Raw genomic sequence first — 72,089 nt, 5'->3', positions numbered from 1 at the left:
GGAGATAAACCATTCCAATGCAAAATTTGCAGGGCTAGGTTTACTAGCCGCAGTCGTATAGCAAGACACTCAAATACTCATATTTGAGCGAAGCCATTTTATTGCATGTAAACGCACATGTTGATATGTACGTGTATTCAAATGCACACATACTCCAGTTTAGTCTTGTAAACATTCTATTGCAAAATGTATTTTTGTTATGTGATTACAACAACTGCATTTTGAATGATTAAATTCACTATTTGTTTAAAATCTAGTAAGCATTATATATATTTGATTATTATAAGATGAACAATAAATTATAAGCTTTGGTTCAGTCTACCTAATTTAAGCATAACTAATAACTGCAAGCATTTGGACATACTACATGGGCTGATTTTTCTGAGCAAAGATTCTGAAAATTTGATTTTTCATACCTACAGCGTAAAGTCCACATGACGGCTAATGTTTCTTCATGCATTTGTCGAGTTATTACTTGATTGTATAAAAAAAATCCAGCCTCATTTGTATCTGGCTGGTCTGCGTAAAGTTTAACTGACTGCACAATTTTTATGGCACTAACAGCTGCCACTGATAATATTACATAATGTAGTTGCACACAACCAATATTTTTGTGTAAATTTGACCATCCTTCATGTTTTATTAACATTTTTAGGTGACGGAAACTCGCTATTAAACATATTGACTGGAAACGTCCGTGCCGCTTTTTAAACAGTCATACCTTGACATACGATCTTAATGCGTTCTGGGACAGAGCCCGCATGTCAATGGTCCCATATCTCAATGCATATTTACATGAAATAACTAAATACAAATTAATCCATTCCCATACTATGAAAACCCACCTAAAAACAGGATATTACGGCGGAAAAACATGTTTTTAATTGTTATAATTTGGCACCTATTCTCAAAGTAACAAAAACCTATTTAGTGATTATTTTCTGTTATAAATGTAACCTTACTATGACATAGTGGCTAGCGGCGGTCTGAACGGGTTGACAGCACCATGTTAGGTACACTAAGCTTTTGTGACGCTATGTTACATAAACTTAACTTGGAACTTAACTTAAATGAATTTAGCTCACTAAACACACACTTGGAAGTAACTTTATTCTTTTACTAAACTTTGATTTATTTTGTTTGTATTCAAATTTTTTATTGTGTTTCCTGCTTATTGCTTTTCACCTCACTTTTCTATAACATATAGGTGACTTTTTAAAGCTTTTTCTGACTGATTCATTAAGAAAGACTGAGCGATGCTGTTCTCGAAAACGGTCTCTCGCATACTTGGCCATTTCGTGGTCATCGAGAACTTGCTTGTATCTGCAACACTTCTCATATTTCAAGGCAGAAACTCATTCGAAATTTTGACCGTATCTCGATTTTCTCATATGTTGAGGCACTCTTATGTCAAGGCATTTACTGTACATTCAAATTGCTTGTTTTTGAACCGCAGTATCGATCATTTACGTTATGGCCAGTTCTCATTCTTTAATTTTGAAAGCAGAGCATGATGATAGTTGTTAACATGACTTCCGAAAATAGGAAATTTTTGTAGACATCGCACTCCACAAGATGGTGTAATTCCATATTCTCTGCTTGATAGTTTTATCAAATTATATAAATAGTTGCTGTACTACCTGGTGTTAACCGGGTAATAAAAAAGTCTTTGCACAGAAAATTGATTTGTATTTAACATATAACAACATTTACCATTCTAACTTTCAAACTACATATCAAGAGAAAAGTGTTTTGTGTAGTTAAAATAATTTAAGAGAAAATAAAAACAACTGTAACTTTCAAACTTTGTCAAACAACTGTAGCTTTCAAACTTTATATCATGAAGAAAATGTTTTGTGCAGGTCAAATGAATTACAAAAAATAAATAACCATTGAAAGGTTTAGATATAACTGTGAAATAATTAGCAAGTAATAGCTTAATTAAGTCGGTTTTACTACGATTACAATAAAGGATGATTCGGTAATGATACAATTAATGCGAACTGACAAAACAAAATCTTGAAAATGTCGAATTAATAAAAACAATTGTTGCATAGAAGTGTGTGTATAAAAAAGGTTACTGTTCCACGAGAAGCTATCCATCAAAACTTGGAATACGGCAATACCGTTACCTCTCCATACTGGTACAAATGTAAAATTACATATCGTACTGTCTTTGTCTCACCAAACGGAGAGATAATATCGAGGCTCTTCTCACGGAGACAATATAATTGTCCGCATAAGAAGAATTGGCCATGACCCCAGATATAGTAATTGAACCTTACATTAATTGAATTACTTAATTGAACCTTACCCATGCATCATAATGCATGGGTGCAGTGCATTCTGCTATACGGTAAATGATTGTCGTCGTAAACTTCACTAAGTAAGCAATCACTGTGAGTTTAATTCCATCAGAGAGCGGAATATCATTTCCAAAATTTTAATAGCTATAGCTTAATACACATGCACACAAACTTTGAGAAATATATATCTATATATAGATGGGATGGAGTTTTTTCTGGTATTTGTGAAGTCTGCTTCAGCCTCGCGTTATAATTATCTGCCATGTTTGTTGACCATAAGATTGTAGTGTCGCACATAGATAGTAAATTTTTTTTAAATGGCAGCTAATCTTTGACATAGACATTGTAATTCATGTCTGTTTTAATGGAAAAATGGCTACTTTGTCATGGCATAAAGCATGCATCACTTGCATATAAAACTGTCTTTTTTTAAACATTGAAATCATTTCTGAAAATGATATACTGTATCATGACTATATAGCATAGCTTTGGTGTTATTGGCATTAATGAAAATCCAACTCACTATGATATCGCAGGTAATTATTCCACCCCAACTCAAGGGTGCAGGCGCCGCAAGTTCGTCCACACCAGGATGCATACACAGGCATTCATGCTTCCCGCAGTCATGGAGACGATGCGCAAACTCAGCATCATGGCAGCACAAACATTCAATAAGAGATGGCATGTCTTGACAGTGCTTGCAGACACACCACTCTGTAGCCAGTGGTATTAGCTCCTAAAGAAATGAACAGATATGTCTATGCAACCATAGCTAATACATCAGGTCGATGTTATCCAACAGTATATCAGTGCAGCACTAGATTTAAATATTAAAATTGTTAATGTTGTCATTCGAAAAAAATCTGTAATTATTTTTTCGCAATAAGAAGCGATAATTATCATTATTAAAATCATATACATGTATATAATAATAATATTCGTTCTATCACTCTCAAGCTAAAACTATTACTACTAGCTAGCTTGGCACATAAGAGCTGGCTAGTGGCGGTGCTTACTTGCTGGGAGGTTTGATTCTGTTGAGGATCTTCTTCAGATAGAGCGTCAGGCTCGAAACGCCAGGGTCTAACTCTTCAGACTTTGACATTTTTTATGATCGCAACTCGGACATGTACACGTATGTTGAATAGTCGGACGAAATGGCCAAGCTGAAACTGTAAAGTAGCGAGCATCTATATTTGATACGGGGTCTTAGGTAAAACCCGAAGTGTTTGTCATAAACTATTGCTACGATAAGTTTGATATTGAGCTTTTTATTGGCCTTTCAATTCATGCGAGAACATCACGTGACAAGACAATAACCAAAATCCGCGGATACGTCATCGAAATCAAGAGATTCCAATCTACGGCGGTTTTTTGTTTTTGAGCTTTTAAGAGCTTTTAATCACATTTCCACATATTTGGCACCTACCACACAACAGAGTAAAACATGGCGAATCTTTTGATACCAAATAACTGTAATGTGAATTTTGTTGCAAGTCAACCTTTAAACGACCTTATGCTTTACACCAATCAACTGGCCGAAATTCGTTTGGCGAGAGACGACAACTCCTCAATTTTAATTCCCAAAAAATCATTAATTCTGAGTAAATGTGGCGGTTTGCATTGGGTTACTACCTGCCATGTTGTTCAGCACCTTCAACTTTATAACCCACACAGTGTATATCTATGTATAACTGGAGCGGAACTGAACAATAATTCAAGGTGGCTTACTGACTATAAAAAGTGTCTTTCGAGATTCTGGAGAAACAAATTTTGCTGCGACATTGAGAATTAAATAGTGTCAGATTAACTAGTTTAATGGATGGGTAAAGTTGTTTTGAATTATCTGTAAGCTTGTCAAGCTAAATATTTTTATGCATGCTGTTTTTGGGTTGTTGGACAGATATCGTGGGATAAAACTGGAAGCCTGATGTAGTCGTCTATCATTGGCTAGATGAAGTGGTACACACCCATATAGTAGCATGAACGTGCGTGCTCAGTCAGCTTTTTCTACTGTTTGTTGTATTTTTGCTCTTAGATTATGTATCACTTATGATTTTGACATTCTCGATAATCTAATTTACAATCTGAATGTCAAATTAGAAAGTGTTCTATCTATCCCGAAATATGACGGGCAGTCAGCAAAGCGCTCTTTTCTCTCGCACTCTCTTTCTGAGGGCTCCATTGTTATAGTACACTATATTTTGAGAAGACTTCTGTTGGAAGCATGATCATTATATCGTACCTGGTGCCAATCGAGTGATCATGCAATGCATAGTCCAGTTATAGCATCTGGTGGCTATTGATCTCAGAGACTTAGTTGTTAGAGTCTGATCATACAATCTGGTGACGCTTTTTCCATATCTTGAATTACTGTATATCGTAGCCAGTTATACCGTAAGACCTCTATTTGAATGCAATAGCGCTGCATTTTTCAACCAATTCCCTTTAGCGGCGTTTTGTTAGAGGTGAAGTTCAATTAGAGGGTGGTACAGTCTTTTTTGACTAGCTCATCATATATTATTGCTAGATAAATTATACCCTCGTACGGATAAAGTGATGCTGATTGCGCCTATAGTTTACGTTTGCCTTCCGGCAGAGCTATATGAATGCTTTCAGCGTCATCATTTTTGCTAAGCCATGTTTCATATATGTCGATGTATCAGACCAGATTAAGCATGAAGCTACTCAGTAAAACGTATAAAGTTGGCGTTCAAATAGAGGTTTCAAGGTAGGCATGTTTGAGATGAAAAAATTCATCTTATGTTGCTTATAGGGTTTAAATAACTTTTTTGTGACTCGACAATACTTTGGCGTGTTACTAAAAAGTAAAAAGTCAAAAACTCATATTGTGGGTGGGTTTTGTGGATCAAAATTGCTTCAAAGAAACCAAAATATTACAACAGGAAAACTACTATCTACAACCAATGAAAAGACAAAACTAAAAGTTCCTAACAGTAAGACACGTTTTCAGTGTAAGATGTGCAGTGCTAGCTTTACTCGCCACAGTACGCTAGCTGGACACATGAGAATTCATACAGGAGAGAAGACATTCCAATGCAAAATTTGCAATGCTTGCTTTACTCACCGCAGTAATCTAGCAAGACACATGAGGACTCATACTGGAGATAAACCATTTCAATGCGAGATTTGCAGTAGTAGCTTTACTCGTCGCACTCATCTAACACGTCACATGAGAACCCATACTGGAGAAAAACCAAATAATATAAGTTGTACAACAGTAGCTTTTCTTGAAGCAGTACTTTCACAAATCACATGGCGAGTCATACTGAAGAGAAACCATTCCAATGCAAAATTTGCAGTGCTTGCTCAGCGTGAATACTCATACTCGAAAGAGGCCATTTTATTGCACAGAATTGTAACTGTTGGTATGTACATGTATTTGAATGACCCTGTGTACTCTGATTTAGTTTTGTAAAAATTATATTGCAAGATGCCTTTTTGTTAAGTGATCAATTTAGTTTTGTAAAAATTATATTGCAAAATGCCTTTTTGTTAAGTGATCACATCAATCTCATATTGAATGGTGATTAATTTAACTATTTGTATCAAATATAGTGAGTGTTATATTTGATTAAAATTACATGTATGTATGTATGTATTTGTGTAAAGTACATGTATTTGAATGCACTTGGAGGAGGGAGAGGGAGGATTTGTATATATACTCCAATATACTATCTGTATACTCCAATTGTTTTCTCCAATTTACTATCTGTATATTCCATTTGTGTATTCCAATATACTATGTATATATTTCATTCGTATACTCCAATATACTATCTCTATGTTCCATTTGTATACTATGCATAGGCGTGAAAATCAATCAGGAGTGTCCAAGGTGCTGAAGTTTTTATTTATGACAGACAGTAAAATTTATTTGCTTACGTTAGACCGTATAATTTACTAGCATACTACTAATACACCCAACACAAAGAGAAAATACAATAAACAATAACAATAAAACACACGATAGATATATCCATTTACCGAAGTCCGAGTTGTTTACTCCTGACCCGATAAACTCCATTTCAATACCTCTATTGCTATAGCTTACGTCATTATTATTAATACAAATATTCACTTTCAGAAGCACTATTAATAATTAGATTATCATCAGAAGTCTATTGACTTAAGATATACAAAACATCGGTAGCAGTCTGACACATTTGGTTAAAAAGAAAAATTTATGAGAAAAATTGAATTTTTGCAAGGTGAAACTCAGCTCAGTGTATGATGTAAAGATGTTCAGCATGTTGTTATTGGCCCAACACAGACAGACGATTATTTCCTTGTGCTTAAAGGTCGACTTGCAACAAAATTCACATTACAGTTATTTGGTATCTAAAGATTCACCATGTCTTACTCTGTTGTGTTGTAAGTGCAAAATATGTGGAAATGTGATTACAAGCTCTTGGAAGCTCAAAAGCGAGAAGCCGCCGTAGATTGGAATTTGTTTATTTCTCTGACGTAGTCATTACATTTGATTATTGTCTTGTCACATGATGTTCTCACTTGAATTGAAAGGCCAATAAAAAGCTCAATATAAAACTTATCGTAGCACTAGTTTATGACAAACACTTCGGGTTTTACCTAAGACCCCGTATCAAATATAGATGCTCGCTACTTTACAGTTTCAGCTTGGCCATTTCGTCCGACTATTCAACATGCGTGTACATGTCCGAGTTGCGATCACTTTTTACATATACAGTGAAACTCAGCTAACTCGACCTTCACGGGACCAAGAGAAAGTGTTCGAGTTATCAGAGCGTTCAAGTTATGATAACACTGTCACAAGTGTATGTATTATTGTATTTATCAGTACACATACAAACTATATATAAATCAAAAGCATTGATTGCTTGTTGCAAGTTAAGGGATCTCTCATGTAATGTTTTGACAATTTTTACCAGAAAGTATAAATATTTTCCTTTTATTACTTGAGATTCGTTTGTTTGTTTTAGGTGATGTGACTGCCAGAACCGTTTTCAGATTAAAATAGGCAAAACCTGATCGCAGTTGAAACTGTCAGAAAAAAAGACATATTTTTTTTTTGAGCGTTTTAACAAAAACAAGTTTTGCCGATTTTTCTTAAAGTTTATCTGAAGGTTACCTCGCTTCTCCTTGTTTGCGGTGGCTATCCCTAAGCGGATGTTTGGTAAAATTTGATTTTTTGCAAACCTTTAAAAAAGTCATTAATGAAAATATTTTGACGATAGTGGTAATAATGACGCCTAAGAACTACTGAAAGTTGTTGTTTACCTCTATGGCTTAGAATAAAGTATTCTAAAGCGATAACAACCGTCTCGATAGCCGTTGGGCAAAAAAACTGTTCGAGTTAACGAAGTTAAGGTCGAGTTATCTAAAGCAATTTATCATTGCGTGGGAATGGACCAAACAAATTCGTTCGAGTTGGCCATGTGTTCGAGCTATCCGAGGGCGAGCTATCCGAGTTTCACTGTATGTGGAAATGTGATTAAAAGCTTTTAAAAGCTCAAAAACGAAAAGCCGTAGTAGATTGGAATCTCTTTATTTCTTTAAGGTAGTCATGAAATTTGGTTAATGTCTTGTCACGTGAATTGAAAGGCCATTAAAAAGCTCAATATAAAACTTAGCACGTATATAAATAATATAAAATATAATATATATGTAAATAAATAATATAAAACGTAGCACTAGTTTATGACAAACACTTCGGGTTTCACCGAAGACCCCGTATCAAATATAGATGCTCGCTACTTTACAGTTTTGTTTCGGTTTGGTCTAATCGGCAAGTCGTAATCTGATCATGTGACCCATTACTTCGCAAATAATTTCTGCAGCACGTTTCGATAATCACAAGTGACCAACAGGCTCATCCTGATTATCAGACAATGATATATACTCTTTCAAAGTAAGACTAAAATATTAAATGAATTTTTAAGGCAAGTTGTAAGATATCACTGCTAAAAGTGACAGCATTACAATGACGATAAAACAGACGGGTAAAAACAATAGACATGGTTTTATTGAATGCGTGAAGTATATTTGTGAAAATAATTCGACGATTAAGGTTGCATGAAAGTGTAAACAGAAACCATCCTGTAACAACTACATCCTATTTGAGCCGTTTTGGAAAGCGAATCCAAACTACGGCGGTCTCGTGTGGCTGCAATTAACTGTTCGTTTTAAGAGATTGTAATCACATTACCATATATTTTGCACCTACAACACAACAGAGTTAGACATTGTGATTTTTATGATACCAAATAACTGTAATGTGAATTTTGTTGCAAGTCAACCTTTAACCAAATTGAACATGAGTGACAACTGCGAATTTTTGAGCATAGATACTCGAGCTGATTTTTGCAACTAAAGCTTCTGACATCGGAAACATCTAATAGGTTACTTCTGTAGTGATATATTGCTTAGCAAAGCATTAGTATTTACAGTGCAGAATAGCTGTGTAAAAGTTCATCCACCGGCTATGGTCTCTTGTTGCCTTTGTTGAGGTATTACTAGATCCTATACTGAAAAAATACAGCCTCATTTTGAATCCGGCTCATCTGGTTGAAAGTTAACTGACAGCACATTTTTATGGCACTAACAGCTGCTGATAAAATTACGGGTTGTCGTTTTGTACAATATGTAATGTTACTAATGCAGCAATCTGTAATGTTACTAATGCAACAACCTGTAATATTACTAGTGCGACATTTTTAAAAAATATTTTTGCATAAATTTGACCAGCTGTCAGGTTTTATTCACATTGTCAAGTTATGAAAAGTGATAGAAAAACTTGTTTCTTATAAAGTATCAGCTAGAAATATCTGTGCCATTTATTAAATATATTAAATTTGCTTGTTTTTAAATTGTATTATCTAAAAGCTGTAAGTTCAAATTCTTCATTTACAAAAGCAGAGCAGACGTTGATAGGTTTTAAACATATATGACATCTGAGAATAGCTAACTTTAATAGACCCAACACTTCACAAGACAGCGTAGATCCATAATCTCTGCTTGAAAGTTATTGTGAAACATATATATACCACAGACTTTTTTGGTATTTGTGGAACCTGCTTCGACCTTCCATTCAGATTATCTGCCATGTTTGTTGACCATAACAATGTAGCGCGGAAACTAGATTGCGGGAAAGTTATTACGAATGGCAGCTGATCTTTGGCATTGACATCGTAATTATTTTGTCTGTTTTGCTAAAATATTGCCATCTTTTTACAGCTTAGAGCTTGCATCATGAGTGTCCTTGCCTCCCAAATTTGCTTGTTTTTTTCCAAAATCGAAATTATTTCTAAAAAATGCGATTTCGCAACGGTATTGATATAAATAGTTCAGGGTTCTCACCAGGAGATGTGATAAAGGGATGGAAAGTCAGAAACTAGGGTGAAAAGTTTGGGTTGTCCATTGGCGAGCTTAAGACAAATCTTAAAAAATTGAGATTATATGAACCTTAATAAAGTATTTAAAATAATAAATAGTATACAAGTTTTTACTATATCACCCAATTTTCAGATTTTTATTAGAATTTTCAGATAATTTTTAGTTTCAGATTTTTAAGTACAACTCTTTATTATCAAAGAAGGATATACGCTTATTACATGTGTTCACAGGACACTGAATGGTATAAACACTTTTCATAAACTCTCGGTTAGCTCGAGTCGATATCGTAAAAGGTTACACAACATGAACAACCAGAGTCCATATCACTCTCCAATGTCCACTTGTCACTATTGTAATTGTTTCCATCTGAAGACGGTACCAAGTTTATAACGCTACCACTCTGTTATAATTTTTATTTTATTTCTCACTTTCAATTTTCCAGTTAATTACTTGAGGTTAAGTCTAAAGTTATATGCTCATAATTGTGCTAAGATGACTTGAGACTATATAGTAGCATCCTCATCATCTTCTGCACTAGATATGAAGAACGACTCTTTCAAGTCATTTATCGCTCTGATGATTTCTTCTTCATACATAATAATTTCAGGACTTCTACTGAACATGAGAAAACATTGAAACACAAAACATAAGTATAAGCGAGTTGAGTTATGGCTAGCGGCTATTTTTGCTTTTATGCTCCTCAGCAGATGTACGATCCAGAATATTATCATGGAAGTAAATACAGCTATCAGAAGCACGAGTAACAGATAGCTTCCAAACATTTCTACTTTAATTCCTAATGATGTATCTCGAGAAAAATTAACTTCTTAGCTTAATTTTAATGAAATATTTTCCAAGCTAATTTGCTAATACAATAAATTTTTTTTCTCTACAGAGATCAATTATTTTAATGATTAATACAACTATTTTTGAAAAGAAAACGAATTTGTTAATGTAAAGGTTATTGTTATGCAAAATTTAATTAAACATATCAACTGTCAATATATTTATTTGTTAGATCGATTTGTTAATTAATGCTTAATCTGGACTATACTTCAGTTGATTTGTTAATTTAATTATCAACACAATTAATCTTCAAACTAATTTGGTAATTTAATGCTTAGTTGATTTTACACAGAAAATAGTTTGCTCATTCGATTATCAATGCAAGTTCACATATCTAAAGGTCATTAATTAAATTATTAATTCAAATTTAAACTAATAATAAATCATTATTTCAATTGCATTTTTTGCTGTCACCTTAATAACAACATAGTGGCTGCTGGCGATATTCATTTTAGAGTCCGGATGTAATATGCTTCATGGCTGACACTCGTAAGCGGTATTGTTTTTAATATTTCATTCATAGGACTGTCTGTTAATCTGCTTATATGGAATAAACCATCTTATATGTGTGTTCGCAGGTAAAAAGTGTAGCTATATGTGTGTTCGCAGGTGAAAAGTGGAGTTATATGTGTGCTCACAGATGAAAAGTGGAGCTATATGTGTGTTCGCATGTGAAAATTGGAGCTATGAGTGTGTTCGCAGGTGAAACGTGGAGCTAGATGTGTGTTCGCAGGTGAAAAGTGGAGCTATATGTGTGTTTACAGGTGAAAATTAGAGCTACTATAATATGTGTGTGCTCGCAGGTGAAAAGTAGAGCTATAGATGTGTTCGCAGGTGAAAAGTGGAGCTATGTGTGTGCTCGCAGGTGAAAAGTAGAGTTATAGGTGTGTTTACAGGTGAAAATTAGAGCTACTATAATATGTGTGTGCTCGCAGGTGAAAAGTAGAGCTATAGATGTGTTCGCAGGTGAAAAGTGGAGCTATGTGTGTGCTCGCGGGTGAAAAGTGGAGCTATGTGTGTGCTCGCAGGTGAAAAGTAGAGCTATAGGTGTGCTCGCAGGTGAAAAGTAGAGCTATAGGTGTGTTCGCAGGTGAAAAGTGGAGCTATGCAAGAGAAGCAGTTCTTTATGCATACAATTCCGACTTGGAGCTGTATGTTTCTAGTTTTTGCAATTAAATTTTTTTGCAATATACATGTATAATATTTATTCCAAACTTTTTGTGATAACATTTCAATTGCAATTTCTGCTGTGTTCTTGTTTGAACTGCTAGCTTGTTTTTATTTGCTCTAAAAACATTTATTACGTAATTATTTATAGCCTGACAAGCGGCGGTGCATAATCTAATGGTATTGTATTTGCACCATAATATTACATTTACCAGTTTGGTAATTACAGGTGATATTTTATGTTGGAGTATCCACTGCTTCTTGGCCAGTGTAGAAGTTAAAAGTACACACTCTTTACCGGTTATTATCACTTGTATATCAAGAGCAGACAAACCTTTATTTAAACCTAAACAATGTTGTTGGTAATTTACTATAAATATACATTTTTCTTTATAATCAAGCAGATTACTCATTAGATATACAGAGTTTGTCTGCTGTATAATTCTACATAACTGATGAGTGGATAACTAGTAATTGGTAAAGTTGTATCACTCAGCTCTACAATAGTGAGACTTTGAGCTTGCTACCTTAAAGGTTGACTTGCAAGAAAATTCACATTACAGTTATTTGGTATCAAAAGATTCGCCATGTCTTACTCTGTTGTGTGAAAGGTGCCAAATATGTGGAAATGTGATTAAAAACTCTTAAAAGCTCAAAAACAAAAAGCCGCCGTAGATTGGAATCTCTTGATTTCGATGACGTATCCGCGCCGTTTGGTTATTGTCTTGTCACGTGATGTTCTCGCGTGAATTGAAAGGCCAATAAAAAGCTCAATATCAAACTTATCGTAGCAATATTTTATGACAAACACTTCGGGTTTTACCTAAGACCCCGTATCAAATATAGATGCTCGCTACTTTACAGTTTCGGCTTGACCATTCCGTTCGACAATTCATGTCTGAGTTGCGATCATAAAAAATGTCAAATTCTGAAGAGTTAAGACCCTGGTGTTTCGAGTCTGACGCTCTATCTGAAGAAGATCCTCAACAGAATCAAACCTCCCAGCAAGTAAGCACCGCCACTAGCCAGCTCTTATGTGCCAAGCTAGCTAGTAGTAATAGTTTTAGCTTGAGAGTGATAGAACGAATATTATTATTATTTACATGCATATGATTTTAATGATGATAATTATCGCTTCATATTGCGAAAAAATAATTACAGATTTTTCTCGAATGACAACATTAACAATTTTAATATTTAAATCTAGTGCTGCACCGATATACTGTTGGATAACATCGACCTGATGTATTATGGCATGGTAGCTATGGTTGCATAGACATAGCTGTTCATTTCCTTAGGAGCTAATACCACCGGCTACAGAGTGGTGTGTCTGCAAGCGCTGTCAAGACATGCCATCTCTTTCTGAATGTTTGTGCTGCCATGATGCTGAGTTTGCACATTGTCTCCATGACCGCGGGGAGCATGAATGCCTGTGTATGCATCCTGGTGTGGACGAACTTGTGGCGCCTGCACCCCTTGAGTTGGAGTGGAATAATTACCTGCGATATTATAGTGAGTTGGATTTTCATTTAATTCCAATAACACCAAAGCTATGCTAATGTGTCATGCATTATCTACAATTCTTGTGTTACACATTTAATGCATCGGTTGAACACACATATTCTGAACTCGTGGAACACAAGGAGAATTGTTATATTTGGCTTGTACACTTACTACAGTAGAGAGTGTATTAGTTTTATGATTTTACTATATGAAGATCGAGATTATTTTGATGATCAGCAATTATTGTTTTTCAATAATTGTTTTGGTAGATAATCTATTCCCATTTGGAGAGCCATCGCCAAATGCTCGGAAAAGGTTGTGTGCATACCGCAATCTTGTGTTTTGGTTTATGCTGCAAATCTTGTTTGCAAGTCTGCAAACTCTTCTTCATCATCCGTTGGTGGGAAAAGAGCCTGAATCTTAGACACCAAGCAGGCAGGTAGAGGCCGTCGCTCACTGCGACGAATTTGCGGCATAAGCCAAAACACAAGCTTGCGGTATGCACATAACCTTTGTAGCAACATCTGTTGTAATGGACCTCACTCTCAGGCAGTGGGAAATTAGATCGGACTGGCATCGCTTGAAGCCTTCCAGCTCCATGGCGTTAGAGCTGGTGGTCTCCGTTGACTGCAAAGTAAAAAAGTTACGACCAACAATCACTTTCACATTATTTGAATGAATTATTTAGCTAGATCAGCAACTTCGTGTTTATGTATTAATAACTACTAAAAAATTTTGGTTTTTGTCAGGCTGTGAAGTAAAAACTGTCAAAGTTTTACCTTGACAAGATGGCTGCTGACTATTAAACCGCAGCTCTGATCCATCATAGTGTAGGCCCGTATAGTGTGCAATGCACCGGACTATCACATCTACTGTCATCTGCCAAATCAAGCTCCCAATCGATTGCTGCCATCAGTCCCTCGTTATGCAGGGTGTACTGCTCAGCAATACACTGTAAAATATTGTAAAACTTCATTATACAAGATTAATTTGTATCATTATCATTAGTCTAAGAATGTAGAATCCTCCCCTTTTTGTGTTATATTATGATGAAGAATCAGAATTTCAAATTATAATATATTTCGCTTGAAGGATGACATATTTTCATTTCAAGAAAAAAATTGTTTCTAAATGTCGTTATTCAATTAGTGTGCCTAGCTTTTACTCACATTTTCCAAGTTTATGGGTAAATATTAACACTCACACCATGTAAGTATTCTCTTTGTTGGTAGAGGCAAACGCTGTGGCTTGGTATCGCGATGTTCAGGAGCTACAGAAAACGGTGGTTCTGCGTAAGGCATCCGCCAGAAAAGAGTGATGCAGCTGCCAGCAGGGGGTTGATGACGTGAGCTCTGTTCACCCTGGCAGTTGTTTCCCAAGTGTACGATTGGTGACAGGAGGCACATGTAACCTTGAACTCTACCCTTCCACCTTCTCGCACCATCGTGAATGAGCAGGGGAGGGCGCAGGCGTGACAGTGAAATAGTCGCTGGAGTGCTGTCACACTTACTATTATTTTCTCCTCTTTGAAGGAGAATTTGGGTCTGAAATCACAACGCAATAGTTGACTTGCAATGAGATTTGTACAACATCATTTCCTGTTATTATATCATATTTGCTTGATCAGAAAAAGAATAAATATATAGCCTAGCCATACAATCATGACACAGATTTTACAAAACCTTATCAGAATCCATGATATTGTAAACATAAAAATGTGAGTAATAACTCTGGATATTCTTTATATTTTGTCAAGTTTGGTTAGGTTCAGCTCTATCTTACATGTAATTGGAGAGCGTTTGACGCTGGCCAACATAGCGCTCAAACTCTTCCCAGTCTTCAGTGGTTGGCACAAACTCTTCATCATCTAATACTAATAATAATCATCTAATAATACTAATATGCTATTAACGATGATGCTAGAAAATGACAATAACTATTTTATATAACATATCTATAAGTGAGTGGGGTTAAGAAATTTGGCGAAATTAATCGTGAAACTTATAACACTATTTTATCAATTATAGATTAATATATTACGTTTTACAGATAGATATGCAGTATGAATTAGTTTTGTTATTTTAATAAGAATAATACACATAATTAAAAATATAAAATACTAATAATATCATATTACAATTAAATGAAATTAATATTGTAATATTAAATATAGATTAATACAGTAGTATTAGAATAATACTAGAAAATAACTCGAGTTACTACTACTAATACAAGTGGTTCATAAAATAAATTACTCACGTGCTTTGGTGGTATGTGGAGTATGCAAACAGGTTAGAAAACATGTCGTCTTTGAAATGGCGAAAACAAAGGTAAGAGTAAGCAGGCGAATAAATAAAGTTTGTCACATCCAGCCTCACCCAGTTGCTCCACGCCCGGTGAAGGTCTGGTCTTTTCTCTGCTCTTGGCTATGAAAAAAGGTGCTTCTCAGCTTGCCATCTACACAAACACGATGTGGCGCGTTAGAGATTATGACGAATTGAAATTAACAAGTTTAATACGAGAAAGCGTATCTGTTATTTGCGATAGATCAAACTTGAACTGAAACTAATGTTATCTGATCATGTGACTTACAATTCCCGCCATATTGCGCGAACAACTTCTACAGCATTTTTCGAGCATCATAGCGGACCAAAAGGCTCATCATTTTTATCAGAGGATGATATGCAATCGTTCAAGCTAAGTTTAAAAAATTAAACATATTTTTATGCTATGTTTTGAGATATCAGTGCTCAAAGTTGCAGCATTTCGATGCCGATAAAATAGACGCGTAAGAACAATAGACATGGTTTTTATCGCGAGCGCGAAGTATATTTGTGAAAATATTTCGACGAATAAGGATGCATGAAAGTGTAAACATAAACCATCTGGCACACATACATCACATTTTAGCCGTTTTGGAAAACGAATCCAAACAAGGGCGGTCTCGTGTCGCTACGATTTTCTGTTCGTTTTTGAGCTTTTAAGAGCTTTTAATCACATTCCCACATATTTGGCACTTACCACACAACAAAGTAAGACATGGCGAATCTTTTGATACCAAATAACTGTAATGTGAATTTTATTGCAAGTCAACCTTTAATAAGGGTGTTTTAGGAATAGAGGGCCAAGTGTTATTATGTCAAAGTCATAAAGTAAGTTACTTTAGTTCATATACACATGTAGCAAGTGATAGAAACACTTACGCAGTAAGTTAGCAGCAATCACACACAATTACAGGCTCACTGGATCCGTGCAGAGGTTGATCTCCATTTACATTTTTGGGCAAATTATTTGCTTTTCATACAGCTACTGAATGTTTACTATGCCAAACATATGACAATTTGCTGCAATGTATCATAGAGTCTGAAATCAGTACAGTATACGGTTAAAATTATGCTGTTAGACCAGCTGGCATGCTGTTCGATAAGCCTGTTGGATTATTTGCATAATATCTAGCATTATAATATGGTACGCTTAAATCGAGACATTTTAAATCTATAAAGGGGAGGAAATATTTAATGAAATTCTGACACAAACTTTCACATGCCATTTTTCAGCAAGGATTTCAATGTCGGAAGAACAGAAAGTACAAGTGTTGGAGGCAAAAAACTGATGACACAAGTTTTCAGCTGTAACAAATGGTCATTTTTGACACAAAAATCGAACTTATGAATTACATCAATGCCAACGATTATTCAATGAGTGAACTCGCGACAAATGCGATTTTGTTGGCTGCCACACATACACATTTCCCATTTAGTTGCCATACTACATTGTTACAGTTACCCAACATGGCAGATATTGTAATTATAACGCAAGGTCAAAGTGAACTTCACAATACCTGTAAAGTTTGCATCATATTTATATGTATATAACATCCCACATAAATATCAAGCTGTAGTTGTAGAATTACATAAGCAGATTTGGTTGGTACATTTCATAGAATGCATTATCAAGAAATTTGTTTCCTTCATGCTAGAAGAAAATATAAAACAGCTGTTCATTAAGATTAGCTATTCTTGTAAATTAACTCTAAATTAAATTATATTTAAAATCTATCGTCACATGATTTTTAAATAATGATTTTGAGACAAATTGTAGACAGTGTAGTTTGAAAAATGAGTGACTTTCTCATTTTTGTTCTACAAAATGTCTGGTGGAACTCGGTGCATCATCTGAGTATGGCAAAGAGCTGCACTTTGTCACTTTAGTAAGTTTCATAGACGGTGTCTCTGATTAATGAGTTGGTAATTATGGCCAATTATCCTATCATGTTTATACTTGAACACAAGGAAATAATCATCTGTCTGTGTTGGGCCAGCGTTGTTGAGTGTAGCAATAGAGCTATTAAAATGGATTTTATCAGGTCAGGAGCAAACAACTTCAGCAACAGGATTTATCTATCGTGTGTTCTATGAGAAGATGCAAACATAAACTAGAAATAACAATCATCATTGCCCTGTATATAGTGAATACAAGCAAGCAACAGGGATCAAGCAGTGTCAATAATCATCACAAAAAGCAATGAGCAAAGATTCTATTGTGAACAAGATTGGAGGAGAATGTGAAAATATTACAATCAATAATGAACAGTAAGCGACAGCAAGCAATAAACATACAGGTCCACCTTAAGGTGTACTACATATAGTGTAATGCTCCAGCTGCATCACCTTGGGATTAGCTCATGCAATCTGTAGACACACCCAGTCCCAACAGCACTCTGGCTGCTGAGTCCTTCTGGCAGGCATGCTTAAGAGAAACCATTTTACCTCACAGTTTTTAACCGTACATGTTGGTATGTACACGTATTTGAATGCACACGTGTACTCCGATGTAATTATGTAAAAATTATATTGCAAATTGTATTTTTGTTATATTATCACATCAATTTTATATTGAATGGTGGTTAAATTAACTATTTGTATAAAATATATGGAGTATTATATTTGATTAAAATAATATGTCCAATAAATGATAAGGTTTTGGTCAGTTTGGTTCAACTAAATTGAATGTGACTAACAACTGTAAGCATTTGGACATACTACATATTTGGCCTGATTTTCCCAACCAAAGCTTCTGACATCGGAAACATTTAATTGGTTACTTCCGTAGTGAAATAGTTTTTGCGAAGCTCTAGCCTTTATAATGCAGAAAACTTTCATTTTTCATACTTACAGCGTAAAGTGCACACAACGGCAAACGTTTCTTCTTGCATTTGTTGTGTTATTATTTAGCTGTATACAGAATATCCAGCCTCATTTGTATCTGACTGCTTTGCTTAAAGGTTAACGGACAGCACAATTTTTATGAAACTAACAGCTGCCGCCAATAAAATTACAGATTGTGGTTTCACACAACCAATATTTCTGTGTAAATTTGACAAACTTTCCAATTTTATTAACATTTTCAAGTCATAATCATGATGGAAAGATGCGATTGAGAGTATTGAACGAAAATTCCTGCAACACCAATTAAATACAGTCATACCTCGACATGTGAGTTTTTTTAATGCATTCTGGAACTGAGTTTGTATGTCAATGTTCCTGTATATTAATGCAATATTTCCTATATAAAAAACTAATTACAAATTAATCCATTACTATATTATAAAAAGCCACACAAAAACAAGATATTACATTGAAAACGCATTTTAATTCTTCTAATTCAGTACCTATGCTCACAAGTAGCAAAACCTATTTAATTTTTATGATCTGCATTAAAATGCAACATTACTATGTACAGTGTTGTATGGAGTTTTTACCTTCGAGATAGAAGTACAGCAGACCCTCGCCATAAGATTTTAATTTGTTCCGGTGTTGGCATTGTAAGGCAAAAATTTGGTATAGAAGTCGATAGTAATTAACTAATGCAAACACCCCCGAGTAAAAAACATCAAAATTTTATATATGTGCTGTAGATATTAAAAATTAGTAACAAAATAATATGTTAACCTTATAGTAACTACAGCGACTTACAGAAACCTTAGTGGATTTAGTGGTTATCATCGGTAATAAGATTTTAACATTACAGAGTATCATGTGAAATATGTACCATAAAAACTCTCGAGGCTGACGTACAACATAAACTTAAATGAATTTAGTAAACAAATACTTAAAGCTAAGTTTTAGTATGTATTTTACTAAACTTCAACTTTGTCATAGGCTAAAATTTCATCATCCATTTGTTTTTGGTTTCATTTTCCCCATAACTAATAAGGAATAACGAACTGAGCGAGATCGAGCATCGTATCTCTTTCATGTGTTGTCCGAGGGATTTCGACGGATAGCATATCGGCATTTCTGTTATTCCCACGTATTCAGCACACCGACTTTCAAGCAAAACTTTAGTTGATATTGTATGGCGGAAAATCCTTATATGGAGAGGCTGGAAAATTATCCTGTTCTACTTCAAAAGGCAAAAAAGTTGTATAACCATGTCATCATAATCAGAGGGATAGGGAAGCGTTGAAAAATAGAATGCCATGGCGTTAGAATAGAGGTTTTACGGTAGGTTTGTTTATCCTCGCCTTCTAGAAGCTGGCACAGTGCATCATTGGTATGGCGCAGTACTTTTACAGATGTTGTTCTTGGTTCTGTAAGGCTGTCTAGCTCAACTTTCACATTCATATGGGATTGACGATTTAGTTGCCATTGGTCCAACCCATTTGCAGGCGGTACCGGATTACATGTGTTAGTGATAGAAGGTTTATATAACCATGTAACCAGATTTATTACAAAAAGGCTCGTGAGGCATCCGAGGGCCATGGAACTGTATAACGATGCTCAAGGAAGAAGTTCACAAGGCTATGGTAGATTTTTATTCTTGGTTGACACATGCCTGGACATATTAGAAGGTAAAGAAAGCAGCTAGTCATAACAAGGAGAGCCTCATGAATGGATATTCCAAACATAGAACGATGAATAAGGAAATCTCAACCCGCAAGAGTTGTCTTGAAGCCAGTTTTGTGAGAAAAGCCAGGACACTTATCAGAAGAGTTGCTGCCTTAAAATATGCTACAGACACCATTTTTAAATCCGAAACTCATCTTGTGATATATTTTTTATTCCGGTAAAACACTAAAACTGACCTTTACTAGGCAAAAGGACCAATACATGTGCTAAATATGAAAAGCCAATCAACAGCTGCCTATTTCAAATGCACTGAGGAGGTCGTAGCGATATCAAAAGATCCAATAGGGGAGAGAAGAGAGAACCAGAGAGTGGGGAGAGAAAGAGGAGGGAGTGAAAGTGAGGTAGGAAAAATGAGAGGGGGGAGAATGAGTGGGGGAAGAAGAGATTCGGAGGAGGAAAGGGGGAGAGAGTTAGGGAGAAAGAGAGGGACAGAGATATACCAGGGAAAGAGAGAGGGGAAGAGAGAGAGGGTCGGGGGGAGAGAAAGGGGGTGGGATGGGGAGAGAAAGAGGGCGGCATGGGGAGAGAAAGGAGGGCGACAAAGGAGAGGGTGGGGAGAGAGAGGGTAAGAAGAGAGAGGAGTGGGGAGAGAGAGGGGGTGGGGAGAGAAAGTCAATCCAGTGTCTGCCTGCTTCTTGGTAACCATAAGCTCAATTGATCAGATATTCGATCCGATATGCTGCTCGGACAACTTTTGACTCTGCGCCGCAAAGCAGGTATTATCAGGCTGTTTGGAAATACCTCTCATTCTAGAACGAGTAAATCTAATGCCTTGTGGATAGGCCGGTTTTCCTCTTACTAACTCACCAACCTTTATTATGCCTAAATATTTTGCCTAGATATATAGCTATTTCTTGGTCTACTGACTACTGCGATGGTGGACAAATTTGCGATATACATCCTGTTTTCTATCTTGCTCCCATGGTAACAGGGTGGTAATTCACAGACAACTACACCCAGTCTTGTTACCAATTGAACTCATGCACAAGTCTATCCTATTAAAGTTAGACTGGCCTTCATCATAGCAAGTTATAGCTACTAATCTTCAATTTATACATAGCAGCTGGACGCATAAATTAGAAATTCAATTGCAACCAATAAGTAGAAATACAGATGCGCTTACATCAGTCTGTTACCCGAAATCTATTTCCTCTGAATTAAAGCATGTTTACTGCCATCTGCAGACAACCATGAGTGCCAGACAAAACCTCAAATATGTAATCAAACATAATACAGTAATGGCATTAGTTCCAAGACGTTGCACTTAGTGAGTATTTGTTTATCAAAAGTTTTTCCACAAATTATGAACAATATAAACAATCTGAAATAAGCAATCAAAATTAAGTTTAATGAACATTCCCAAATTAATTTGAATATACCAACTATATAAATATATTAATTTATATAACTTGAAAATATTTGTACTGGTGAGTTTTCACAGCAGCCAAGCTGCAATGACAAACGGAACAAGTAAATCGTAATACTAATAATACAGAAACAATACAAAAATAACAAACACTGAAACAGCAAAACAATATGCAAAGGTGAGATATTCTGCTGTGGTATATGGCACATCTTCTTCCATCTCCTTTTTTGATTCATTATAACTGCAAGGAGAAGATGCAAATCACTGAATCCCTTAGTAAAGTTAACCATATATAGTATATCCTCCTATAACGTAAATAATCTATTCCCAGGACGTTTATGTTATAGGGATTTTACATTATACAAACAGTAAAATTTATGTAAATTAAAAATTAAAAAAAATTAAAATGAATTATTCGTTAATCTGACCGAATTCACAGATTTATTCAGCCAAATATCACAGAACTATCTGAGCATGCACACCAAATTCCTCACGAAACGCTTTTAATTGGCTAAACAAGTCATTAGCGAGCACAATTCTAGCAGCTTTTGCAATCGGTATAGTCCAAGACAGGTATGATGACACACAATAAAAGTACAAGTGCAATTCAACATAGTCCACACGATGAAACTGCTTAGGTCGCGCTATTGTTGGTTAGCAAACTCACCTATTTGGTTTTGCAGAAAAGAACAAGACATAAACTTAACTTTTTAATTTATTGGCTGCACTGCAACTGCAGTATTATTGGTTCGACAACTTTACTATTTTTTCTTATCACTTTCACTTGATTATTAGGCAATGATTGCAGTAATTTTATAAGTTAAGGAGAATCCACAACTTCAATGTTTATTTACATCGAGTTTTTTTTTAATCTAAACAGCAAGATCTATTATGCTAGAGGAAAACAATAACAAAATTCTATACGTCTAAAAAAAGTAAAACAAAAATATATCTTTACTAAAATAAGAGCTGTCTGACTGTTCGTCTATTCGTCCAAAAGGGTCAAGGTCACAATAAAAGATAGCTTTTGATGATACTCCAACTTGTGACATTAAGATTGGTTGACTGTATTGTAATACCTGAACCAATCGATCGCCCAATTAATTGCTCAGCTACATATTATGTGTGCTTAATCGACACATTTTACGAATTCTCACAGCGAACTAGACTGCAAAGGTACTAGTGTATATATAATAGAAATACTGTACTAAATAGAATAGAATACTAAATAAATAGAATACTGTACCCTAGGACACTTATATTTCGCTAGTATTTAGTTTCGTGAGTAGCTCACAGAGTAAAATTTCGAAGCAACTTAATTTCGCAGCTCTGATGAGTGCGAAAATATAGTGATGTGAAAATAAATGCAGTGGAACAAACATAATTATATTCCTCAGGTTCGGTTCACCGATAAAAAAATTCAATTTGCGACTAGTTTGTAATTGTGAACCGCAGGTAGAATGGTGTGGGCAAGGTCGATAATGCAATTTGATCGCTTGCTGCCATTTGTTTCTTGGACTATCAACAGGCCAGTTTTCACTGGGGCAGCTGGCCGGCTGAGCCGCCCCAACTTTTTGGGAATTTTTTACGGTAAGTACAGTCCAACTCGAAAAACTCGCCCTCAGATAAAATGTAACATTTCATCTCAAACACAAGGTCAACTCAAACGGATTTGTTTGGTCAGTTCCAACGCAATGATAAATTCCTTCAGATAACTCGACCTCAACATCCTTTATTCGAAAAGTTATTTGCCCAACGGCCATGGACGCGGTTTTTGTCGCTGTAGAATGTCACTTCATTCCAAGCCATAGAGACAAACATCAACTTCTAGTAGTTCTTAGACATCATTATTATCATCATCAGAGGCAAAATATTTTTGTTAACGACTTTTATAAAGGTTTGCAAAAGATTCAGTTTTATCAATCACCCGCTTGGCCGTGTCCCATCGAAAGCGTAAAAGCCTCCGAATGAACTTAAAATAAAATCCGCAAAATTGATCTTTGTTAAAACGCTTAAAAGGAAAAGATGTTTTTTTTTCTGAGCGTATTAACTGCGGTCATGTTTTGCCTATTTTAATTTAAAAACGTCTCGTCAGTCACATCACTTAAAACAAAACAAATCTAAAAAAATTACAAGTTATTGAAGAGGTGTCAGTGGTGAATCCAAACCTTTCCAGAGCCATGCTGCTTGTGTAGTACTGCGAGTGTCAGTGCATGTGTCTTATTTTCTTTCAACACACGGTGCTCACTGCATTGATTGATGTCCCCAGCAAACGATAACGCTAACTAATGCATGTGCATTGACATCAAATTCCTATCATTATAAATCATTCCTAATGGGAAAATAATCCTAAATAATTGCAAAATAATAACGTAATAAATTTTGACAGTCAAATTATTTTGTCGGTTTATATTTTAACGATGCTATAGTGGTCGTTAAAAACGTTAAAATAAATGTCGTTATAAAATTCAATTATACAGTATCAATGAACAAAGCTATTTAGTTTCGCTTTTTCGCTCGTTTGTTATGATAGTTTAGTTTCGCACATGAAACTTTCGCGAGAGGATGACACCGCGAAAACGCGAAAGTTAGATGCCGCGAATACATAAGTGTCCTAGGGTATATTAGAAGGATGATTAACTACATCATAGAGGTATGGCTCATTACGGTACATTAGAAGGATGATTAACTACATCATAGATGTATGGCTCATTACAACTAGATGATTAACTCTATGATTAATTACATCATAGAGGTATGGCTCATTACAACTAGATGATTAACTCTATGATTAACTACATCATAGAGGTATGGCTCATTACAACTCTATGATTAACTCTATGATTAACTACATCATAGAGGTATGGCTCATTACAACTAGATGATTAACTCTATGATTAACTACATCATAGAGGTATGGCTCATTACAACTAGATGATTAACTCTATGATTAACTACATCATAGAGGTATGGCTCATTACAACTAGATGATTAACTCTATGATTAATTACATCATAGAGGTATGGCTCATTACAACTAGATGATTAACTCTATGATTAATTACATCATAGAGGTATGGCTCATTACAACTAGATGATTAACTCTATGATTAATTACATCATAGAGGTATGGCTCATTACAACTAGATGATTAACTCTATGATTAACTACATCATAGAGGTATGGCTCATTACAACTAGATGATTAACTCTATGATTAACTACATCATAGAGGTATGGCTCATTACAACTAGATGATTAACTCTATGATTAACTACATCATAGAGGTATGGCTCATTACAACTAGATGATTAACTCTATGATTAACTACATCATAGAGGTATGGCTCATTACAACTAGATGATTAACTCTATGATTAATTACATCATAGAGGTATGGCTCATTACAACTAGATGATTAACTCTATGATTAATTACATCATAGAGGTATGGCTCATTACAACTAGATGATTAACTCTATGATTAACTACATCATAGAGGTATGGCTCATTACAACTAGATGATTAACTCTATGATTAACTACATCATAGAGGTATGGCTCATTACAACTAGATGATTAACTCTATGATTAACTACATCATAGAGGTATGGCTCATTACAACGCATGTTATCTGGTCAAATCAGTTGTGATCAAAACTTGACGTCTTATGAAGCCATCAAGTCTATGTAAGTCTATGTAAAAGGTTGCTTAAACATCCAGTCAAAAGCTCACCTTGCATCAGTTTCTTCATTCACAAACTGACTCGTTTTTGCATCCCAATAAAGAGGAGAAGACGAATGCCTATCAAGTGTAACAAAATAATATTTGAGTATAAATAGATAAATATGAACTTTGCTATCACCAGTCAATTCTATTCGAAGAGAATCAGACCATCAAGCAAAAACAAAATAAAGAATAATAAAGTAAAAGTATGCGTAATGGAAGAAAAAGCATGTTTTCACATAACGTTCTATAATATGGATTGGCAGTACATCACTGTTTGGTACATGTACAAGGTGTTGTAGATTTTTTGGGAAAGTAGGAATGGAATGGATGGTCAGGCAGATTGAAAATACTATCTGAGTATTTTAGGCAGCGAATATCTAATAACGCAGTTCATCAGTATTAAGGGCATTTAACTGTGGATCATAACAGTCTATATCAGGTAAGAATAACCATTAAATTTTTAAAAGCACTTTAATTTTTTTTATCAGTGTTCGATACAAAAGGATACCTTAGAGCAGCATAAGACAGAATGAACAATATATGATTCTGACACAAGAGCGAAGGGCATTTTGGTTTTATGCATATCTTTTTAAGCTGAACGAGAGCATGAGTTGATGGGCAAGTTTTAGAAATAATGAAATCGACATAGCTATTATCCAAAACCCACCGATACTGCAGGCTGACTACGTAGAGCTAAGTGGCAGCAAATGCAAAACCTTGTATATAATAGACAGAGAAAACAACTCGAGGCTGTAATTCTAATTTCATCAATTAATATTTATAAAGTTATATTTTAATTTAAAATACCAGAATAAACCGGAATTTTGCAGATGAGTGACTTCAAGATGATTGTGACTCATGTATGAACATGCTTGAGTCTCATGTAATAGTGTTGTTATCATAGTAAATATCAACAGGAAACAGAAGGTGAACAGTTGCTAACAATATATGATGAGTTAGCCTCTGGTGACACATTGGCCTAGCCTGAGATCATGACACGCTTCAACTTGTCTTGATTAGCATATGTTTATGAACTCACATAGAAGCGTAAGATTCCCAAAACATTTGGCCATGTACATGTAATCTTAGAAGGAAAAGACGCTAACATCATACCCATAGTAGACTTTATCAGAAAATATCAGTACTTTTCTATCCGTTGTGATTATTTTGGATGTTTGAAGTGATCTGACTTAGAGGGTGTTTCAAAATTAAAACCGACAAAACTTGATTGCTGTTAAAAGGCTCAGATTCCAGTGGAAGAGCGATTATAATGTCTATAGTGGCGCATCGGCAAAGAGATCAGCAGAATAGAGATACGTAATGCTACAACATAAATGCAACAGTCGATATCAAGGAAAGAGACAGGCAGCTGCGCAGCTAGGGACACCATTTCAGCACGTAATTTTCTTTTGTGCATTAAACTGCGATCAAGTTTTGTCGATTTTATTCTTAAAACACAAACATGTTTCAGCCTCAGATCATCTCAAACATAAAAGACTAGAAATTCCCCTGTCATACAGCCCACGACCAAAGTGATATTGGAAAAAAAGAAAGGGTACTGATGGTTGAGAAATGCATTATTAGCAGTCAAATGACACTGCAGTGCAATAGGATAACTGCAATGGTAGCTGTAATGTACTGGGTGTGGGTGTTATTATATACAACAAACAGCAATAATGAAAGGAAAATATTATATGTTTATATCTCTCCCCCTGCAATAGGAGAAACGCAATATTGGCTAATATTTTAAGTAAAATGCACTGATATTATTAGAATAACCATTATTATTAATATAGTAATAATATAAAACCAATGCACAATTTTGTTAACATTTCAAAACGTCATAGCTAACAATATCACGAAGTTGTGATATTTATATAGATTTTTAGAAAATCTGTACTACGTAGTGATTGTTCTGTAGTCATCCAAACTTATAATTAATTATTGTAATAATCTCATAAGAACCGTTAGAAAAAATATCATCGTCATTTTCTTTACTTACACAGCATTGGACATCAGTTAGAATACCAAAGCACTCAAGAATGTCTAAAATGTCATTTACTTTGAAATCGGCAAAAATGAAACTTCCATGAAATTATTTCAGTACTCCTACGTTAATTACAGAAACCTTCGGCAATTCGACAATGCTATAGACTGGTGAAATGTGCACGTTATTTGTTTCGTGAAATGCGCACGACTTAATCGTTCTATTCTCTGCCGCTCGGCGTTTCAATTTCCAGTCTTGACTTTGATAAAAGTGAGGCTTAGCAAGTTTTAATAACGATTATCGACCAAATAAATCTGTCTATTTATGTATAATCCGATCAAATGGGTTAGTTTAAGGAATTTGCGGTAACCTTTCAAAGGCTTGGTAACATATTTAAATAGGTTTATATGCGTTTTGTATAATTATTATACTTAAAAGACTTTACAGAAAAATAGTTAAATTTGTTGATAAGATTTTGTAACAAGGGTTTGGTGACGGCCGTTAACGAATAATTTTTCGGGGGTTGTGTGCACATGTGCATTTATCATAAATCTCCCAAACCAATCGCTTCGCTCGTGTTTGGTCGTGGGACAATCACGAATGATAGAAAAATATCGATACTTTCCGACAAAATCTGCTAAATTTTTGTGTAAGTTCGTCTTTAAAAAGGAGACCGTAAGGACAGTGGGACACAAGCTATACTTTAAAAAAGGAGACCGTAAGGACAGTGGGACACAAGCTATACTTTAAAAAAGGAGACCGTAAGGACAGTGGGACACAAGCTATACTTTAAAAAAGGAGACCGTAAGGACAGTGGGACACAAGCTACACTTTAAAAAGGGAGACCGTATGGACAGTGGGACACAAGCTATAGAGACGTCTCTCCCGCAATAGTATATGTAATGGAAAGAAAATTTGACCTGAACCAAGGACAATGTGTCAGAATACTATTATACAAATGGCACTGGGAGAACTCACTTGTTGGCCCTTCAAGTACTTGTGAAATGTTGATATCTGCTAACAACGACTGCTTTCAATATTGGCTGATAAAGTATACATATTATCTCAGTTTTACCTTGCATATGTATGTGTAGGAGGTTCATATGTTAGGGAGTCATATCGGAGTCGTCTTTCCTGGTCACTAAGCACTTCATAGGCTTCCTTAACATCAAGGAATTGCCTGCTACAGCTTTCCTTTCCTAGTGTATCAGGATGCTTTTCCTTGGCAGCCTGTAGCAATAAAACCTCCCAATAGGTCACCAAAGTATTTAGCTTGTGTGAAATTTCACAACCAAAAGGCATAACTTTGGCAAATTAAAAAAGCATAGCTTAAGCTCTTGCACAGCGATACCTTGAGATACAAAAGTCTTGACATACGAGCAATTTGAGGTAGGAGGAAAATCCAGAGCAAATTTATGCTTTGAGATACGAGACAAATTTGAGACATGAATAAATTAGATGGTTATTGATGCGGTCGGTAGGTGACCGAGTGTGCAAGAGGTCGCTTACGAAAACAGCATCACTTGGTTTTTCTCGTCGATCAGTTTGAAGATTTAAAAGTGAAGCACAAAAAGCCGAGTCAATCGGAGAAAAATTAAATTAGAATTAAGTTTAGTGTAACATAAGATTAAAAGCTATCTTTAGGTATGTGTATAGTGACACTCAGATTGCAAGGTTTTATTGTACAATATTTTGACAGCAAACAAGATTTGTTAAGAGTTGCAGCTCTCCAAAACTACATGAATATGGTAACACAGCGTTGTCAAAATTCTTTGTTATACTCTCAAAGAAATAACTACTCTGCCGAGATGCTGTAACAGGGAAACCACATAAAATTCTAGTAACATTTGTCATGTTCTTGACACAGACATCATGTTGCTCGGCCAACTAGTGGATACTTTGAGATTGAGAAATGCAAGTCCCATGCACCAATGTATAGGCAGTAAGTTGAGTCCCATGCACCAATGTACAGGCAGTAAGTTGAGTCCCATGCACCAATGTACAGGCAGTAAGTTGAATCCCATGCACCAATGTACAGGCAGTAAGTTGAATCCCATGCACCAATGTACAGGCAGTAAGTTGAATCCCATGCACCAATGTACAGGCAGTAAGTTGAATCCCATGCACCAATGTACAGGCAGTAAGTTGAATCCCATGCACCAATGTACAGGCAGTAAGTTGAATCATTTTTAGATTTGCACGAGGATTACCACTGTAACGAACTCACACAAGCAGTACTACAGTGATGGACTCTCACAGGCAGTACTACAGTGATGGACTCTCACAGGCAGTACTATAGTGACAGACTCACACGGGCAGTACCACCGTAACGGACTCACACAGGCAGTACTACAGTGATGGACTCACACAGGCAGTACTACAGTGATGGACTCACACAGGCAGTACAAAAGTGATGGGCTCTCACAGGCAGTACTATAGTGACAGACTCACACGGGCAGTACCACAGTAACGGACTCACACAGGCAGTACTACAGTGATGGGCTCACACAGGCAGTACAAAAGTGATGGACTCTCACAGGCAGTACTATAGTGACAGACTCACACAGGCAGTACCACCGTAACGGACTCACACAGGCAGTACTATAGTGATGGACTCTCACAGGCAGTACTACAGTGATGGACTCATACATGCAGTACTACAGTGATGGACTCACACAGGCAGTACTACAGTGATGGACTATCACAGGCAGTACTACAGTGACGGACTCACACAGGCAGTACTACAGTGATCGACTCTCACATGCAGTACTACAGTGACGAACTCACACAGGCAGTACGACAGTGATCGATTCTCACAGGCAGCACTACAGTAATGGACTCACACAGGCAGTACTACAGTGATGGGCTCACACAGGCAGTTGTGTTGGATCCTGCGACCAACACGTAGAGGCGACCTGGGTCGGCTTACTCTACCGGTCTGCATTCACTCTCCACAGGGGCCGTGTAAGTGTTGCCCGTTGACCAACACGCGGAGGCGACTAGGTCGGCTTACACCACCGGTCTACTACAACCACCTTACACGGGGAATTGCTCCCTGAGTGATATTATGCTCGTTCGACAAGGTCGACCTGAGGTCGACCGGGGTCGACAGTGTTTCTATACTCTACTCCCAAAGCACAGTCCGTAGACTGGGGCTCGGAGTAAATAAGTGCTCAGTGTGATTCTGTTATTGCGCAAGGTAACAGAAGAGTGTGGGTCCAAATGCAAAGCATGTATTGAACAACGTAAATGAGCCGAGGCTCTGCCTTAAATACAGCTGAATATGCAAATAAGGTAGCAAAGGCCAGCCTCCTTTAAGGGCGTGGTTACATAAATGAAAAAAGAGAATACAACTCCAAATGATATAAAGAAAAGGAGATGGTAATGCATGTTTCCATCACACACGCCGCCCCTATAGACGACTACCGGCTATATATAAACAAAAATCACAAGAAAAGAAAAAAAAAGATACAAGAAATATAGGAAAACACCAACTATCTACAACAACAAAAAAAAATAAGGAAGTATAATAATATGAGAGACGCCAATTACTAAACGTACCAAGAGAAATACTGATAAACCATGTCGACCGTGTCGTCTAGGAGGTCGACATGCGATTCGCCAGGTCCTCCAGACGACGAGCCGCCCGTCGGAGGTTGGAGGCCTCCTCTCGCAAAGCGTCCACTGTGACCCGGGGTCGTACATCCCCCAGCCGGCTCTGGATGCTGCCTATTGTCGTCAATCTTCTAGGAGCTGGGACCGGTCGTTCCAGCTTGGGCGGACTGCACCACTTCTTCTTCGGGGGAGAGGGGAGAGGTGCCTGGGGCCCTCTTCGCGTAGGCGGCTTGGTTTTAATTGGCCCGTAGGGTGTGGGCTTTTCGAAGGCTGGAGGATTATTTAATTGTACCTTTTTGCTCCATGCCGGGTAGCTATTTCGGTCGACTTCGTATATAGTAATTCCTTTTCCACCGTGAGCCTTCCGTACCTCGGCATCTTTAATCCGAGCCTGATGTTTTGCAATGGTATCTCTCGATGTGGAGTTTCTCCCACATTTGCAGAAGAAGCGTGTAAAATGTTGGGCTATGTGAATTCTGCGCCGTCGAGGGGTAGAGAGTAGTTGTTGGCATAATGGACAGCTAGTACCCTTCTCTCGACATAGTTTCGAGATCATCTTAGCTGTCTCCTCCGCGATCCATTTGGTCGGTAGTGGGAGGTGTGGAGCGTGATTATCCTTCAACGAATCCGTCTCCGAGTCATCCAGGGTTTCACCCGGCGCTGGGTGGAGCTCCAGTGGCATGATCTTTACTTCGGGCAATAGGGGTAAAGCTCCGAGGATCGGTGCAGCCTTCTTCACGGTTTCTTTAGTGACTTCCATGTTGAGAAAAGATATAGGTGTGTGCGCCTCGAGTTGGTAACAAGTAATGAGCGCGTTCTGTCTGGGGCCCAAAATGGCCGCCTTCTGACCTTGCACTCCGAGGGCTTCTCCCGATTGGACGGTGCTAGTGTCGTAATCGGCCAAATACGCGGGAGGCCTCCTGATTCGTTGGGGCCGTGATGCGTCCCCAGCCCCGGTATCACTAGCCTGGGCTCCCGTATTTTCCGTGGCTCTTTCCTCCTCGGGTATCAACTCGCCGCCAGGGTCGGGGTCAATCGTCGAGGTAGGATTGTGTTCCCCTGGGGGGACCAAGGAATCTCCCCTGGGGAATCGAAGTGCTTCTGGCCTTCCTGGCGACCGAGGTATTCGCAACTCCGTCAGTTGGCCAGGCAGGGGCGGCTCTGGAATAGCGACTTCTGGATTATCGTTTCCTCGTGCGATTCGCCTTCTGGGTTGACCCCTCATGTTGGGACGGCGAGCAGGCTCGACTTCAACTGGGGCTCGTCCTTGTTGCACCGGACTGGGGCGACAGAGTCTTAACCTTCCCTCCGCTTGGATAGATCGCTGTCCATACCTCTCTATTTCGTAAGTATGGTTTTCGTGACTCCTTAACACGCGATAGGGCCCCAAGTACTTGGCTGCCAGCTTCGGGTTTTCCCCTCTTCTCCGCCGCTTGCTTAGCAACCACACGAGGTCACCCTCGTTGAATAGCGGAGGCTCTCTCGCATCAGTTGACACAATTTCTTTTTGCCTATCTCGGAGGAGAGTGTGGGCTTGTACCAACCGGTCGTGGACAGTCTGAACATACTCGTGTACGCTTGCGAATGATTCCAGCCTGTTCCCATACAGCAACTGGTCAGGAAGACGTAGTTCCCGACCCAACATCAGATAGTTGGGTGTTTCTTTAGTGGCGGAGTGTGGTAACCCTCGCAGCGTCCGCATGATTTGTGGCAGTAACTGGTCCCAATCTTCCTGTCCTCTGCCCAGCAAGAGAGCTCGTAGGGAGTCACCCAACACACGATTGTTTCTCTCAACCACCCCATTCCCTTCGGGGTGGTATGGGGTGGTCCTAGATTTATCGACTCCCCACAAGTCGCATAGCTCTTGGAATAACGAGGACTCGAATTGGCTCCCCTGGTCGGTATGGATAACCTCGGGTAGCCCGAAGTAACTAAATATCCTCTCGTCTAGGATCTGGGCTACCGTTGGGGCCGTAGCGTCGGGGATGGCTAAAGCATCTGACCACCTAGTGAAATGATCAGTGAGCACCAACACCCAGCTATTTCCTCGAGGGGTCTGAGGCAGGGGTCCCACCAAGTCTACGGCTAGGCGTTGCCATGGCCTCCCGGCGTACAGCCGTTGTCTGTTCCCGGAGGTCCGGCCCTTTCCTGTTTTGGCCCTCTGGCAAACTTCGCAAGAGAGGACTGCTCTCCGGATATCTCCGGCCATACCCGGCCAATACCAGTCCAATTGGACGCGTTTCAAGGTCTTCTCCACCCCGCAGTGTGTTTGCTCGTGGGCTTTCCACAGGATTTCCTGTCTCAGCGTTTTCGGGCATACCACCACCACCTTTTCTCGCCCATTCTGGGTGAGATGGAGGGTCAACACGCCCGACTCGTCGAGCTGGAGCTGGTGGAACATCCGGGCCAGTCGCTGCAGCTCGGGGCTGCCTACCTGCAGCACGGCCTCTTCCACTCCTCTCCGGTTCCTGACGGCCTGGTAAATGACCCCTAGGTCGGTAGCGGCTCTCTGTTGTAGTGCCCGTACTTCATCCAGCGGAGTTTGTACCACCGTCAATTGTTCTGGAACCTTTTGGACTACACTTTCACCAGTTCCCTCAACAATTTTGGTTTCGCTAGTTACCTTGGTGGCTTGTAACTGAGAGTCCTGAGGCCTTCTGGGAGAGTGGTCCGACACTCCGGGTGACCCTGCACCGCCCGGCAGCCGTACTGGGACTGGACTGGTTGGTGTGGGAGTCGGGAGGCCGTGCCCTAAAACAGGTCCGCTGCCAGGTAGTCGAGGCCATTCATCCTCATCCAACTGGCGGAGGTTGGGACTGGATGTTCCTGTGCCTCTTGACGGCTGTATCGGAACTTGGTCCCCTGGCACAGCAGTTTCCCAATTCGTTCCTGGGGTTACTAGAGAGTCGCATACCTGTGACCTCGTTGGCCCTTGATCCCGCCTCTCAATAGCAGCACACTGCCGGCAGTCGACGCACTGTCGTCGACTCAATCCATCGGCGTTCCCGTGTTTATCGCCTTTTCGATGGATAATTCGGTACTTGTGCTCGGCCAGGCTCTCCAGCCACCGGGCCACCTGGCAAGAGGGTTCCTTCCTCCGGTGCAACCAAACCAAGGAGGCATGATCGGTTCGGATGGTAAACTCTCTGCCATATAGGTAGGGCCGGAAATGCCGGACAGCCTGTACCACTGCCAACAACTCCCTTCTGGTTACGCAGTAATTGCGTTCGGCGGAGGAGAGGGTCTTGCTATAGTAGGCTATGGGTCGCTCCGTGCCCTGCTGGACCTGGGATAACACAGCCCCAGTCCCTACGTTACTAGCATCGGTATCTAGCACGTAGGGCAAGGAGGGGTCGGGATATGCCAGTACTGGAGCGTGTGTCAGCGACCATTTGAGCCTAAGGAAAGCTTCCTGTTCCTCTTCTCCCCATTTCCAGGGGACCCCTTCGCTGGTCAACAAGGTGAGAGGTTTGGCGATCGAGGCGTAGTCCGGCACGTATCTGTGATAGTACCCAGTGGTACCCAAGTATGACCTTAGCTGCGTCACGTCCTGGGGTGCTGCCCATCCACTTATGGCCTGAATCTTCTCAGGATCGGTAGCCATCCCCGTGTTGCTGACTATGTGGCCCAGGTACTTGACTTGGGTCTGGAACAAACTGCATTTAGAGGGCTTTAACTTCAGCCCGGCCTGTCTCAATCGCTCTAACACCTCGGCAAGCCTAGTGACATGACTAGAGAAGTCGGCTGACATGACGATGATGTCATCGAGGTACAGCAGCAAGGTTTTCCAGTGTAGCCCTTGGAGGACACGTTCCATCAGCCGCTGGAAGGTAGCTGGGGCGGAGGTCAGTCCAAAGGGGAGCACCTTCCACCTCCACAACCCACTGCGTGTGGCGAACGCCGACCGCTCCTGGGCTTCGGCGGAGAGGGGTACCTGCCAGTATCCGCTCATCATGTCCAAGGTACTGAAGAACCTACTGCCAGACAAGGCGTCCAAGCTCTCATCAATCCGGGGGAGGGGGTAGGCGTCCTGGCGAGTGACACTATTAAGTTTCCTATAGTCTACACACAATCGCCACGCCCCGTCCTTCTTCCTCACCAAGACCACCGGAGAGCTCCAGGCCCCGTGAGCGGGCTCAATCATGCCTTGCTTTTCCAGGGCCGAAACCTGTCGTTCGATTTCGGCTTCCTTCTCGTGTCCTACACGGTACGGGTGTTGACGGATGGGTTGTGCCTCTGGGAGGAGGGGGATCTCGTGTTGTACCAGGGTGGTACGCCCCATGTCTTCACTCCCTTGGCTGAATACATCCGCATAACGGGTCAAAAGGTCTTCCATCCTTCGGTGCTCGGTAGGGGACGAGCAATGTGGTGCCGCCTGTTGGAGCATGTCTAGCATGTGGGGAGGTACGTTGGAGACAGGAGGGGGAGTTTCTTTGGAAATCTCGGCTTCTCCCTTCGCTGTCCAGGGGGCCCCTATTTCGTCCGGCCCAACCCCAGTGTATTGCCCCACGACCGTTCCTGCCGTCACGCTGACGGGATGGTCGGTGGGGTTCATACAACGGATGGCCACTCTCCCCTTCTCACCGGGTTGGTGTAGGCTGGCGGCCACCATGTATCCGTTTTTCGTTCCCTCAATTAACCCGACTGGCTGATAGGAGGAGGACGTGAGACGTCCGGCAATCAGGACCTCGGTTCGAGGGGGAAGCGTTGTGGCTCGCATTATTTGAACGCTGCTTGTCAGAGGTCGACCCTCTCGGTCAGTGCAAGTCAACTTCTGTCCATTTAACACCAACGTGGGTTGCTGAAAGTTCATCTCGCAGTGGTGGTCGACCAAGAAGGGCATGCCCAGGATGGCGTCCTCCTTCAGGGCACATACCACGAGAGACACAGTAACCTGGACACTCCTGACTCTGACCGGGAGAGTGATGAGTCCGTGGAACTGCAGCCGGGTACCATCTGCCATTTGTCCATAGTCCTCCCGGACCTCCAATTTGCTTTTGACATCTTTAGGTAACCGCTCAAAGACATGTCGTCCCAACAAATTAGAGGTGCATCCGGTGTCCACGAGGAATTGGTCGGGCTGACCTCCGATGCGACCTGGCAAGAAATAGCTGCTATTATGCGGCTTCCATGATTCGTCTCCGTGAGTCCGTCTGGCTTTGCTCGTCCTCTGGGGGCCTTTTTTGGAAGGCCGAGACGGCTTTGGCCAGACGTACGTTTCGTCCTTGGCTTCTGAGGGTGGGAGACCTGCACACTCAGGTAAAGGTTGATATTGGTTATGCAAGGGGACCGGTGGCGAGCAGGGGGGGAGCCTGTGTCGCCTAGTCCGTCGTGGCCGTTGCCACTGTCCTTGCAAGGGTATATTTGATCCACAGTCAGTACTTCCCCCTACTGCTGTGGATGGTAACCGTTTCCCGACCTCGTGACTTGAGGCTGTTGTCCTTGGGAGGCTTGGGGGTACCGGCGTTGGGTGTGCCCTGTCTGGCCGCAACCCCAACAATTTGGTCCCCTTTTTTCCACTCCCCGTTGTCCCAACAGCTTCCCTTCCCTCAGTCCATCCGCTAATCCCTTAATAGCCATCAGGACGTCGTTCAAGGTGGCTGATGGGGGGTCCGAATGGACGGGGGCGACTGTAGCGGGGGTAACCTCTTCCTCCTCCACCGTCATTATTAGAGGTCGGGCACCAGGCCGAGGAAGAGTGGGCTAGATTTGCAGGAACTCGTTCCCCGCCTGCACTGCTTCCTCCAAGCTCTGTGCCTTCATTGCTAACAGGTGGCGTTGGAGGGGCGTATTTCCCAGTGTCAGAGAAAACGCATCCATGGCCATACTGGACTGGTAGGATTCTGGAAGGTCAGCGTACGCTATCTTCACCAGACGCTCCATCTCTGTGGCATGTTCTTGGAGGCTCGTCTGTGGTTCCCTTTTTAGGTGGATTCTACTCCTAGCCTCTCTCGGGGAGAGCCCGTACTTCATGCGTAAAGCCGAGAAGATGGAGGCAGGTGAGTCCCCTCGACTGCAGCCTCTGGCTCCCTCCTTCAGGGTCTCCCGCAGGTGGAGGAGCGTGGCCTTCTCACTCCACTCATTTGCTTCCGCAACCTCTTCGAACTGGGAGATGAATAACTCTACATCCTCACTCCCATCGAACTTCGGAGGCTTGAAGCTGGCTCCCCCTCTGGGTATCTGTAAGGCTCTAGTGATAGCCTCTGTCAGTTGCCCAATCTGGTCGACCTGCTGTAACTCTGCCTCAGCCAGATCTCTGGTAGCATTCCGTCGGCTGTTTGGCATGGTTACTAGGTTCGTCTTATAAGTCCTAATTACCGCAGTTAAATCCCACTGCTGCCACCAGTGTGTTGGATCCTGCGACCAACACGTAGAGGCGACCTGGGTCGGCTTACTCTACCGGTCTGCATTCACTCTCCACAGGGGCCGTGTAAGTGTTGCCCGTTGACCAACACACGGAGGCGACTAGGTCGGCTTACACCACCGGTCTACTACAACCACCTTACACGGGGAATTGCTCCCTGAGTGATATTATGCTCGTTCGACAAGGTCGACCTGAGGTCGACCGGGGTCGACAGTGTTTCTATACTCTACTCCCAAAGCACAGTCCGTAGACTGGGGCTCGGAGTAAATAAGTGCTCAGTGTGATTCTGTTATTGCGCAAGGTAACAGAAGAGTGTGGGTCCAAATGCAAAGCATGTATTGAACAACGTAAATGAGCCGAGGCTCTGCCTTAAATACAGCTGAATATGCAAATAAGGTAGCAAAGGCCAGCCTCCTTTAAGGGCGTGGTTACATAAATGAAAAAAGAGAATACAACTCCAAATGATATAAAGAAAAGGAGATGGTAATGCATGTTTCCATCACACAGTACAAAAGTGATGGACTCTCACAGGCAGTACTACAGTAATGGACTATCACAGGCAGTATTACAGTGACGGACTCATACAGGCAGTACTACAGTGATCGACTCTCACAGACAGTACTACAATCATGGACTCACACAGGCAGTACTACAGTCGTGGACTCACACAGGCAGTACTACAGACAGACAGAGTTCTTATTATAGTAAAGATCATCGCTGTAATGGATAAGAGGATTTCCACATTAAGCTCGGGCACAGGCTAAACTGCTAATGTGATTACTGCAACTTGGAGTCTAAACTGGACAATGACTGAAATTTTGAAAACATTAGAGACAAACATCAAAAAAAGAATTATGAGTGAAAACCACAAGAAGCCTTGTGACGTATTCCGCAATAACTATAATTCACAAACCACAATAAACTCTAATAGGCTTTGTCTTAAGCACTGTTATTCCATGCTTCAACCGGGTTGGGATGCACCCTACCGTTTCAACAATTCAGAGTTGTACTGCATATAATAGATCTAAGATTTGCGCTGTATCCCTCTAAACAGAACTTGTTAAAGTAAACTCTTTTCGGGTCATGGTCGCATTTCCATTCATGCGTAGTAAATTACCAGATGTAAAAAGAAATTATTCCGTTACCCTTATATGAGAGCAACTCATCCTTGGCATGTAAATGTTAATGTAGAGGCAAAACGTCAAATAGAAACAGTAGAGTAGCAATAGAACGTTTTCATAGCAGAGGCCCTCGCGGTTGTGCGCTGAAATTTTTTACCTTTTTTCGGTTTGTAACCATCCAATGAGCATTTCTATAATGTCAAAGTACTCTCAGAGCATATCTTGGCAGAATTAGCGAATCGGAATGGCTTCAATTACTGTTTTCATGATTTGGAGTGGAAGCAACGCCGAACCCATTTGAAGCATAGAAACCTAGCTAAAAAGACACCATGGTTTCCTTGAGAAATGTTTGCGTCACACCTTAATGAACTTCACAAAATTTAAAGTGAACTGCTTGCACATAGTCTAATAGCTTATGTCTGAAATTAAAAAATCTAGAATACGTCTTACCGATAAATAAGCATTTCTAATCTCCCGGGGTGACGCATCTCGAGCAATGCCAAGGACACGATAGTGGTCCCTCAAGGGCAAGTGCCGGCAAAACTCAGGCGCTGAAGTGTAGATTAATCGATTTGAGCAGTTGTGCTCTCCTGACACAGGCACAGCCCAAGCGTACCCACCTGTGATATGAAGAAACGGTTGGTTTCTCAAAAGTCTGTTGCAAAGGCTTGGAGAAATCATCACCTATCAAAATTGAAATATAGTACAATATTAGAAAATTATATGAATGAGAAAGCCGACATACATACACTATAGACAGGCAACTTCTTCTGGTACATCAAAATTACATAAACATCAAACATATTTGAGCGACTGTCATTTCCGTAATAAGCCGATTTGTAGCTTGAACTTTTACCAACTTGCTATTTAGTGACCAAAATTTAAGAAATATTATCTAGTTCTTTGATTTAGAGCTAAATTCTGAGCTGTCGGATATGATATAAACATGTTAGGTTCTTGGTGTGATGAAAGGCAAGTGGTCAGAGCTTGAGATGCAACAGACTTGATGTATATAATATACAGCAATATTTTGACTTTATTCCATAAAATAAAAGAGAAACTGAGCTATAAAACAAAAGCTCAGTCAGACTATCAGTAAAAACACAGGAATATACAGTTTTCTATTGTTTAGCAACCAGTATTAGTTACTAAAATGTGAGCCAACCAATGTGCCACAATCTGTAACACAGCACAACAGAAACTGGTGAAATAGCCTGAAAACTCAAGGCTGGTTCACACTATGTCGCCGTCTGTCAGAGGTGTCCTCTCAGTAATTATTCATCACATATGCGCAACATAAACCGTTGGCATTGCTGCGGCAACGCGGATATGTTGAGAACGATTGCAGCTGTCAAACTTTCCAAATAGTTTGTCGAGTATCACGGATGGCCCGTAAGAATGTGCACCGCGGTGAATGACTGCCGTGGATGGCTTGATCTATATTTTCTTTCATGACATTTGCTGCGGGACTAGTATTTCATATTTTCCACCGTGGCATTATGTAACATGAATGCTATGTGAAAACTAATAGCTGATGTAACAGCATTATGTAACATGAATGCTATGTGATAACTAATAGCTGATGTAAACACATGTGTTTGCCCGTGATAGTGTGAACACTGTTATTATCGACGATCATCGAAGTATTGGGATTAAACCGACATACGGTGATACAGTATGAACCAGCCTTTACCAATGGTGTATCTCACAATATAGACTCAGAAAAACATAAAGCCGAGAGCAGATAAAATGAGCAGAGCAATAACAATGTAGGCAACGGTTGCAAAGTCTCCAGAGCCTGCAACAGCAGTATCTGTCCGCTTGTAGGACTCGTCAGTATCTCTAAAATAGGAAATCAATGATAACCTTTCAATTAACTACAGCAAACATTCACCAAACATCTACATATGATTGGCTGTTTAAACAGAGACATGACCATTGCTTTCTACTCCAACAATAATAAAATGACATATAATTGTGGATTTCGTACAACTAACATTTACTTATTTTAATTCAGTGATTTCAAAGCTATATGTTAAATGTGGGAAGGTAAGTCACACTTACATATTAATTTATACTAGAAAAAAGCACATAGCGCAGCTATTACTGTCACCATAGCTGCTTCTGATCAATAATATAAGAAAAAATAAAAAATTATAAATTCAAATCAAAACAGAAATAACCACTATAGAAAACTCGTTGCCACGCCAATAAATTATATGTATGTCTTATAGCGCATCACTATTGGCTTCAAAACGATTACAAACTTGGCAAAGTGACTATAAACTAAACAAAAGGTTAGAGCCATTATCCATACTTACAATGAATCTGGGTGAAACCTCCGTGGTTTGAAAGTGTCGCTAACATCTCTGTCCCAATTTCTAACTTTAGCCTGGTACCTATAGAAGAATAGAACAGAGCTGAATAGAACAGAGCTAAATAGTATGGAACAATGTTGCATGAAACAATGCCACAGTGATGTACCATTGAGATATTTGAACAACAGTAACATGGTGCAAACTTAAATACCCCTTTTAGTAAAATATTGCACCGAAAACCTTATTAGTAAACATATAAAAACCTATGCACATTGTACTATTTACCTTTTGCTATGAAAGAGTCAATAGAATTCTTTTCTCCCTAATCAAAAGAAGCAAACCTAAAGAAAAGACAACTCCTTATAAAATGGAAAATCATTACTTCAGCTAAATATTTAATAATTTGTTTATTAAGAATTGTACAAATAAATTTTTTGTAAACAACTTGCAGTCAAATTTAAATTTTTAACAATATTAATGGCAAATTTTGACAAATCCATATTGACGAATATTGCTAATTCGAGACTCCAACATACTCAATCCACTATTGTTTGTTTCAGTTTATAAACTTTCTGCCACTAGTCTTCAAATTCACTATCACGACTCTTGCGTAATATTATTAGAGTGCCAACCTTTAAAACACTTTTGTTCAACACACAAAACAATTCCTGATTTCTATCTTTTCATTTTTTTTCTTTTGACATTTAACGAAAAACATCATAATGTTGCCAAATACCAAATTTATACATACATGCATATAATGGATGGGAGGAACTCAACAACAGCAACATCTTTCATAAATGCAGTACGAAACCTGTTAACCTGGATGGTGCTTCAAAGCATTAAGCTTAACACAAAACTAACCGATCTTTAGTTGCCTGTTGCTGTTTGTATCCCACATGCACAAGGTCATATTCAGACCTTCTCTTAGGGTCATTGAGCACTTCGTATGCTTCCTGTATGCCTATGAAATCCTCTCCTGGCGCGAAGGAATGAGACGTGCCAGGTCGATCAGGGTGCGTCTTTTTGACAAGCTAGATTCATAACAATATACCTGTAAACCACTGACAATGCAGATGTAGAGGTGATAAAATAAGACATAGTTGTCTATAGATTAGAATTTCTAATAATCGTCTTCGTATTTATAAAATACGCGAAAGATTATTAAATTAGGCTCAAAATTTTTTTTATTATTTTAAATGCCGTTTCCAATAACCAAAATATTAATAAATCTCCACATATTGATAAATCTGCTAACCATCTCCCAGTCATTAATAGTTTACAATATATAACTTGTAGCGAAGTTATAATGAAACTGTCTTTAAAAACAGAAATGAGATACTCGAAGAATAGAAAAAAGGGAGAACCAATGAGTATAAAATAACTCACCTCCACATAGGCTTCTCTTATTTCTTTACTCGAAGCATCTTTGGTAACCCCGAGGATCTTATAGTAATCTTTTTGTGTGCTGCTCACAGATGTATGAAAACATGAAACTGAGCCGGATTCGCATAAAGGTAATTTGTAGAGCCGAGGTGTTCCGATGCAAGATCCAAGAGACAAAATTTCTCTACGCGTGACTAACCAGTTGCACAGGCCAACAGCCCGCCTTCTCATTATTGCACGAGGTAACATATAGCTCTAAAAACCAGCAAAAATACTTAATAAAATCTTGATACAGGTAGAATTTCAGCTGAAACTTGAATGAAAGCCAATCTATCCTTAGTATGGAAAGATTATCTGCCAACCAAAGATTCGATCAAACAGTTCTCAACTATGAAAACATCACTGTGTTTCTGTGCTTCGAATGGGTTCGGAGTAGCCCGCAGCCTATTAATTCGCACCCAACCGTTTCAACAATTCAGAGTTGTACTATATAGATCTTCCCAAGATTCACAATACATCACTCAAAACAAAACTTGTTAAAGTAAACTCGTTTTCGGTCACGGTCCCTTTTCAATACATGCGTAGTCAACTTGGTGCACTAAGTCAGGATGCTGATCACAATTTGACTTTAATTTTCCTTAGTGCTCTAATGTATATCACAAGATACCAACAGAATTTACTACTTAGTATACAGGTCTTACTTCAGAAGTCACATGAACGACAATCGCTTCTTTCCTTGAAGAACTTTTTGAAGCCAGAAGAGTTAAGTCTAGGAAAAGGTGGGCCAAATTTTTTTTACCAGTGGAAAGGGCTTAGCAGGGAATAATCGACTCGCAACCATCAGTTGTGAGAGTTTCTATGTCCAATAACAATCTCACAGCAAAAACCACACAAAAAAATTCCCTACACATGGGAGCCAGCTGCTCTTCATATGCGAGCACTATTTCTGGGTTAAAATCAGTGAAGCACGCATTTAAAACTGTTTGAACCTTTTAAAACAGTACCATCACAGAATTGAAAAATCATGATAAGGCACATGTCCACCAAGAATTGTGCCATGTACAATAATTGATTTGTTAATATCAATAATCAATATAATATTGATAATCGATACAAAAAATGATGTCAACTTTTTTCATAAACATGGTTTTATGAAAGGTTCTCATTTGGTTTGTAGTTGTGATGCCATAAGTTGCATAACTAAAACAAACTGAAAAACACAGGCTACATGCAACAGCCATGAAACACAGGCTACATGCAACAGCCATGAAACACAGGCTACATGCAACAGCCATGAAACACAGGCTACATGCAACAGCCATGAAACATAGGCTACATGCAACAGCCATGAAATTAACAAACTCTTATAGATCATCGTCAGCTAGGCTATTAACTTCCGTTTAACTGACACCCGCAGGCACAAGAGCTTGGTGATTATAATGACAACAATATATAGATGTACATGTATATAGTGCTTTATTGATAGCAATAAATAAAAAACTCACATTCTTCCGTTCTCGCAGAATGACCAATAGAGTTCAACTTTATGACATCATACGTCATGAGAAACTATCCCGGTTGATCAGGGTACCTGCTGTAAATCGAGGATATGTGTTATTTGTTTAGATTCGTATCTGGTTGTCACATCATCCTGTCACGTTATCTGGTTCCATAATTTATATTTATCTACACGCCATGCTGCTCCCTTGTGTAAAATGTTACATTATTCGATAAAGTGTTGCCAACATTTTAACAGTTCTACCAACACATCTACGAATGTAAAACAGGAGCAATTCCCAATGCATGTAACAACTTTTATGTAATATACATGTATATATGTATATTACATGTTATATATGTAATATACAATTATATATGTTATATATGATATATTATATATATTACAGTTATATATGTAATATACATGCATATATGTATATGCAACATATATGCAATATATATATATATTTTTTTATGCAGTTACAAAACTTGTTGTTCACGGTTAATCGTTGGTATCGACCCTCTGTGTTCCATAGATGGGAAAAACCTACTCTATGCACAAGTGGCCCAAATTAATTAGTTGTAGTCCAATGACAGACACCGCTTGTACCCCTAGAAAGAGCTTGCAAGTTTAGCTAAGGAAGCGAAACTCCCGAAATGTTTGAAAAAATATTAAATTATCCAAATAGATATGAGAAAACCTGAGTTATGTGAATTATATCACCTTTATATGCACACAATAAATTGACTGAGATGCCATATTCAACTTTTCATTATAAACCAAATAGCACACAATGGTGCCTAGAACCAGTTTTACATGGACATTACGTATTTATGCAAAACTAACCTATTTCATAATTAAAGTATATATATCTAAACCTATCTGGATTAAAGATGTTAAAATTAAAGATTAGCAATTTAAATTCAAAATACCATTTGAAAAATCGATTTGAATTAAATATGGCCAAAGGTATCATAACAGATATTTTTGAAAAGTTGGACATGTGATGAGAGTATAAATGAGGCACCAATCATTATCAAAACAATTTTTTAGATAAAAAGATAATGAATTTTCAGTATTAAAAGCAAGAGAATAATTATTATGTGTAGATCGCTCTCAGAGGACCCAAAACGGGTAAGCACGACAAATGTGCTGAAAAATTGGCCCTATAGGTAAAAAGAAAGCTGGACCCTTTCTGAATTTACCAAAATAAGAAAGTAGCTTATAAAAGCAGCTACACAGAATATCACCCCGTAGCGGGATGACACCATCAAAAGCTGATGAAGTTGACATGCATCCACAGCTCAAATGACAAAATACTAAGGCAGAACAACATCCGTAGTTTAGCTATAAGTATGTATGTCATGATAAAAATTAAAACGATTATAGAAGATGCAACATGGGGAGGAAGCATTGACTTTGGAACTAACTTTAATGTTGCCAAATTTGACTAAGTAACAGATACAGTCAACAAAACAACAACTGTTATTGACAGCTAGAAATGGAACAATTTATTTTAATTTTTCAGCATATGTGGGTTGGGTAAATTCAGTGGTGAACTAGAAAAACAGGACGACAGTTCAAAAAAATGATTTAAGTGAAATAATCCTGCCAATATATTTCACTTCATCCAGTCAGCTTATCAAAAATAGCATTTCTAAGTACTACAGAAAAAAAATTGAGCTATAAAAATTTCAATGCAAATGGTTAAAAATGAGTTCAAGTGTAAACGGGAATAGGATACCATCATAGACAAACTGTGACATTCACGATACACCTAATTTGAAGTTTGATCGTATATGTTTAGTAGCTTAGTAGTAGTCTATGTTTAGGTTCAAAGACTGTGTTCAGCCAGTTCTATTTACTGAGCTGGGAAACAGTCCCAACATCGACAAGTCCGAACCTAGACAAGTCCCAATCTCGACAGAGGTTGGTCCGAATCTAGACAAAGGTTGGTCCGAACATCGACAAAGGCTGATGCAGTTTTACAATAATTTAATCTTCAACAAATAATAAATGTCTTTTTGCAGTTCTATCCTCACTTCAAAAAATAACAATCAAAGCTACTCACTGAAGTTTAGCTAGCAAATTTTGCTAGCTTAACAGTCAACCATATTTATGATTGTTACTTGTTTTAGCATTCGTTCTATATTTAGGTTGGGCAAAATATTGTTCGGCTTACATAAGCTGGGGAGTGCTGCATCAAATGGATCACAAGATATTTTTGCGCAAATAAATCTTTTACATATAAATCGCTCATTTATTATGAAAATAGTAGATGGTAAAATAGTAAAACTGCTGTCGAGATTGGACCAACCGTTGTCGATATTCAAACTCGTCGAGTTTCAAACCAGTCGAGGTTCGGACTATAAACCACTGAGCTTCCCTGTAAAAGCAATATGTATTGCCCTAATGTCAAGGAGACCCTGATAAAAGCTTTCATAATTAACCTGTTCTTAATGAATTAGCTGGATTTTAGGTTACAACAAGAAGAGCAGTTATTTGTTAACAAAAACTATGGTATTAGGCCCGGTGTATAGTTTGTAGCTGCCTTGAACACTGTTCTACGCAGTGTACAACTTCACCATCCTTCAATAACAGCCTGCACAAACTTTTCAGTATACATTTTGTATTATGTGAACAGCAAATACTGCCAAATAGATAAAATTATACTAGCAGCTAAAACATAGAACGTGACTAAAGCTAACTCGATTGCCCGTAACAAAAATCTTAAATTATTAATTCAACGAGAGGAACACTCAAGCTAGTAGACAATTCAGAAGCCTACATAATTTGACCAGAATGCTCTCAGATAAGACACTGGATTTTATTATAGCTAAATGTCAATGGGTAAAGCGTAGTGCTTATACGATATTCAAAACACACAATAAAAACTGAGCATGAAAGCTAGCATCTAGAAAGCACAATATTATAACTCATAACACATACAGTAAAATATATCAGTGTACAATTACAAACACTGTAGCTTATACAACCGGACCTAGTTGTGTGTAGCGCAGGCGTAATTCCCAATATAGTTGCCTTGTCGAGCCCGGTGTCGGTAATTCTAACCTTCGAGCTAGGGTGCATTGCTACTTGGACTATTCGTGACGTCTACATTTTCGCACACCATATAACGAAATCCATCTCTTAGTTTTCATTAACCCGCGAGCTCAATGGGATTTTTTATTAGCTTGAGAACGCATAAATGTTTTAACAAAACGATAACATTTACGAGCGTCAACCTTAGGCAACCGATATGCCTATCTGTTATCGATATCTACTATTTCCGGTAAATTGCACCACTAGGAGATTTCGCCAATGCTGTAGATACGCCTTCAGCTATAAAATCAAAACGTTGTTACACTGTTTGTACTGCTCTACCAATATCGCACTTTGCAACAACATTGTTAAACCTAGCTCTGTGTTTATAGTTTTAGTTGACAAAAAGAGGTAAGTGTTTGTAAGTAAGTGGTAAGTAGAAATTTATATATTGAATTTGTATAGGCCTACACTAACAAACACGGTTGCAACAAATAGGCTGTTTCGAAACTTCTAAGTTCCGTGGGCATGGCACAGTACTCAGTCACTTACTGAATTTTGTGTTAATTCGTGAACAATGATTTTGGGATATATCTATACTATACTGATCTATATATATATATATATATATATATATATACATGTATATATATACATGTATATATATACATGTATATATATAGTCTTATTATGTTTAGCAGGCTAACTAGATAAACGTCTGAACGGTGGAGAAGTAGCTGACGCTTAAGATTAAGACTAGAGACATTAAGTAGCAATACTCATAATACAGCAATACTCATATTACAAGTATTGTTTGTAGCGGAAAATGTGTCTCATAAAACTTGACAGATTGAGCTTCATAACTTCTGTAAAAACTACACACAAACATTTTAGCTCTAAGCTCTTTAAGAAGCTTCTTTGAAGTCGAACGCTAGAATTTACACAAATGTATGCTGCTTGTCCAATTACACAAAATTTATAAATTTTTTAGAATAGTAATTGTCTATATTGGGTAGTAAATATGCAAGTCTGTTCAAGCATTCAGTTGTTGAAGTAAAAAAGGTAGGTGAATCATGGGCTCTGTTCTATGCTACACTAATTAGGAGTTGTATGCTACTGTAATAAATGTCAACTATAGATGAACGATAATTTTCATTAGCCTTACATCTATTGCAATTACACTATTATTTTCACACATAGCACATGTAATGTACATTTATAAATAACATTTTATGAAATTTGCGGATATTTACAGCGCAAGTCATGGCAGGGATGGCTGTAGCACAAACAAAAGCTGCTGAAGAAATTGAGCAACTGAAGTCGATCACTCGTTGCAAAATAATGAAAGATGTTGGAGACTTTGCTTTCTTAATTGATGCAAGAGTTCCCGACTCCGAAGTACTGATCAAGTTTCAAATAACAAGTAAGTAGGCTTTTATATCCTCACCCGTTGTTGTTGATTATTCATCGCATTGCATCTAGTATTTTCCCTTTGCATATGTTTCTGATATGAATTTGAATATATTATAAGTAGAGGATGCACACCAGAAATATGAGCCACATATTGCGGAGTCATCGTAACGAATTTATGTTTTAACAGGCTCAGAATATGAAATAGTGTTAAAATAACACAGATCTATATATATATATAGCTATATATATAACTATATGTATATATATAGCTATATATATATAGCTATATATATATATCTGTATATATATAACTATATATATCTATATATATATAACTATACATATATATATACATGTGTATATATATATATATATATATATATATATATATATATATATATATATATATATATATATATATATATGAAATGAAGTGCCGGACATAAAAATGCAGAAGTTTAAAAGAATATATATATTTTTGTCTATTCAGCTAATTTAAATTTTATGTGTTTGCCAACTTTTGGGAAAATAGACCAAATAGACTTTTTTGTGCAAATGTGTTTAAACATGTTTATGTTTACTCGCAGTCTGTTATATATTGTTCCTATTACACGGTATATCACCATTTCTAGGCAGGTATCCCGATGTCCCTCCAGGAATCTTTGTTAAAAATGCTGCCATAACAAAGGATGAAGTACAGAAGATGTTATCATCTGTGTCTCAAAATGCTACAACTTTGACCGATATTTTCCAATCCATACAAGATTATTTGTCTGACTGCCCTACTATGGCAGCGGCTAGTAGGGAGGAGTCATCTCCACAGACCTCTCGCAAGGATAAGGTTTGTCTGTACTTTATTTGGCTCTACTATATGAGCTATTGGATGCTGAAAACTACAAATATTTCCGAAAAATATACCGAGATATATGAACATCAGATTGGAACGTGATGAGAAGAACAAAAAGATGTAGATACGACAATGATATTTCCTTTTTTGTTGGTTTTATCAAAAGTTTCACAGACTCTTGAGTTAGTAGCAATAAAAAATATAATGTAACGTTAAAAGACTGTAACTGCGTCTTACGCTATTAACAAACACTGTAATATCTCGCACTGTTAAATCTAACTTATTATAATTAGCTCTATTTAGTTATTATAGTTATTATATAATTATTCTATTTAGTTCACACAGATAGGTCTAATCGACTTATTTTAAAAGATGTGTACCTCACACAAATACATGTAGATCTAATTAACTTTTTGTAATATATACGTACTTCACACTAATAAATCTGATCGGCATATTTTAGTAGATGTGTACCTCTTACTACTAGATATAATTAACTTGTTCCAACAGATGTGTACCGCACATTAATAAGTTCTAGCTAATATGTGCTTCACAAAATTATAATAAATTCTGATAGATATATAGTATTTTGATTCTTTTAGTTATAGTAACAGTTTACTATTATTACTACCATCATTTACATTTCATAGCATTATCATACCAAAGCTACTAGAAGTTGCTAGTCTGTCAACTGTGAACATCGCGTAGCAGCTGTGAGAATTGCATTTTTTGTCTAGCTGCAAAAGTCATTGACACAACTAAATGGGACACATTGTAGACGAGTGTTCAAAAGTCAGAATCACCTGATAAAAACTCAAAGAAGCCACCCATGAGAACAGCTGCAGACGTGATCAAACGGATTCAATGGGATTCAAGCTTGAAGAGTGAAGCTTTTGTTGTTGGATATGTGGACAGGTATGGTATGACATATATTTATAGGTGTTTCGCAACATTTGTGTATTGTCAGGTTGTTATGACATATTTCGGTACACTCGCATTGACATTTGTGTCTTGCCATGTAAGGACAAGCATGGTATGACAAGTATGGACATGTGTGTTATGACCTGTCATTGATATTTGTGTCATGGTATGTATTGACGAGCGTGTAATGACAAGTATTGGTAGGTGTTTTGTGATACCTGTCCTGGATAGGTATGCTATTAGTTGGCATTTCCTGATGCACTAGAAGCGTGTGTCTTGTATACTGATTGATATCAACAAATGTATCAGTTCGTAGACTTAAAGATAATTTACTACTAGTTTCAAAGACTATTGTTGTATGGCTGGAGTGTTTGATTTCTTACCGAATAGTATTGCCCAAAGATTAGCCATTTCACTTGGCCCATGAGCCATATGTAGTACTTATATGCTACATGTATGTATTTAGGTCTATTCATTTAGATGGGAAATTGTGCAGCACTAACCTGGCTACATTAGGCATACTGCACTAATATATGATAATTTTGTTGACTAGGTAAGCATTCTACCTGTCCCAATAGTAACCTCAAAAAATATAATTGAAAGGACAACTCTCACTTATTGTTTTGAAGATTTTTTTACATACTTATTATAATTTTAAACATATTGGCATTTTAAACATGATGTCTGTTTAAATATGCTGTCTTGTTATAGATTTCTGGGAATTCAAGAGCAGCCATTTAACGCTTTCAACTGGGTGAACCCAGCAGAGGCTGACTGGATGGACCTGAATATCCCGGAGCACAGGATTGAGTACTTCAAGTACAATGATGTCATCGTCTGGGAGAAGAAATCTCGCTGTGACAATGTCTTTGGTTCAACTGGTATGTTATAGCAGGAGCCACTTGTAACCTATTGTCTAGCACAACTTGGTCTCATTCTAGACAGCCTTTGAACATAGCCTGTGATTTAGAGGGCATATGAGTATGTCCTGTGATTTAGATGGCTTATGAGTAGAGCCTGTGATTTAGATGGCTTATGAGTAAAGCCTGTGATTTAGATGGTATATAAATATAGCCTGTAATTGAGTTGGCCTGTAAACATAGCCTTAGATTGAGATGGCCTATGAATGTAGCCTGAAGTCAATACAGCCTTTGAACATAGCCTGCGATTTAGATGGCATTCTGATGGAGTATAGCCTGTGAATACAGCCTGTGATTGAAAAAGACTGTCTATGAACATAGCATGTTATTGAGAAAAATTGAGTAGGAAAATTATGTCCAAGATTTGATTTGTGTAGCCTTTTACCCTACTCTGTGACTAGTTAATAGTTAGGTATATCTTAGCAGATGCATAATTCCCATATCTGTTAGTTGAAGACATGTTTGCTGTGAATACATGGCAACATCATAAATTTCACCACTTACAGAGATAATTCAGTTGCTCAATTTTACATTAAGTAGGCTTTGCTATAGCTTGTCAAAGATATAACTAACCATTTTAAACTACTTGCTGGTATTTGAAATAGCTGACCTTTATTAGAGCAGATCATATTACTAACAATTAGTACCCTGAAAGTCTAGTGTGCCCTTCGAGTGTAATAACTACACGTACAATTATTCATAAATGCTATAGAGTAATCAAATGGTGCTGTTATTAGTGTTGTTCTACCATACTGAAGGCCCCAAGTCGGAATCCTGTGTGATGCAGTTTTTTTTAACTATGGTTTTGGACAGGCGGACTCGGCTCTTGTTATAGTAAAGACTAAAGATTACAATAAATAAAATCTTGTCAAATAAATGTTAACAAGTACCAAAAACACTTATTTTGAAACATACTATATATTGCAACAGCAAAGATATTTCAGCCATTTTTCTTTTTGAAACTAAGGCACCATTCTAATACATCAGTATGGTTACGCAACAGGTGGAAAGACAATTGATCAGATGTTGTCCGAGACCGAAGGGTTTACCGAACCAGCACAACCTGATGAAGATGTTATTGAGCAACCACCAGCTGACACTAGCAGTAAGTAGGCTAATGGATAACACAGTTGTTACTAACTATCTTTTATGAACCTACAAAGGATTGATGACAGTCCAGCGGTTTGCTATCATAACGCACCCCAACCTACATGTACTGCATCGCAAATGTTATAGACTTTAGATCTTTTTAGTTTTGAGTATGCCCCATTTAACTCGGTTTAAATCTTTTTTGTCAGACCATCAAAAGGGAGATAAGCGTGTCAGGCAACTTCCGTTTTGATTGGTGATCCTCCATTTTTGTCTGGCCAAATGTGAATTTTTACGATTGGTATGAAGAGCTCTATTGTTCTCCTTTAACAAGAGAGAACCTATGAAGAGCTCTATTGTTTTCCTTTAACAAGAGAGAACCTATGAAGAGCTCTACTGTTCTTTAACAAGAGAGAACCTATGAAGAGCTCTATTGTTCTCCTTTAACAAGAGAGAACCTATGAAGAGCTCTATTGTTCTCCTTTAACAAGTGAGAACCTATGAAGAGCTCTAATGTTCTCCTTTAACAAGAGAGAACCTATGAAGAGCTCTATTGTTCTCCTTTAACAAGAGAGAACCTATGAAGAGCTCTATTGTTCTCCTTTAACAAGAGAGAACCTATGAAGAGCTCTATTGTTCTCCTTTAACAAGAGAGAACCTATGAAGAGCTCTATTGTTCTCCTTTAACAAGAGAGAAACTATGAAGAGCTCTACTGTTCTCCTTTAACAAGAGAGAACCTATGAAGATCTCTATTGTTCTCCTTTAACAAGAGAGAACCTATGAAGAGCTCTATTGTTCTCCTTTAACAAGAGAGAACCTATGAAGAGCTCTATTGTTCTCCTTTAACAAGAGAGAACCTATGAAGAGCTCTACTGTTCTCCTTTAACAAGAGCGAACCTATGAAGATCTTTAGCAAGTAAAGACTAGCTGTTTTGAGCAAAAATTGATTGATGCTTTTAGCATATATATCAGTAGTTCAACCACGCCTTTTAGAATGTTCCTGTGTGAAATTAGCTCTTTCTGATGACCAGCTCTGACCTAGTGGTCTAGGTCATGCAAACAACAGGCTGGGGTTCAATTCCCGAATAAGGCCACTAGCGACGACAGAAGTAACATCCAATCTTAAACTGCTATCTGCAACTAGGCATGTCCCAATTGTCGAAGTTCCCTTCTTACCACTGGACACAGGCATGTCCAGCCAAGAACACAGTCATTGCTTGTTTAACAATACTCTTATGAGCAACACGCACAGCATATACTCGCAATAAACCATAATATAATAAGGTTTATTATATCTATTATTATAATATATCTGTGCTATAAGCTAAGCAGACATTAGAATGATTGCTCACACTATGTACAATTAGCTCACAACAGTAGATGAAGGTGTGAAAATTTCTAGGGAATTCACCTTAGCTTTGCACACCATTACAATACAGACACTTTGCTCCATGTTTCAATTACTTTGTTATGTATAAAATATATACCAGTAGATTGAATACAATAGCTGGCTGTCTGATGCAGCAGTTTGCAACACTAGCTATAACATCAGTATAAATATTAGTTATGAGATGGTGGTAAGGGGGTCACTATTGATACACAAGCCTTAGTTTTTGCTTATATCTGTTTGCCAGAAGTTGTCACTTAGGCTACTGCTGTCCATAACAAAATCTGCTGCCATTCTGCGCGGGTTTCATGCATTGTTAATTAAGACTAACTTCCGCAAAATTTTAATACATTTTATCAAAAAGTATTGGAATTTTTCTATCATTTGTCATTGCTTTTGTTGTTTGAGGTGATCTAGCTACCAGAATGTTTCAAGATTAAAATCGATAAAAATTCATTGCGGTTAAAATGCTCAGATTAATCAACAGTGTAATTATGACATTTATAGTTGTAAAGAGATCTACAGAATAGAGATGCGTAACGCTGCAACTTGAAAGCAATAACAGATATCAACTATTGCAACTATAGCAGCTAGTGACTTCATTTCGCACGTGTTTTTCTTCTGAACGTTTTAAACACGATCAAGTTTTATCAATTTTAATATTGAAACATCCTGGCAGTCAGATCACCTCAAACCTGAACAACAATCACAAAGGATAGAAAAATACCGATACTTTCTAATAAAGCTACTAAGTCTACTAAAAAGTCTACTAACACTTTGAGCAAGTGCATCGTTAAGTAACACAAAACATTCTCATGTGATATACCAAATTATACACAATGCGCTTTCATTGGACCTGATGGTTTGTTGTTGCAGCCATCAAACAAGATAATGTAGTAAAGAAACAGTCAGGCAACAGGAAGGGCGGAGCGGTGAAAGCCAGACAGGAAAAAGCTAAGGAACAAATTGACAGACCAAACCATTTTGTCGCCATCCCCGTCAATGACAGCCTTATACAGAAGGCCATCTGGGAAATACAGGAGGAATATCTAACTCTTTCCCAGTCTGATGGCGAAGAGTGTAAGAAAGAGTTATACAACCTGCACATCACACTCTGCGCGGTGCGTATCAACGATCAAAATGAGTTAGACGCTGTCACTGAAACTCTCTATGAACTTATAACCGACAGTCATTTGCCGCAGGAACTCGTGTTTGACAAACTTGACTGTTTTTGGGGAAGGATTCTGTACGCGAGAGCGAAGCTCAATGAGGAGTTTGAAAAGTTTGCTCTGCAATTCAGAAAGTCATTAGTTGAGAAAAATATTCGCATCTTCGATGACGTGAATGAATTCAAGCCGCATATGACAATCATAAGTTTTCCAAGATACAAAGCTTCTAGCATATTTTACCCGCTAGAGGAATTTGTTAGGGTAAAGTCTAATCAAGGTGTAGAAAGATTGACAGATCTTCCAATAGCGCTACAAGAAGTGATTATATATTCTATGGAACGGGATGACGACAATCGCTATATTCAAAAGATGACACTGGACATGCACTGTTAGGTTAGTCCAAATCTTTCCTTGCTTTTACATTCCAATAATATTTTTATGGAAGAAACACGTAACAGCCACAACTGTTGTATTAAACCGATGGGAGTACGATTGGCTGATGTTTATGGACCAGCTGTTATGAAACTTTCATTTTCTTCTATCAAGGATTAGCGTTTTAATTACAAGTATTTATTTTATTTTTTCAATTCTGTTTAACACATTTTGGTAGGTTTATTTATTGTATTAATTGCTATACATGACATCATTTATTATTTTTATAGAATCATTGCAACATTCCATTTATTGAGAAATCATGCAATTGCTTGGCATAAAGAATATAAATATATATATTTAGGATGATAAATGATCGCAATAGATAGCGTATGTACAGGATAATACCAACGACTAGTATCCTAACTACTAACACACAGATACAAGAGAGGAAAACTACGGTCCAAGAATGTTATATAGCGAATCATGAGCTACATATCGAAATAAACATGTGCACATTTCATGCAATATACAACTAAAAACAAAGATAATATTCTAGTTATAATAAGGTTATAGAAGAGAGCAAGTGCAATCTCTTGCTTCAGGTTGCTTCTGCTGCTGGCATGTCGGGACTTTCATTAGAGACATCTTGTGAGGTGCCTGCATCTACAATTGATTATAATCACTCAAAAAATGAGGGCATTCAAATCATCTTCTTTCATGACCATTTATTACTGGTTCAGAGAGCGTGGCAGAACGTTTGTGTGCTTAACGGATAATCTAGTAAAACCAATATTATTATAGCTTCCAAAATCATCAACTAATAAATGTGTGATGTCAAGCTTGGAACATTTTTCAAACCTAAACGGGTGTGACCTTCACCTTTCAAAACTAAGACTGTAAAGAGATTCCAAAATGTTTGTCAAACAAAAGGTTTCTAGCAGAAAAATGAACCCTTGTAACTTATGCTTGGGTTTACAAGAGTCTCCAGACTACTTGTGACTGAAGATCAAAAGAGATCTACCAGAATGGCAAACGCGAGAAGCAGTCAATTAGTTTTACATGTACATATTCATAAACTTGGAGTTATCCTCTAAATATTGCTTTATGAACATAAGACTACTAACTAACATAAGACTAGTCTACTAACTAACATAAGACTACTCTACTAACTAACATAAGACTACTCCACTAACTAACAGAAGACTACTCCACTAACTAACATAAGACTACTCTACTAACTAACATAAGGCAAACTACTAATTAACATAAGACTACTCTACCAACTAACATAAGACTACTCTACCAACTAACATAAGACTACTGCATTAACTAAGATAAGACTACTGCATTAACTAACATAAGACAACTCTACCAACTAACATAAGACTACTCTACCAACTAACATAAGACTACTCTACTAACTAACTTAAGGCAAACTACTAACTAACATAAGACTACTCTACCAACTAACATAAGACTACTCTACCAACTAACATAAGACTACTCTACCAACTAACATAAGACTACTCTACCAACTAACATAAGACTACTGCATTAACTAACATAAGACAACTCTACCAACTAACATAAGACTACTCTACTAACTAACATAAGACTACTCTATCAACTACCATAAGACTACTCTACTAACTAACATAAGACTACTGCATTAACTAACATAAGACTACTCTACCAACTAACATAAGACTACTCTACCGACTACCATAAGACTACTCTACTAACTAACATAAGACTACTCTACTAACTAACATAAGACTACTCTACCAACTAACATAAGACTAGTCTACCAACTAACATAAGACTACTCTACCGACTAACCTAAGACTACTCTACAAACTAACATAAGACTACTCCACCAACTAACACAAGACTACTTTACCAACTAAAATAAGACTACTTTACCAACTAACATGAGACTACTCTACCAACTAACATAAGACTACTTTACGTTAATAAGTATTTCTCCTAAAGAGAAGCGTAAAAAAAGATAGATGTTGAAAGCCCCCACCATGCTGCAATTTCACCTTATGATACCGACCCTGAACGGATTAATGCGGTATCCAAGGGTTCTACTGTACTTAAACTGCAATTCACTTACTCATTTATGACTGTCCCCTTTTTATATCTCAGTTTGCATCTTTACACTTGTGAATAGCGTAGTCAGGGGATGTTTTAACCCAGCAAACTAAAATGTGCTTCTTTATCCAACAACATCGATTTCTGTTTTTGTAAATTTTACAGAACAAAATAAAACTCTATTCTACTATGTGACTCTAATATTCATTACGGTAATCACTAAAGGTGTCCGATCCTTGGCTCCAATATAAAACAGGATCAGAGCTGACAAGAAAATCATTTTACTCGAGTTGGTAGAACAAGTTAATTTTATCCCATCACAAACTCTCAAATTATATTTCATAACGCAAATTTTAGATGTAAATAAAGAAACAAGAGATTTATTGAGAATGTACAAATTTATATTAAAACATACCTGACTTGGCTGTAGAAGCCTCGGAGGTATCGACGGAGTTTTCTGACGAACTCAGATGTTGAGAGACATCTGCACTCTCTTCATCAGCTTCACTGGGAGGACCGTCACCCACACATGACAGGTTGGAGGTAGCGTCGGTAGAACAGCTGACGGCAGCTAATGGCGCAGGTTCAGATAAGGAGATTACGGTAGTTGGATTTTGAGCAGCCTCGATGGTACCTTCCTTGGTAATGTCTTGCTCAACGCTACCTTCCTCAATGGAAGCTTGCTCGGTGCTATTTTTCTCAGGGGTACCTTTATCAACCTCTACAGTAGAAGTGGCTACGGAGCCAATGTCTAAAGGAAGCTCTTCAATGGAATTATCAGTCAGAGTGTCGTTGTCATGAGATATACTCTCTTCACTGCAAGCAACCAAGGGAAGATAACATCTGAATGACATGACAGTATGCCAAATATCTGCGAACTGTACTGGTGAAATACGAATGCATTGCTAACACAAGTTACGCTGAGCTAAACGGTTCCATATGCTCTGCAGAGAGGATAATCAGACCTAAGAATCTTGAGCCCACCTTGACCCGCTATTAGTACCACAGCTATATGTACCACCATAGGAATTATATGCTGGTCAGCTCATCTAAATGATGGGCACCCTAGACAAAAGAAAGCAGTGGTATTCCTGGGGATTTCGGATCAAATGGTTTGGCAAGTAAGTGGTTAAATTAAGCCAAAGGCATAGTCGATAAGCTTTACATGCTGGAATGTCTTCACTCCTATTGGTTATTAGTACACTCTTCACTCTTATTGGTTATTAGTACACACTCTTCACTCTTATTGGTTATTAGTACACACTCTTCACTCTTATTGGTTATTAGTACACACTCTTCACTCTTATTGGTTATTAGTACACACTATTCACTCTTATTGGTTATTAGTACACACTTTTCACTCTTATTAGTTATTAGTACACACTTTTCACTCTTATTGGTTATTAGTACACACTCTTCACTCCTATTGGTTATTAGTACACACTCTTCACTCTTATTGGTCATTAGTACACACTCTTCACTCTTATTGGTTATTAGTAAACACTTTTCACTCTTATTGGTTATTAGTGCACACAGCACCAAAAAACACTTTAGTCTAATTCAGTCAAAATAAAAATTCAAATGAATTTCTTTCATAATAATTTCATTGTTATGATTTATATATGGTGTTACTTCTCTGCCTGGTGAAATCTAACTGATTAGTTGCTTCAGAATAGTTGATTAGTCATATTATCAGGATAATTAACAACATCAACAGAATAACTGATTACATGTAGTTGTCTTATCAGAATAATGAGAGTTAAAAACGAGTTGACAACTCCTGTCCTGAATTTATATTAATTTAATTAAATGCATGCACGGTAGTTCTGCATTTCGTGAGAGGAGACATGAAAAACTAAGGAAAGTGCAAAACCAAATCAACAATTTTGTTCCTGAAATTAAATTTGGGAACAATTTTTTCCAATTACAAAACATTTTCTATGGGTAAAAGTATTGTATAAGGAGACAAACTCAAGGGGACATACCTCATGCTTTGGCAGCAGTCCATCTCGCTTGAGTCAGCATCAGTTTGCTGGGGGTCGAAGGTCGTAATTGGCATATCTTCGACGTTAGAAGTTATGGTGCTGTCTGCCTGCTGATCCTTACCCTGCTCAAGTTTCAATCTCTTACTGACTTGTTCAGCATCATTTATATCTTCCTCACTCAATGACCTCTTCGGACACTTAGGAGTTAGAGGTGAACCATCTGCGCTCTCGAGGGCGCCGCTAGAGTCTATCTCAGAAATGGAACTTTTGGCATTTGTTTGATCTAGACTGCTCAATTCTTCAACGTCTGTAGGTTTGATCGGCGAGGTGGTCGTTGACTGTTTGTCGGAATCTTCTGGAGGGTGATGAGAATCGCCATTAGACAATGTCGAGGACGAGCTGATCAAATCAAACAGAGCTAAAAGTTTTTCCGTTTGCTGGCTGTCAACAGCTGAGATATCAGAATCGGAGGCTGTTGAAAGTTTCCTGTAAAATAAAATACCATTTTGCAATTCTCATCTGCTCTTAGCTTTTTTCAAAAAATCTTCAAAAATTTGTTTATTCAATTTTCTGTATCGACTTAATTGAGGAGGTTTGAACAGAAAGACTCGGGGAAGCTGTTGAACACTGGTTCGTGAGAATGATTTATTTTTTATGGTGATGAAAATTGAAAACTATTTTGTGGCATCTTAATTTAATGCATTTTTCTACAGTGTCTAGTGACAGATGCAGAAATGTAAACAAAAACAACAACAAATTGTTTTTGGACATTTTAATAACTGGTGGAAACTTCATCATGTCCAACTTTGACATATACTTCCACTCATAACTAACCATTAGCCCTAATGTATACTTTGATGTTTTTAAAAAAAACACATTTCTGGTATTAGCACCTTTTAGTGTACAGCTATAGGAGTTTCAAAACAATGTAACGCGGTTCAGCATTGATGCATGCTGCAACATTAACATAACAACTAAGTCGGCTCAACCAGGTAAACACTCTCTATGAAGGCCTGTCACTGCCAGTGGACAAGCAACACTTTTTGCTACACGTTGGCTCGAACTTATACGCTAACGGCTTAAAGAAGCATTATTTAGTTCAAGTTAAATATCACAAAATTAATATTTTAGAAAATTGCATAAAGTTTATGGTGTGGTATCCTAACATATATATATATATATATATATATATATCTAAAGGTTTGTTTGTTTGTCTGTCGTATGTCCAGCTATAGCGATTTAAAAGAATGCATGGTTGAACTACTATTAATAAAAAACAGCTTCGCACTGGAATTGAACTTGGAGACCAGTTTTCTAGACAGGTGTGCTAGCCACTATGGCACGCAAGCACCTTGCCATGCTAGAGAATACTTGTGGTCATACTTATTACAGTTGCCAGTCTTTAATGGTGCATGGGACTGCCAGTGCACTAGAACCAAAATAGGTGATCAGACTTCTCTAAAATGCTATATAATTGTAGGTATATATACAGCATAAACTTATTAAACTTATAGCCCACACAGAAATAAACCAACACCTTCATTTAAAAGTTAGAATAATAAATGTTGATTCAAAACAAATTTTCTGTGCAAAAACTCTTTTATTACCTGTGCAACCCCGAACATTCAGTAGTGCAAGTATAATCTACAATCATTGCAGACAAATACCAACAAATTTCTTGTGCTGATTGGTAAGCCAGCGTAAGAAATTTATAGCAATATCTTACACACAAAAGTACTTTTTACTTTTGATGAGCATACCAGAACACATTTAAAACCCTCCATAAATAATCTAAAAGCTGTTTAAACACAATTAAATTTTTATTGCACTCATTACAATCAAGTGTGATGTCCAAATGAAAGTCTTTAAACAGACCAAATGACAAATATACATTTAGTTGTTCGAATTCTAGAGATTACAAAATTCAGTATTTCAACCTACACTAAGATGTAACATTCAAACTGTTTCATGCCTCTAAAAAATGGTTTTAGATAAAACTGAAAAATTGGTGCTCAAACCTTACATATACGTGTAGAAGTGGAACATTGGTACAACAACTGATACTGAATACTAATACATATAGAACCTTATATATACACATAGAACTTGAATACAGTAATACTTCAACTTACGAGTGCTCCAACGTACGAGAAACTTGAGATACGAGCCAGCTTTTAAGCAAGTTTTAGCACTAACATACGAGCCATGTTTGAGATACGAGCACGTGAGTCAGTTGCCAAGTATGTCGGAGGTGTTTTATGAGAACAGCATCACTCTATATTTTTCAACTGCTCAGGTTATACTTTTGTACCGTGTTTTGTTGTGCGCGATTTTTAGTGCAGAATTATATGAATTAAAAGTACTGTGCGTAGACCGAAAGTTTGCCAGTAAAATGAAAGATGAAATAACAAAGAAAAAGCAAATGATAACAATTGATATTAAACGGAAAATTATTGAAAATTGTGCAAAATGTGTATGCGTGATTGAGCTAGCTCAGCAATACGACAGAACGACATCCACAATTATCAAACAGAAGGATTATATTCAGGGCATTTATTTAGTTCGCAAAAGGACTAACCATAGTTTCTAAACGGCGTAGCGATCTTCACGAGCCCTGATGGAGAGACTGCTCAGGCATTGGATAAAAGATAAACAATTGGCCGGTGACAGCGTAACTGAACGATGCTATGTTAAAAGGCCGGTGCTATCTATCAAAACTATAAACATTCGGAAAAGTTGGCTAGTGGTCGTACATTAACCGTTTGTGACGACACCTGTGTTCATCCTAATCGCAACATGTTGAAAGGGCGACAAAGGCAAACGCCCTCAGATAGGTTTTTCTTAAAACGGCCGGCTAGTCGTGAAAGTGAAACAAAGGAAAATTAGTTAACCAGCGAGAAACTTCTAACTATGAACGCCGAAGAAATTTTAATTACGTTAAGTTAAAAATGAAAGTTTGCTTTTAGGTTTGCTTTTAAGTTTGTCTTTAAGACTGATAAAATCCAAATTTATCAAAGTCAACTGTTGTAATGAAGGATAACTCTCAAAGCTGGGAGATATCCTAGGGATATCTCCCTCTCTGGCAAATGCTAGCGTTAGCTGCTATTGTATGAACATGTATTTAATTTTACATTTTAATTAATCACATTTCCTTGCATTATTTTTTATTTGTCGTTTTTTAAAAGCGTGCGGTAAGTTAGGACAATAACCAACATGTTCTTTCTGTTACAATATCTTGTTTTTCGTGCTTTATTTGCATTTTTTTAGAGTATGGAAATTAATCAATATATAATTAATTGTTCTATATATAAACAAATAGCACCAACGTGTGAGTAAATTAACGTACGAGCTCAGTCTCGGAATGCATTAGGCTCGCAAGTCGAAGTATGACTGTATACATATATAGAACAACACACATACACATAGAACTTGAATACACATATAGAACAACACATATACACATAGAACTTGAATATACATATATAGAACAACACATACACATAGAACTTGAATACAGATATATAGAACAACGCATATACACATAGAACTTGAATATACATATAGAACCTTACATAGACATATAGAACATGTACAAATAAAATGAATAGAACGGAAGTGCAAAGTTATCCTATTGAGTAAAGCTAAATAAAGTAGAAATGTCGCAGTAGATAAAGAATAATAAAATGACTATTAAAATAGATAATTATATTTTCAATAAAACTAAGTACAGGTCTTCAACCTCTTGTTGTAGTGAACCTCTTGTTGTAGAGTTCACAGACTGAGTCAGGAAGAATGCTAGCGTTTATTAAAGTTATAAAAAATAACTGTTAATTTTATTTGGCCAAATAATGCTTTAATGGCTTAATTAAGTTCTGAAATGTACTTTTCAGGTGTCCTTGAACATTTATATCAAGTTTATAGTCAATTACAAAATGAGCCATCGCAAAGTTCTCGTAATTTCTTTTTGTACACTGGTGCTAATTTAAACCATAACTGTCACGTACGACTTTTATCGTATACATGTATTCTAGGTAAATCAGACACGCTGATTGCGCTTTTGCACTCAAAATAAAGATTAGTCCGCCAACTTTCAGAGTTATGAAGGCGTTTTTACAACGTTTTAATATCGGTCTCGAAACCAACACAATCGACACAACAAGCTCCGCCCATAAATACGTGGCTTAACATATCTTTTTAGGAATGGAAGTTAGGGATGTTTAGTCCGATTTAAAATGATAGAGATGGGTGTCTTAAAACCCATTATTATCTAAATTCAGACTTAAAAATAATCTCAGTCTTTTCTGAAAGGTAAATGAGCTATTTAACATTGCATAGCTTGTGATAAACCGCGCTTTTTGAGCTCATTTTTCTCGGCGTTCAGCTTATTTAAACATCTTGCAACTAGTTACGAGCAATTTTAGATACCTTCCATAAAAGACTGAAATTATTTTACAAGCTAGATTTAGATAATAATGGGTTTTAAGACACCGATATCTATTATTCTAAATCGGACTAAACATCATAACTTTCGTTCCTGAAAAAGCTAGGTTTCATCACATATTTATGGGCGGAGCTTGTTATGTCTATTGTGTTGTTTTTGAGACCGATATAAAAACGCTGTAGAAAAGCCTTCATGACTTAAAAGGTTCGTTGATCAAACTTTACTTGGAGTACAAAATCGAAATCAGCATGTCTGATTTACATAGAAAATACAATGAAAGCTGTACGTGGCAGTTACGGTTTAATCTCATGGCAGTAGGCATATCTGGCAGCTAGAGGTAATCGGGGATACGTGTAAACAGGCATACCTTCCCATTTCATCCACGGTCGTTACAATCAGTGTGTTCTTCTCCAGAGCATTCATGAATTTGTCTATTCTCTTGTAATGCTGCTCTGGATAGCAGACCAACTCACACAGCCTCTGAATTGTGAATGGAGCTCTGCAAAAACACATACTGCTACTTTGAAAAGTTCTCTTCCAACTACATGGACACTAAAACTCTGAAAGTGAAAATATCTGGTCAAAATTGCAATAAAAAACAATTTGTAGGTAATTAATTGGTGGCTTTAGCATATTGTTTGTTTTTCCTAAAATGTGTAAAACAAACCACAACTCATTCTTTTAACAAGCTAAACGAAAACAACTTACTAGATATGAATTGACAAGTGGGTGTCCTTGTTTCATAGTAAGACTGGCATTAAAACACCATGAGACAAAGAGTTTGTTAATGTAATGCTTGCAGCACCATAATAGCTGTGACTCTTTGTTAATGCAATGCTTGCAGCACCATAATAGCTGTGACTCTTTGTTAATGTAATGCTTGCAGCACCATAATAGCTGTGGCTCTTTGTTAATGCAATGCTTGCAGCACCATAATAGCTGTGGCTCTTTGTTAATGCAATGCTTACAGCACCATAATAGCTGTGGCTCTTTGTTAATGCAATGCTTGCAGAACTATAATAGCTGTGGCTCTTTGTTAATGCAATGCTTGCAGCACCATAATAGCTGTGGCTCTTTGTTAATGCAATGCTTGCAGAACTATAATAGCTGTGGCTCTTTGTTAATGCAATGCTTGCAGCACCATAATAGCCGTGGCTCTATGAGATACTTTTATATTTTTCCGCTGATGGATACGATTCAATAAAAAAATTTATACAAGGCCATGCTAAAATAACAAGAATTAATTTGTAATGCTTGCGTAAAATGATAATTTTGTTTCATTCTTAAACCATAACTGTCACGAACAACTTTTATCGTATTTACTGGGTAAATCAGACACGCTGATTCCGATTTTGTACTCAAAATAAAGATTAGTCCACTAACCTTCAAAGTCATTTAGGCTTTTTTAAAGCGTTTCAATGTCCGTTTCGAAAACAACACAATCGGCATTACAAGCTCCGCCTATAAATATGTGACAAAACCTAGCTTTTTCAGAAACGGAAGTTCGGAATGTTTAGTCCGATTTAGAATAATAGAGATGGGTGTCTTAAAACCCATTATTATCTAAATCCAGCCTGTAAAATAATTTCAGTTTTTTATGAAAGGGATATAAACTATTTAAAATTGCTCGCAGCTTGCTACATAACGTTTAAATGGGCTGAACGCCGACAAAAATTAGCTCAAAAAGCGCGGTTTTATCACAAGCTAGCGTTGTTATCGCGCTTTTTAAATATGCAATGCTAAATAGCTTATCTACCTTTCTGAAAAGACTGATATTATTTTTAAGGCTGAATTTAGATATTAATGGATTTTAAAACACCCATCTCTATTATTCTAAATCGGTCTAAACATACCTACGTAACTTCTGTTCCTAAAAAGCTAGGTTACGTCACGTATTTATGGGCGGAGCTTGTTATGCCGATCGTGTTGTTTTCGAGACCGATATTAAAACGCTATAAAAAATCCTTCATTACTCTGAAGGTTAGTGGCCTAATCTTTATTTTGATTACAAAATCGGAATCAGCGTGTCTGATTTACCTAGTAAATACGATAAAAATTGTTCGTGACAGTTATGGTTTAAATTATGTTCCCCTTTATACTTGGTTTTTTATGTTGCCAAAGCTATTACAGTCGACGCTCCTATTACAGTAGACACTCCTATTACAGTAGAGGCTCCTATAACATAAACCTCCTTTAACGTAAATTCCACTTAAAAAGGCTAGCGTAAAAATGTGGGTAAAGTATTTGCTTCTTGTTAGGTAAGAAAGTTCATATAACATAAAGTGACATGTCGCTACAAACTCTCAAATTCCATTTGAATAATGAGAGTTCCATAGTTACGGTTGAAAATATCGTTTTCTCTCTTCCCGCATTTAGGAGATAAACCAATGTAACAGCACATATATATTCTATACATACTAGTACTTTGACTGCCTAATGTACTGAGAGATCAGTTGTGCCAATAAAGCTTAGAGAATAAGTGTGTGCACACTTATTCAGAAATACTTAAAGGTTGACTCGCAACAATATTCACATTACAGTTATTTGGTATCAAAAGATTCACTTGTCTTATTCTGCTGCGTTGTAGGTGAAAGATATATTAACATGTGATTACAAGCTCTTATAAGCTCAAAAACGAACAGTTAATCGTAGCCATCATGAAAACTCTATAGGTTGAAATCCTGACTATAGAAAATATGTATTTTTGTTTTACTTCATTTTAAACATTTCTATCTGCTTCTTTGCAACAGAGACCTTGCAATCTAAAGAAAGTGAAAATCTCAATTTCAAGTGACATTGAAGGCGTGCGCCCCCTTAATGTAAAGTTTCTGTAACCATGCAACTTAAACCAAGTGAAAGGGAAAAAGAGAGAAGTTGTCAATACAAACCAATAATACCACCAATTACTGTACAGCTTTTAAATTAAATGTTAAGTTTAGTTTTTTTTTTATTTGAAGCCTCAAAAGGGTGAGTTTGGGAGATCTTGGAATGGATAAGACAATTTACCTGTATTTTACTGTTTGAATAATGTAATACCCTCGCGTAAACATTTTCAGAACATATTATTTACATTTACATTCCTTTATTACATGTTTTAAGGCTATTTTTGTATCTGGAATTCTGCTGCAGATGCACACATTTTTGATGATAGACAAAACAAGCATCAAGCAAAAGCTATAAAATACCCAAAGCGAATTATTCACTTATCTCATGGTATTAATTTACCGCGAGATAAGTGTTTCAATTGACATTTGCGTGTTGCAAATTAACGCGGGTACTCTATTAAAAAATAAATTATACTCCAGAGGTCACAGCGGTGAACAACAGTATTTTATGACAGAAAGAGGGACAATCAATCTCAACATAGCATCGCTTTAACTCTCAATGTCTGTTCGTGAGAACATGTTATTAGCTACAAAAAACACAACAGATATAATGAATGAGAGTGTGTTGGAAAGTCGGTATTTTATTTGGCAAAGTCACAATAACACAACAAACTTACTGTTTAAATGAGTCTACAGTCTGCAGTATTGAAGTGTAGAGCTGATGAAAGCTGACAACAGCAGTGTTTGGCACAGCTGGTAACGCATCGAAGGACTGTTTCTGGTTGTAACTTCTCATGACCTTGTCTAACTTATAAAGGAAGAGTGGTTTAACCACCTTCCATGGATGGCTACAACAAAATCAAAGTGAGATAAAACATGTTGTTGGAAAACTGATTGGTACATGACAGGATAAAGGTGATAAATTTTGGAGGTCAGGAGGGATCATCAAGACAGGGGGAGGCGACTCTGGTAGTGCCTATTTACTTACACCTACGATGTTTGACAAAGTACCAACAGTGGAATACTACATGTAGACGAGTGTCACTTATTCTCACTGACTTAGAGTAGCATTAAAGCTTTACAAAAGTTACAACGGGAATATTGCGTGTACTTACGAACAAACTGAAAGATTTAAACATGACTGAACTTTGGTAGGAAGTAATGCAAATGAGGATTAGGGGAGGGCCTGTTATTAGCTCCGAGCCAATTACTGATTGCTACCACAGACATGTCTATTCATAAGCACACATAGGGAACAAACTTATAGCGTGCAACATGCAATCAACACTATGTTTCCATGAAGGAGATAATGCAGATTTGGAATTGTGTGCACATTAATTTACCGCGAGATAAGAGTTTCAATGGACACTCGCGTGTTACAAATTAACGCAGGAACTCTATTAAAAACTCTATTAAAAAATAAATTATACTCCAGAGGTCACAGCGGTGAACTCCTGTCTCACTTAGCAGCACTCTTGTGAAATAAGAATGACTGAAATGTGGAAAATGTTTAAGATCGAACAGCTTGGGCGGCATTTTCTGTCACGTCACTCGCATGTGCCATTGTCATATTCCACAAGCACGAAATATTTGCTAACAAATTGCGAGTAATGAAACTCGTTGATTTGCTACATTTTTCTGTTTCAATCTTGTTGAAGACGCAAACATGCGAATTAACCAAGTAACAGAAACAGTGATTCAAATTAAATTGAATGAAAACATTGTGGCACTTCGCTAGCATTTGCCAAAGACTAGTTCTTCTGACAAGCTAATCAGAAGCAACTTTCAATATTCTCAAGTCACTGATAGATATCTGATATCACTTTATCAGTATCTTAGATAAAAACTGACTTTTTCATCCTTTTAACTGCTTCAGCTATAATACTTACTGGAGGAAACTTACTTTTTAATATTATTGTATTATTTTGTGAATATCGATACTACACTACAGTACACTTTAGTTAAAATTTGATTCTGCTCTAGCCAATGACTGCACTTTAAAAACCTCCGCTGACACATAATGACCAGATGGGATGAATGGCGCTATTAAGCTACATATAACAATTTGCTTAACCTGAGACTGGTCAATATTTAGATATTTAGCGAGGAAACACAACTCCATTCCTTCAGTATGGATAATAACTAAGAACATGAGATACCATATTACACTAGGAGTCCTAGCAGTTTAGTAGTATTTTCAGTGACGAGTAATCCCTAGCAGTCCTCCCTAGCCCTTCCAACCAAACATAGAGGTACTCACTAGCCCTTCCAACCATACATAGAGGGTACTCACTAGCCCTTCCAACCAAACAGAGGGTACTCCCTAGCCCTTCCAGTCATACATAAAGGGTACTCACTAGAGCTTCCAGTCATACATAGAGGGTACTCACTAGCCCTTCCAACCATACATAGAGGGTACTCACTAGCCCTTCCAACCATACATAGCGGTACTCACTAACCCTTCCAACCATACATAGAGGGTACTCACTAGCCCTTCCAACCATACATAGAGGGTACTCACTAGCCTTTCCAACCATACATAGAGGGTACTCACTAGCCCTTCCAACCATACATAGAGGTATTCACTAGTTCTTCCAACCATACATAGAGGTACTCACTAGCCATTCCAACCATACATAGAAATATTCACTAGACCTTCCAACCATACATAGAGGTACTCACTAGCCCTTCCAACCATACATAGAGGTATTTACTAGACCTTCACAACTTCTATAAATTCACCAGATGATTCGATATTGCAAACTTGCAATATCGAAAGGCAATACATCGTGACTTGCCTATTTATAGAGGTTTCGCGGTATATTGCACTAATATTATTATGTAGAAATAATTTAAATTTTGGTTAATATTTATTAGTATATTTTAATTTAAAAAGAAACTGTTTTGTGTTCGCGATAATTAAAAATAAGACTTTTTACGCAAGGCGTTTTTAGACACAGCAAACATTTAATTCCTGAATATCCATGCACGTGGAAGACCATAGCATGAGCGTATTGTAAGACTATAAGGCCCGTACATTTTAGTTCCAGTATCACTCACTCTAAAAATCCTCAGGTGTGAGATAAATAGGCATTACCTGTTTAGATCATTTATATGATATCTCTTTAAATTTTAGCGATTTTCAATTCATCTACCTTCATAACCGATATCAAACAATTAAATCGTTTTATCGCAAAGATCTAGCATTCACACTTCCCTACAGCCTACCCTTTGCCAGTCTCATCAATAAATCGTCATATTACCTTATCTTTCCAGTCTTGGAGACATGTTCCAAGAAGTCATTTATACCTGCTGGAACTTCTAGTTGTGGAACAGCCGCTGTCTTTGAATTATCGCTGCCAGCTTGTCCGTCTATGTTTTTCTTACGGATTAATGCTGATGATTTTGCCAAATCGAAGCAGGTCTTGAACTCTGTAACATTGGTCTCCAATATAGTAGGATCTTTGCACTGATCGATCCAATTCGGCAAAACAGACATACAAATTACAATGTCATTAAGTTGCAAATGCACAAATGGAGTCAAAAGTGTGTCGGCTGGCTGCTATTCTAATATATTTTCTCCATCAACTCGCTTTGCTATGTTCTTTTGGCTACCCAATTATAGCATAAGGTCAAATCAGATTCCAAAAATATGAAAAATTCTATGTAGTACTTATCCATTCTCCATTAATTTTCCAGCAGTAGTTACAGAATTACACCGATCAGCTTCTGATTGTCATATTGTGGAGTTTTTACCCCGAAAGAAAAAATTTTCTTTACGCAAATCGGAGATTTACAGAATTGTCCAAAAAAATTCACTATTCTTGGATGTCAAGGGTGTTTGAAACTTATCAACGCATGCTCTGCTTTCATGAATAAGGATTTTGAATGAACAATTATTAAATAATCTAGCTACAAAGACAGTGATTTTAACATAATTATATAGTGTCGCAGCTGTTTCTGGTCAATGTTTTGTTTGGCAAATATCTCAGACTTTTTGCGCATTTTCTTTGACGTGAAAATGTTGATAAAACGTGGTATGCGGTCAAAATTACACAAAAATATTATTCAAACCCCAATCTGTAATGTTATCTACCACTGTTAATACATTAATATTTCATGTGGTTTGTTAACTCTGAAATATTCTAACCTGTAACATCCACAAAGGCTTGTAAAAGTATCCTTCCTATTTAACCCTTTGACTGTCACATTATTTATTGTGCTAAGTGCTATGGTACCACATTTTTCCCTCTCAAAAACCCAACATTTTGTTTTGGCGCTGGCTCTGTTATCGCATGGCCTATCTAGCCCAAATAGACAATACGTCATTAGAACCCTTTCAACAATAGAATACGACCAATAGCGCTTTTCTTTGGTGACCTCATAGCATACCAGATGATGCCGAATACAAAAAAGGCCTGCTTTATGAAATAAAAATACAACTGTCTGAGCTTTAGTTGATATTTCATAAATGCTAGCCGTTCTATTTTGCTGCTAGAAGTGTTAAGATAATGTGAAAGCAGTTTGAACAAGCTAGAAAAATTAATGCAGAGTTATATTACGTAATATGAATATAAAACAAACCGGAAATGGGGTTCAAAAATGTAAAATCATCTAACAAATAAATTTTATATCATTCAAAATATGATTATGGATCCAAAAACTTCCTAAAATTAAAGAGAACAAACAAAAAAGGTTGCGAATACAAACTAAAATACAATGTAATAAAGCTAGACAAAACATCATACAAAAACGTATGTCTTTTTATAGAAAAAAATTGTTTCGGATTATTGAATTTTGCAAAACATCGTCGGTTTTATTGGTGAGAAAAACAATTACCAAGCAAAATCACTTTTCCATTTAATATTTATAGATGCAAAGAAGTTTATACGGTGTTGAAACTTGGGTTAAAAAAGCTGTCATGAAGTGGTGAAAATGTTGCTACATTTTTAAAAAGCGTTTGTAACATCATGATTACAAGGGTCCTATTTTGCCTAAATTCATTTCGTTTACCACTTTTAATTAAATATTCGTCCTAACTGTCTAAAACAGCTTCATAGACAATCTAAATACATTTCTACTGCGAATATATCAGGTTTGTAGATATCTTTGTAAACATACTATGCTCATTCATCGGTCATTAAGTTTCATCAACTCTGAGCCATTGCAGATTCACAGAAATGCGGAACTGGCACCCAAAGGTTTAAAAGCACGTGGGTTTACTTGCAATCAAAAAATAATTAGCTTAAAATAATGTTATGTCACCTTGCAAGGCCTCCAAAACTTCTTTTCCGCCATCGCTCATCGTCTGGACAGCCTTTCTACTATTGAACTTGACTAAATAGACTTGTTTCCTGTAAAAAGTTGGAGTGACACGTAAGAGCTCTAGCCATTTTAGGAAATAAGCTAGAAAAAATATATAGACAACGGCAAGACTATAGATGAAATAGGAGGGTTTGAATATCAAGTAGATAATAGTAAAAATCTAAACAAGTTTTTGGCAATTTTGCAATAAAAATTCTGGCAAAAGTCAAAAGAAGAAATTACATTAAATTTAGCATCAGTGCATTTTTGTTTTCATGGTTAAATGTGAAATTTAACAATTACTAATCTTTGAAAATCACGTATTTAAAGGAATTCAATGATACCGTACACTGTAGAGGATGCAGAAATAGAACTATGAAAAATTAAAAGAATTACTAAACTAATGTGAAATACTGAATCTAACAACATATACTTGCTCAAATCATTATTAAGTATTTAAGTGTAACAGCATCTAACAGATCATTTGTGAAAGAGCAGAGCGCATAATAGTACAGCCAAACGTCTATACACAGTATGTCCTATGTCCGCACGTAAGCAAACATAGGATTGTACGTATGCAAACATAGGATTGTACGTATGCAAACATAGGATTGTATCAAATACTCAACTACACACCCAAAAACATTATTAACATGGTAAAAATTAGAAAACACAAGTTAAAAGTACAACAATAATAACCAATTTGTAGGGCACGTTAGATTAGACTACCAAATCTATGGTTATAAGAACTCAAACTCTGTCT

General features: G+C 37.5%; 3 protein-coding genes across 9 annotated transcripts; 1 reads left to right on the top strand and 2 right to left on the bottom strand.

The window, feature by feature from the left end:
* Positions 1 to 21,272: 21,272 nt before the first annotated feature.
* Positions 21,273 to 46,566, bottom strand: LOC137387306 (chaperone protein DnaJ-like). Of its 3 annotated transcripts, none has more exons than XM_068073681.1 (6): positions 46,512 to 46,548; positions 43,515 to 43,603; positions 38,756 to 38,989; positions 28,281 to 28,435; positions 25,225 to 25,293; positions 21,273 to 21,735 (listed from the first exon to the last, which is right to left on the bottom strand). In XM_068073681.1, exons 3-6 carry the CDS (start codon positions 38,984 to 38,986, stop codon positions 21,612 to 21,614), a joined length of 579 nt encoding a protein of 192 aa, XP_067929782.1. In that variant the 5' UTR covers positions 38,987 to 38,989; positions 43,515 to 43,603; positions 46,512 to 46,548; the 3' UTR covers positions 21,273 to 21,611. The 3 variants fall into 3 exon arrangements, with proteins under 3 accessions (XP_067929782.1, XP_067929783.1, XP_067929781.1); XM_068073682.1 differs by lacking the exon at positions 46,512 to 46,548 and adding an exon at positions 46,460 to 46,482; XM_068073680.1 differs by lacking the exons at positions 21,273 to 21,735; positions 25,225 to 25,293; positions 28,281 to 28,435; positions 38,756 to 38,989 and adding exons at positions 39,854 to 40,147; positions 40,627 to 40,704; positions 41,488 to 41,657; positions 42,013 to 42,264 and having other exon boundaries at positions 46,512 to 46,566.
* A 277-nt stretch (positions 46,567 to 46,843) lies between these two features.
* On the top strand, positions 46,844 to 54,692 carry LOC137387292 (leukocyte receptor cluster member 9-like). Of its 4 annotated transcripts, none has more exons than XM_068073664.1 (7): positions 46,844 to 46,969; positions 47,814 to 47,975; positions 48,598 to 48,806; positions 49,591 to 49,727; positions 50,445 to 50,614; positions 51,657 to 51,758; positions 54,007 to 54,692. In XM_068073664.1, exons 2-7 carry the CDS (start codon positions 47,816 to 47,818, stop codon positions 54,690 to 54,692), a joined length of 1,464 nt encoding a protein of 487 aa, XP_067929765.1. In that variant the 5' UTR covers positions 46,844 to 46,969; positions 47,814 to 47,815. The 4 variants fall into 4 exon arrangements, with proteins under 4 accessions (XP_067929765.1, XP_067929763.1, XP_067929766.1 ...); XM_068073662.1 differs by having other exon boundaries at positions 48,598 to 48,814; positions 49,596 to 49,727; XM_068073665.1 differs by having other exon boundaries at positions 47,814 to 47,979; positions 48,602 to 48,806.
* A 6-nt stretch (positions 54,693 to 54,698) lies between these two features.
* Positions 54,699 to 71,371, bottom strand: LOC137387293 (serine/threonine-protein phosphatase 4 regulatory subunit 2-B-like). 2 transcript variants are annotated; one of them, XM_068073667.1, is made up of 7 exons: positions 71,288 to 71,371; positions 69,286 to 69,454; positions 66,700 to 66,870; positions 63,565 to 63,696; positions 58,753 to 59,242; positions 57,187 to 57,580; positions 54,699 to 55,337 (listed from the first exon to the last, which is right to left on the bottom strand). In XM_068073667.1, exons 1-7 carry the CDS (start codon positions 71,325 to 71,327, stop codon positions 55,273 to 55,275), a joined length of 1,461 nt encoding a protein of 486 aa, XP_067929768.1. In that variant the 5' UTR covers positions 71,328 to 71,371; the 3' UTR covers positions 54,699 to 55,272. The 2 variants fall into 2 exon arrangements, with proteins under 2 accessions (XP_067929768.1, XP_067929767.1); XM_068073666.1 differs by having other exon boundaries at positions 54,701 to 55,337; positions 57,187 to 57,587; positions 58,757 to 59,242.
* Positions 71,372 to 72,089: the final 718 nt, after the last annotated feature.

The sequence above is a fragment of the Watersipora subatra genome, chromosome 2, assembly GCF_963576615.1.
Source record: "Watersipora subatra chromosome 2, tzWatSuba1.1, whole genome shotgun sequence".
Lineage (NCBI taxonomy): Eukaryota > Metazoa > Bryozoa > Gymnolaemata > Cheilostomatida > Watersiporidae > Watersipora > Watersipora subatra.
This window is presented reverse-complemented; position numbering and strand designations above follow the sequence as displayed.

Bases quoted from the DNA above. Each gene is read 5' to 3' on its own strand.
- LOC137387293 (XM_068073666.1), bottom strand. From the start codon at position 71,327: ATGAGCGATGGCGGAAAAGAAGTTTTGGAGGCCTTGCAAG. The intron at 59,243-63,564 runs GTATGCCTGTTT...TTTATTTTACAG, and splicing joins ACCGTGGATGAAATGGGAAG to GAAACTTTCAACAGCCTCCG. The intron at 55,338-57,186 runs GTATGTTTTAAT...AATCAATTGTAG, and splicing joins GGCTTCTACAGCCAAGTCAG to ATGCAGGCACCTCACAAGAT.
- LOC137387306 (XM_068073680.1), bottom strand. From the start codon at position 42,258: ATGTTACCTCGTGCAATAATGAGAAGGCGGGCTGTTGGCCTGTGCAAC. The intron at 41,658-42,012 runs GTGAGTTATTTT...TTATGAATCTAG, and splicing joins TAAGAGAAGCCTATGTGGAG to CTTGTCAAAAAGACGCACCC. The intron at 40,148-40,626 runs GTAAGTATGGAT...TTCCTATTTTAG, and splicing joins AGGTTTCACCCAGATTCATT to AGATACTGACGAGTCCTACA.
- LOC137387292 (XM_068073662.1), top strand. From the start codon at position 47,816: ATGGCAGGGATGGCTGTAGCACAAACAAAAGCTGCTGAAGAAATTGAG. The intron at 47,976-48,597 runs GTAAGTAGGCTT...CACCATTTCTAG, and splicing joins GATCAAGTTTCAAATAACAA to GCAGGTATCCCGATGTCCCT. The intron at 48,815-49,595 runs GTACTTTATTTG...ATTGTAGACGAG, and splicing joins CGCAAGGATAAGGTTTGTCT to TGTTCAAAAGTCAGAATCAC.